The 66,209-nt window shown below is 36.9% G+C and overlaps 2 protein-coding genes across 2 annotated transcripts; one reads left to right on the forward strand and one right to left on the reverse strand.

The window, feature by feature from the left end:
• Positions 20,887 to 50,298, reverse strand: LOC109831096. Its single transcript, XM_020398437.1, has 6 exons — positions 49,377 to 50,298; positions 28,909 to 29,058; positions 23,272 to 23,474; positions 22,883 to 23,111; positions 22,170 to 22,283; positions 20,887 to 21,002 (listed from the first exon to the last, which is right to left on the reverse strand). Exons 1-6 carry the CDS (start codon positions 50,296 to 50,298, stop codon positions 20,887 to 20,889), a joined length of 1,734 nt encoding a protein of 577 aa, XP_020254026.1.
• LOC109831097 (G-type lectin S-receptor-like serine/threonine-protein kinase At2g19130) lies at positions 64,614 to 65,232 on the forward strand. Its single transcript, XM_020398438.1, has one exon. It carries the CDS (start codon positions 64,627 to 64,629, stop codon positions 65,230 to 65,232), a length of 606 nt encoding a protein of 201 aa, XP_020254027.1. The 5' UTR covers positions 64,614 to 64,626.

Below are 66,209 nucleotides of genomic sequence, written 5' to 3' on the forward strand. Positions count from 1 at the left end.
AACGTACAATGTATAATATATCATGCATATAAACAAGAAAGAATATACTCACAATATTTCTCCCCCTTTGACAACATCAAAAAGGGGACAAAAGAATTAAGAGAGCGAAAGCTCCCCCTATCATAAAGCATAGGTGAGTATAACACATAGAAGGATATAGGGATTGCTCCCCCTATCAAAATACCATATGGAATATATGAAATGAATATCATGGCAAACATATGTGAGCAAGCATAAATGAAAAATATGTTAAACACCACTCACATACAAAAAGACAATATGAGAACATATATAAATATATCAAGGTGAAAAACAGTGTCTCATATCAAAGAACATAAAAACCATTTGTATAGGTAGATTTATGAAATCAAAAGAAGAGAAACATGAGAATCATGCAAAAAGTTTTCAAATAAAAACAAATCAACCAAAAGAAATCATAAATCAAATTTTAAATCCAAAAACAATGTTTGATCAATCAAGAAAACTCTCTTTGTGGGATTTGATCAAACCACATATGGAATATATTATAAGGCACGAATAGATGATCCATAAGCACAAACACATAAATATCATCATATAAGTGAAATATAATGAATTCAAAGCAATAATCCAAAACAAAATCTTTAATAAAAGAATTTCATGAGAGGCAACAATATATCAAGCTCTTAAGCTTGTTCCAACCCATATAATCATACAAACCTCTCATCAAAATCAAGACTAATAATTATGAAAACAAAAGATTTGATAAAAGAAAAAATTATTTTCATAACAAAAAGATTTTAAAACTTAATTTTCAAAACCAAGAAAAAGAAAAAGTAAAAGTACGAAAATTCTTGGTTTAACAATCATTTTGGCACCCAAGAATTTTTGATGTCGGATTGGTTAGGGACATGACCCCTATCAATAAAGCTCAAAGCCCGAAGGTTACGAACCCTCTTGGGCACATATGATGCACGAACACGGTCAAAACAAAAATTGTGTAAATGACCTTTCCGATTGCAATTAGTGCAATGAAAGAGGCCCATTTGATTTTGTTGAGCATAAACATGTGCACGAGAAACATTAGAAACATTTGCAAACATGGATGATCTTTTAAAATTATTTTGCAAATGTGAAACTCTCTTTAAATCAAAACAAAATTTGGCCAAATGACCAAATCTACCACAATGGTCACATCTATACACATGAGCATGCTTGTGATGAACTTTATGAGTGTGTGCATGTACATGTGTGTGTGATGAAGAAGCCTTAAGAGATGCACAAGAAGCATTGATATTACTATTTTTAGATTTTTGCGCATCATAGCAAAATTTAGATAAATGGCCTTTACGACCACAAATAGAGCACTTATAAATTTTGCTATACATGTGTGCATGATGTGTGATATGGATGATCTTGATTTAGCACACATATCCATAAGCTTCTTATGATTATTAATGCATGTTTTTAAAGTTGAATCTAAAGATGAAATACTATTTTTCATAAGATTCAAATCTTCATTTTTAGGCACATATGCATTTTTAGAAGTAGAACATAAATAGTTATTAATAAAAGAAGCTGTATCATTCTTTATGTTCTCTACTTCTAATATGGCATCAATCTTAGCATGAGATAGGCTAGCAATAGACGAGATTAAATTTCCATTTTCCAAATTTAATAAATCATTGCTTTCTTTAAGCATAGTATTTTTATTTTCAATGACATCAAATTTGGACACTAGCTTCTCATGATCGGATTTTAAAACATCATGCTTGCTTTTTAAATCATTAAAATCATTTTGTAATTTGTTAAAGGCATGCAATAATTTTTCACTAGCACAAGCAAGTTCATCACTAGACAAATCATTGTTGGGTTCGAACTCGCAAACCTCACTAGGGCTATCACCTAGTGCACGTGTGCATGATGCTCCATATGAACTTGAAGCGGGATCCTCCAAAGCTTGTTTGATCACCTCCAAGTCCCCTTGATGTGCTTCTATGAATTTCCATAAATTGTAAGCACTATCAAAATGAACAAACTTGTTAGAACGAGAAAAATCAAGTGCATTAAGCATATATTCTAACACAACCTTGTTCATGGTAAATAATCTTTTATCATTTTTATTCCACTTGGATTTCTCCAAGCACAATATAAGCATCATCTATAATTTCCCATAAATCAAAATGTTTAGATCTAACAAATAGTTTAAATCTAACACACCATTGGGCATAGGGGAAATTGTCTAATCTAGGAGCAACACTAGAATCATAGCCTAAACAAGATGCATCATTCATATTCATAATTTGTAAAAATATGCAAGCAAGATGCAAATGCAATCAAAACAAGATTAGCACAAAAAGATAACTTGGATCTTTAACTCAAGGCGATTAGACCTTAAATCAAAGAGCACCAAGCTCTGATACCAATTGTTAGACCCTAGAGGGGGGGTGATTAGGGTCTTATGCTAATCTAATCCGATTAAATGCCAATTAAAACTTATTAATAAGTTATCCTAGCAAATATGACATACCACAAGATATATAAGCTAGGATAAGCAATGCAAACAAAGAGATATATCCTATATGATGAAGATGTATATATGCAAGGATATATAAACAACACAAGGGTAAAATAAACAATCTACACAAGTGATAGGGTAATATGATGAGCAATACACAAAGGCGATATAAGATATGAAAACAAGAATAAGAACGCCAATGCAATCACAAACAAAACGATATGATCACGAGTTCGGACCTTCCGTCCTACGTCTCCGCTCCCCACTCCCGGGGAGAAATCCACTATCAACCGGGTTTTCTACGTTCACCCGAATAACGTTTACACCTCACACTCAGTTTTCTAGCTAACCGAAAACTTTACAATCAACACACTATTGTAATCCCACTCTACACCCACTAAGTGTTGGACCTAGCCGTGTCTCCCTCAAGTGCTCGGTTACAACCTCTCCCTAGGCACGTCAACCGACGCCACTCCTCTTGGATTCGACCCCGTCTCTCACCACACACTTCTCTCGGTGTACAAGTGTATTACAAGTGAATCCTCACAACTAAGCACAATATAAATCAATTGATTGTTCTCAAAACAAGGTGAGAACTCAATTAAGCACAACTCTAAGTCACTAATCTCACAACCCAAAATTATACTATGATTACCTGAAAAGAGATCAGCAATTGGGTATTTATACCCTCTAAAAAACTTAGCCAAAACCCCAAAACAAATGACAGAAAAGTCCCCAGAAGACAGCTCAGAAAAATAGCCGTTAGTGTCTAACGGATCTATTGTCGGTCGACCGGAAATTTCGTTGGTCGACCGATGAGAGCAAAAACACGAAGAAAACAAACTGGACCATCATCGGTCGACCGGTGCGGTCGACCGATGGAGCTTTCGGTCGACCGGACCGGTCGACCGACAGACTCTCTGTCGCCCAGTGAGCACGAGAACACAGATCCGGTCGACCGGTGCGGTCGACCGCATTCTGATACAAACAAAAAATGTTTTGCTGATTTTAAAACACTGTTTAAAAATATCAGATAAATTCCAAAAAATATAAAACTTTGGGGAATGATTGTAGACATGATAATAAACATGCTATAGTGACTGGTTATCAGAAAGGACCTCCCAAATGAAAAATATCATCATTTTACAAAATAGTCCAAAACATGAAAACCTGAAAATTGATATTTTGATATTTTGACTTAAACAACATTTTGAAACCTTATGAAATGATTGTATAGACTTGATAAAAGATATAACATGTTGTTATGAAGTCTATAACCTAGAAATACAATATTTTTATAAAATTACATATTCTATGCAATGTTTTCAAAAACACAATAGTAAATATGAAATATATGATTTCATATTATAAACATGAAAGCCCAAAACCATACATGTATATATATAACTATATGTATACATAGAAAACAAAACTTATGTATGTATATATATAAAACTATATATATATATATAGAAACCAAAACTTGTGTGTATATATATAACTATATGTATACAAAGAAACCAATAAATGTGTGTGTATAGATAATTGAGCTTAACGTACTTAACACACATAATATAAATCCTAAACTAAATTTACCCAAGCTTGATCTTGATCTCCATTGAGCTCAACTTGGTACACTTGCGGATGAAGCTTGAACTTGATCTTTAACTTGAATTGTATAGGCACATAATATAAATCCTAAACTAAATTTACCCAAGCTTGATCTTGATCTCCATTGAGCTCAACTTGGTACACTTGCGGATGAAGCTTGAACTTGATCTTTAACTTGAATTGTATAGGCTTCAACCCGACATTCCGCCAACCTTCTTTGGATATCATCGTTGAAGCGCAATCCATCCAACCTCCAACTATGTTGGTTATCTATAATAAATAAGAAAACACAAATACTAGACAAACAACATTAGTGGTAAATTGTTTGTTAAACATCATCAAAACAAGAAGGCCAACAATATTCTTCGTTCAATTCCCCTTTATAAACTCCATGTTTGTCAGATTAATTTAAATGACTGTACATAAAATATTATGCACTAGCCACAGAGTTACCGTGGAATAACTTCTATAAAACTATGAAAATAACCGTGACCCATAACACGTCCGATCAAAGTAATATAATGAAAATTTTTAAAATATCTATTATTATAATAACTCAAAATAATCCTTTTAATTATAAACTAATCTTTTAAAAATCATTAATTTATTATTTCAAAATAATCATTTACAAAAATATAATCCTTAAATTATTTCTCATAATAATTATTCAAAAAATAATCTTTTTCCAAATCAATTCTTTTTAAAATTGTTTCTCATTATATCAATAACTAATCTTTTAAAATCATAAACTTATTTATTTAAAATAAATCCTTTTTAAAAAATAATTCCTTTTAAGATATTTATTATCATAATACTTTAAAACCAACCCCTTTTATGAAATAATTTCTTTTCTCATCATAATAAATTTAAAATAATTATTTTTCTCAAAATAAATTATTTTAAAATTTTTTATAAATTCTCTAAAATGATTCTGTTATCAAAATAAATAAGTTCTATCAAGCCCGGTACCACACCTTATTCACTGGTATATGGTTGTGAAGCCGTACTACCGCTAGAGATTTAGATTCCATCCCTATATGTCGCACTCGCAACATGGATGATGACTGAAGAAAGTCATCGACGATGTCTCGCAGAATTGGAGGCGTTAGATGAGAAGTGGCTCGAAGCTCAACAACACATTGAGTTCTATCAAGCCCGAACATCTAAGGCTTTTGACAAGAAAATTAAGCATAGTTCTTTTAAGGAAGGAGAGTTGTTCCTTACTGTTCGATGACCTATGATACTCAACTCCAAAAGAAAGAAAAGTTCCAACCCAAATGGGAATGACCATTCGTGATAGAAACAGTCTATTCGAATGGAGCTTACCGTCTCGTCAAACCAAATAGCGATAAGATCTTGATGCCTATCAACGGCAAATTCCTGAAGAAGTACTACCTATAGTCTTCCTTTAATTCTTCATATACTCTGACAAGTATACGAGTATAAACTGCTCCTTCATATACTTTGACAAGTATACAAGTATAAAATGCTCCTTCACATACTCCGACAAGTATATGAGTATAAATTGCTTTTTCATTCCTCCCGACAAGTATACGAGTATAAACTGCTCTTTCATACCCTCCAATTGGCGCACGAGGCTAAACCGCTCCTTTCCTCCCACTAGTGCATGAGGCTAAACTATTTATTTCCTCCAACTGGTGCACGAGGCTAAACTGCTCCTTCCCTATGACTAATATACGAGGTTAAACTGCTCCCTACACTTCCACTTTGGTCAAACCTTTCTACAGTTAGGACCAAAGCCAAAATCCTCTCTCGATTTATTCCTCGAACGAGAGGTCAACCAAATTGAATGATCAAACATTTAAATAGTTAGGATCGTCTCAAACCCCCACATTCTCCAGATAATTAGGGCCAAAGCCAAAGTTCCTCACCAATCCTCTCTAATAGGACGGCAGGTGTCTAAAACTATCATGTTAATAATCACCTCTAATAGTCCCCTTCAAATTTTCCCTGTCGATCCTCTTTAACAGGACGACGAGCCTACTCCAATTATCACGTTAACAGTCATCTCTGATAAATCAACTTACCAATCCTCTTCAATGGGATGGTAAGTCCACAAAGTTGCTCAAAATCATAACAAACTCCTATTGTCACGTTAACAGTCACCTCTGACAATCAACTTACCAATCCTCTTTAATAGGATGGTAAGTCCCCAAAGTTACTCTAATCACAACAATCCAATCAACTTACTATAGACTGTCTAAAAATTACTACAGATAGTTGATCTCCATCAAACACCGATGATGGAAGTTACAATTTGACGGTTTCCAGGAGACTATAATTTGAAGATTTTCACGTAGATCGATGAAGGTTATAATCTGACAACCTTTATAATAACCGATGAAAGCTCTAATCAATAGTCTTCATAATCAATAGCGAGAGTTACAACCTGACGACTCTCACATATCAAACAGTTAAAGCAAAGATTATAAAATGACGATCTTTGCAACGCTCTGACAAAAAGAGACTACAAATTAACGATCTCCTCAAACCAAGATGTGGAAGTTCTCCCCACATTTCAGCATTAAGACACAGCGACAATTCAACCGCAGACGCAGCTCCTTATCAGCCATAGCTGACATAGTTCAAGCCCATGGACGCAGCTCATGTTCGGCCACAAACGCAGCCTCCGAAAGCTGCCAAACGCAGGTTCCAACAAGCTGCCAATGCAGCTTACAAATTGCTACAAACGCAGCTTCCAAATTGCTGCAAACGCAGCTTTCAAATGCTACAAACGCAGCTTTCAGACGCTACAAAGGAGCTTCTAGACGCTGCATTTGGACGCATAATTCATGCCAGAACGTGGATTTTGTGTTTGACTCGTTCAAACACGGCCTGAACGGTTTTAAAACCATTTCCCATGATCTGAGGGGATCACAACTCCACTCGGGAGTGATTTAGGGGGCGGTTACATCCCATTAGTCCCACAAAGGAGTGATTTTAGGGGCGATTACACCCCCTAATCGCCTATAAATAGCTGAAAGATCAGCTTAGTTCAAAAAGAGAGGGGGGTATCTTTGGATCTTGGAGAATTTTAAAGATCTAGAGATCGGCTTCTTCGGATCATCTTCTCGATAACAGATTCTTGGGGCTATCTTCGTGCTTGGCTTGTCTAACCAATTACGGTTAAGATCAATCAACTTTTTTACAAGAGTTTAAACTCACTCTGAGTTATCAATTCGTTCAGAGTTTCAAACTTGTCACACAAGTCCTCAACAGTATCAAATCGTGAGGAGAAGATACCGTTCTAGTGAAACAAGACGTTCGGATCGTCAACGAGAAGCAAACTCGACGTGAGCATTCGAGAGAGGCATCTCATTGCTACCGTGAAGAATCCAGTATTAAACAAAGAGGAGAATTTACATTAATTCTCCTCTCTTTTGTAATCAGAAATCCAAATTGTAATTGAGATTGAGAGAATACAAATCAAATTTCTTTCATTTTATTTACTACAAATTTTCCACCAAACAAAAGATAGCGACTCCGCTGGGGACAAGCTTCTCTGATAACGAAGTGGTGGCGTAATCCTATGCCAATCTCGCTGGAATAACCGTCGAAACTCTTATTGTTGAGTTTGATCAAGCCAAGTATGCGGAAGTTCTTTCCTTTAGATCCCTTAGCCCCAAGGCTATATGCAAGATCCACAAAGTCCTCAAAGAGACAAAAGCTCCAACTGCTCTAATTGCAGCCGAATCACCTAAGGAAGATCTCTCCTTTGGGTTAGATTGCTCGGGCAACCCCTCCTCCGATGGAGTGGGCTCAGCTTCAGCCAAACCCACACCAAGACGAAGGGTATCGGGTCACAAGAGGCCCATTAAGGCGATAAACTTGATCAACACAGATGGTGACATTGCTACAAAGGTCTTGAAGCAGGCTAAGAAGAACGTCGCTTGACGAAGGAGGAGATCCCTATGACGAGCACATCTCTATGAATGTCGATCTTCAAGTCAACACGAGCTTCATGTTTGTGAGCCTAAACGCGACGTTGTTCTCTACGTTTCTGCTTCAGAATGCAAGCCTCACGTCTATGAGTCCAAACATAGGCTATGTGTGAATAAGACTAAACACAGCCCTCAGTGGTGTATTGTACAGTCAAAACGCAGCCTTCAGGAGTGCGTTCCATTAACTAAACGTAACTCTCAGGGATGCATTTTAGAACCAAAAAGAATATTTCAAAACTGTATTCCACTAGCAAAATGCAGATCGCAGGACTATGTTTCACCAGTAAAACCTGAACCTCAGGCATGTATTCGGGTAATGAAATTCAATACAGAACCTGGTGTATATAGTGGAGCTTCGGGGTGCTACCCCGAACCTTACCAGGGGGTCGTCCACTTCCCCCGGACCTACCCGCCAGGTCCGCGGCGCCCCCTGGACCCTCGAATACTCTGCGCAGTGTGATTAGATCGAGGGGCGGATATAATAAGTCTATGGATTCAAGACATCTCAACCATATCCATACTCACCAGGAGCCAGTCCCGTCCAATCATAGACTGGGCATTCCAATTCAAACCTTACGGTCAGTGAGTAATTCTTTTGAGTCTTTGCAACAGATTTGAGAGGGTTCATATCAAGAGAAAGACTGATACGAGTTACTCGTTCATGCCAATGCGAACGACTAATTTTTGTGATTCTCTCGAGACGCCAGTGTTGCTCATGCGCAGTCAATTTATCGATGTTCAACCGACCAATGAACGTCACTTTGCTCAATAACCGACGATGTTCTCATAGGAAGAAGACTTTGGAGGATGAATACCTTGGAGTCACTTCTAACATGGTCAGCAGAGGGAGTTCATCACTCCCTAGCTCCGATGAGTCAGAGGAAGATCAGTCTCCTGACTTGAAAGACCTCTTGAATAGGTCCGATGGAATTTATCAACATACTCGGACTCGAACGGGAGCCATTAGTCCAGTTAACTATCAAAGATTAGCCAGAGGAACCAATTCTGAGGATGAACACTCAGCCATTGCAGAGTCTTAATCATCAAGATCTTTTGTTGAACATGAGAGCTCCGCTTATATGACGGAAAACCATGAAGATCTCTCAAAAAGGGTTGCTGAGCAGGAGGCCATGCTCCAAGCACAACAGGAAACCATCAATCAACTTCGGGATATGATGGCTCAAATCATTGCTAATATAGCCCATTTCCAGAAAGCTGAGTCACAACCTCAGTAGGATTCCTCCCGGAAAGGAGGATCGTCTACATCGAAGGTGAAACAAAAAGTGAACGAGACCTCTAATCAAGAAGCTCATCACATAGTCTCTTCATCTGAAGAAGAGAAAGATGCCGAGAATGAGCAGAATCCTCAATCGGCCAAAATGGAAGAATTAAAAGCCCACCTCAATGTCATTGCTAATAGAAGTGAGCTCCAAGATGAAGGAGTTGTCAGGCCCTATCTTGCCAAATGGGATGCAGCCCCTTATCCTCCAAAGTTTGAGGTCCCGACGCTACAAACTTTCAACGGTACAGAATTACCGAACCAACATATCTATCATTTCAAGACACGGACTGGGAATGTGATATCAAATGATGCTATACTGGCCCGATTATTCATTAGCACCCTCAAGGGAGTTGCCTTTGAATGGTTCAGGAAACTACCTACGGGATGTATCCAAAAGTGGGTGGATCTACAGAGACTCTTCCTGTCAAGATTCTTTGACGAGGATACAGAAGTCTTCATCCATACCCTTTTCACCACTAAGCAGAAAAAGAGGGAGTCCGTCAAAGCCTTCGTCAAAAGGTTTCGAAACATCGCTCTGCGATGTCCGACAAATATGACACAGTCTACCTTAGTGGAGACCTATCAACACAACTTACAGACCGACCTTCTAGCACAAATGAGGGTTGCAAAATGTCGTTCCTGGAGACAACTAATCTCTCAAGGTGAACATGCTCAAAAGATTATTGTCAGGATCAAAGCTGAAGAACAAAGTAGACAGGATCAACCTGAGCATTCGGACCAAACCCAATCTTATCAGTCAGAAGAGGAAGATACTATGACCACTGAAGCCAATCCTCTTTAGTAGGATGCCAGGTCCCACAACTATCACGTTAATAGTTACCTCTGATTGTCAAACTCGTTAGATAATGGCTTACTAAGCGATGTGCCATGTCTACCCTTTTTCCCCCTGCACTTGTTCAAGACTGGGGGTTGGTTTATTTGTAGTTCATTCGATTATGAGTAATAATTTTCTGAGTTGTCATGTTTAATAGAATACCTCTATCAACCACAAAATCCGCCAAAACTATTAAGTTAACAGTTAGCTCTGATAGTCTATCAATCTGTCAATCCTCTTTAATAGGATGGCGGGTCCACAAAACTATCACGGTAATAATTACCTCTGATAGTCTATCAATCTGCTAATCCTTTTTAATAGGATAGTAGGTTCATAAAACTATCAGGTTGACAATTACATCTGATAGTCCATTCCCCCACCAATCCTCTTCAGTAGGACGGAGGGTCCATCAAAACTATCATGTTAAAATTTACCTCTGATGGTCCATTTTCTCCAAATTCCCCCACCAATCCTCTTCAGTAGGATGGAGGGTCTATCAAAACTATCACGTTAACAGTTACCTCTGATAGTCAAACTCGTCAGATAATGGCCTACTAGGTGATGGGCCTCTATTCCGACTTGATGGATAGTGGTCCACAAGACAATATGTCATGTCTACCCCTTTTTGTCTTCCCCTGATAAGTCTTAATCAAGACTGGGGGTTGGTTACTTAGAATCCACTGGATTAAAGGTAACGAATCTTTCATATCGTCGAGTTAATATTATACTTCTGACGATCATCACCTCCATGGAGTATGAATTTAGTTTGCATCACTCCTAATTTGTTACGTTAACAATACACCTCTGACAATCAACTTATCAATCCTTATCAATAGGATGATAAGTCCTCAAAACTGCTTAAATCGCAATCTTCTCCAGCAAGACACTAAGTCTTCAAAATTTTATTCAAATCACAAGTACAAAACTCTTGTCATGTTAATATCACACCTCTGACAACCCACTTATTAATCCTCTTCAATAGGATGATAAGCCCACAAAGTTTCTCCGATCACAACAAATTTCTGTCTTGTTAATATCAAACCTCTGACAAATTCACTTATCAATCCTCTTCAATAGGATGATAAGTCTACAAAGTTGCTCTGATCGTAACAAATTTTTGTCATGTTAATATCAAACCTCTGACAAATTCACTTATCAATCATCTTCAATAGGATGATAAGTCCACAAAGTTGCTCTGATCGTAACAAATTTTCGTCATGTTAACACCAAACCTCTGACAATTAACTTATCGACTCTCGGCAATAGAGCGATAGGTCCTCAAGGTTGCTCCGATCGCAACAAATTCTTATCACGTTAATCCCACACCTCTGATAAAATCCACTTATCGACTCTCCCCAATAGAGCGATAGGTCCTCAAAATTGTCCCGATCGCAATATTCTTCTTGTCTTGTTAATATCACACCTCTGACAAAATTAACTTATCGACTCTCTTCAATAGAACGATAGGTCTACAGACCCGTCAAGTTAATATCACACCTCTGACGACACAATCCACTTATCGACTCTTTTCAATAGAGTGATAGGTCTACAAACCCGTCAAGTTAATATCACACCTCTGACGACACAATCCACTTATCGACTCTCCTCAATAGAGCGATAGGTCCACAAACCAGTCAAGTTAACATCATACCTTTGACGACCAAACCAACTTATCAACTCTCTTCGATAGAATGATAGGTCCATAAAATACTGTTAGGTTAACATCACACCTCTAACAGTCAACCCCCCAATAAACTTGTTAATCCTTTTTTCGAAAAGAATAGCAAGTTTTTATTATAAAATCCCTAGCGGATTAAAGATTTTCTGGAATTATCCTAGTGATAACCAAGAAAATTTCTGAATTTCACTCTAAGTGAAAATTCATACCAAGTTAATACTACACCTCTGGCACTTCCAACTTCTTTCAGTGTTTCAAGTGAAAATATAACATAGGAAGAAAAAGTGACAAAATCTACGTATTTAATATCGTAGACAGTGATTATCATTAAATTAATAATCTCTGAATCCATACCTTGCATGTATGGGGAATTTTATCCTGAATTCTAAGTAGGGATAAGTCAACGCCTAATACACGTTGCCGGTTAGTCTTTGACCGTAAAAAGGACAAAAGCCCACGTATTCAACATCGTGGTATGTCATTATTAATAACGCTAAAATCCATGCCTTACATGCATGGGGAACTTTATCTCAATCCCTAAATAGAGATAAGTCTACATCTCACATGTTGTCGGGTGATCCGTTCCCACGAAAATGACCAAGTCTACGTATTCAATATCATAGCACCAAAAATCTATGTTTTTCATGCATGTGAGATGTTATCTCGATCTCTAAATAGAGATAAGTCTGCATCTAACACGTGCTACCGGGTAGCTTATTCCCGTAATAATAGCAAAGCCTACGTATTCAATATCGTAGCAGGTTGTTATTAATAACACCAGAATCCATGCCTTACACGTATGAGGGACTCTATCTCGATCCCTAATTAGAGATAAGTCTACGCCTAACACACGTTGCCATTTAGTCTTTTTTCATAAAAATGATAAAGTCTATGTATTCAAAATCATAGCATTAAGTCTAAGAGGGTTCATTCTCTTAACACAACGTTACATGCGGAACGGACTTAGACAATCCACATGCTAGCCCGACTCAAATGGTAATAAAAAAAGGCTTATCAAATCTGTTAAGGGCTGAGGGTTTGCCAAAAATCCTATGCATGTTTGTAGGCTCATCAGCTTAATGGATGTGAGCCGAGACTTGAAACAAATGAGCTAAAGACAAGTCTCATAGACTTAGTCAAAAATGTATGAAAGCCACCTTCGCGTCTCAAGTCAAAATGCCAAGGTCAGACCCGTGTTGCAAAAACCACAACGTCGAGGTCACACCCGGGATACAAATTTAAAACACAAGGGTAAGACCCGCATCTCAAGTTCAAAATGCAGGGGTCCACTCCCACATTCCAGAAGCAGGATTATAACGCATACCTTCATACGGGTCCTACGTGACAAATCCCTTCAACCAAGATGCCATCGAAACGAGTGCAAAGAATAACTCCTTTATGACATGGAATTAACATCTCCAAGATCAGAGTTGAGATCCAAAGTATTTTGAAAATTCGTCCCAGTCAACCGCAAACTTTTGAAAACTTTGGAGGGAGTTCTATAGTCTGTCTAAAAATTACTACAGATAGTTAATACCCATCAAATACCGATGATGAAAGTTCTAATTTGACGGCTTCCAGAAGACTATAATTTAAAGACTTTTATGTAGATCGATAAAGGTTACAATCTGATAACCTTTATAATAACCGATGAAAGCTCTGATCAATACTCTTTATAATCAACAGCGAGAGTTACAACCTGACGACTCTCACATATCAAAGAGCTGAAGCAAAGATTATAAAACGACGATCTTTGCAACGTTCTGACAAAAAGAGACTACAAATTAACGGTCTCCTCAAACCAAGACGCAGAAATCCTCCCAACGTTTCAGCATTAAGACGCGGCGCCAATTCAACCGCGGATGCAGCTCATTATCAGCCATAGCTGACGTAGTTCAAGCCCACGGGCGCAGCTCATGTTCGGCCACAAATGCAGCCTTCGAAAGCTACCAAACACAGCTTCTAAGCTGCTAATGTAGCTTCCAACAAGCTGCAAATGCAGCTTCCAAATTGTTACAAACGCAGCTTCCAAATGCTACAAACACAGCTTCTAAACGCTGCAAACGCGCTTCCAGACGCTGCGTTTGGACGCAGAATTCATGCCAGAATATGGATTTTACATTTGACTCGTTCAAACACGAGCTGAACGGTTTCAAAACCATTTCTCACGATTTGAGGGGATCACAACTCCACTCAAGAGTGATTTAAGGGGCGGTTACATCTCATTAGCCCCACAAAGGAGTGATTTTAGGAGCGGTTACACCCCCTAATCGCCTATAAATAGCTGAAAGATCAGCTTAGTTCAAAAAGAGATGGGGGTATCTTTGGATCTTGGAGAATTTTGAAGATCTAGAGATCGGCTTCTTCGGATCATCTTCTCGATAACAAATTCTTGGGGCTATCTTCGTGCTTGGCTTGTCTAACCAATTACGGTTAAGATTAATCAACTTTTTACAAGAGTTTAAACTCGCTCTGAGTTATCAATTCGTTCAGAGTTTCAAACTTGTCACACAAGTCCTCCATAGTATCAAATCGTGAGGAGAAGATACCGTTCTAGTGAAACAAGACATTCGGATCGTCAACGAGAAGTAAACTCGACGCGAGCGTTCGAGGGAGGCATCTCATCGCTACCGTGAAGAACCCAATATTAAACAAAAGGGAGAATTTACATCAATTCTCCTCTCTTTTGTAATCAGAAATCCAAATTATAATTGAGATTGAGAGAATACAAATCAAATTTTTTTCATTTTATTTACTACAAATTTTCCACCAAACACTTACCAATCCTCTTCAATAGGATAATAAGTCCTCAAAGTCACTCTAATCATGACAATCTAATCAACTTACTAATCCTCTTTAATAGGATGGTAGGTCCTCAAAGTCGCTCCGATCGTGACAATCTTATCATATTAACATTACACCTCTGACAATTCACTTATCAATCCTCTTCAACAGGATGATAAGTCCACAAAGTCGCTCCGATCGTGACAATCCTATCATGTTAACACTACACCTCTGACAATCCAGTTATCAATCCACTTCAATAGGATAATAAGTCCTCAAAGTCGCTCCGATCGCGACAATTCTATAATGTTAACACTACATCTCTGACAATCAACTTATCAATCTTACTCAATAGGATGATAAATCCTCAAAGTCGCTCCGATCACGATGATCTTGTCACGTTAACACCACACCTCTAACAATCAACTTATCAATCCTCCTCAGTAGGATGATAAGTCCTCAAAGTCGCTCAGATCGTGATAATCCTGTCATGTTAACACTACACCTCTAACAATCTACTTATCCATCCTCTCTAATAGGATGATAAGTCCTCAAAGTCGCTCCGATCGCGATAACCCTATCATGTTAACATTACACCTCTGACAAATCAACTTACCAATCCTCTTCAATAGGATGGTAAGTCATCAAAGTCGCTCCGATCACGACAATCCCGTCACGTTACCACTTAACCTCTGACAAAATTCCTCGTCAATCCTCTCCAATAGGATGGTGGGCCTCTAAAACTATCACGTTAACGATTACCTCTGATATTTAACTTCGTCATTCTCGCAAATGATGTTATCCGATCAGTCATCACACTCCTATGTTCCTGAATAATTTGATCCATGCCAAGCGTTCTAAATATCCATAGAACAATCAATGATAGAGTCTATCATGCGATGTGCTACTATTCTAATCAGTCGTAACACTCATACATCCCTAAATGATCTGATTATCCTAACACCGTCATTCCTACAAATGACGTTGTTCGTCGATAATGGTCTACCAAGCAATGTGCCCTATCGACTGCACATTTCTGAGTAACGACCTACCAAGTGATGAGTCGTTATTCGGGCCCTTGAGCGATCACTTATATAAGCGGTCACTTATTTTTAGGCCAAGTTGTTATATTTAATGATATCGCCTAACCTAATTACAACTTAATAGTTGTAATTAACTTAACCCAACGCCTCAAATGGCTAAGGGTAGAGAAGAAATTTTAGCGTTAAGTCTAAAAGAAACTTCTCGACAACTCATCATACTGAGGGGAATAGTATGGCTAGCTCGATTCAAACGATAGTCAGTAAAGGCTCATCAAATCTGTTGATAGCTGAGGGTTTGCTAAAAATCTTAGTTGGCAATCATTAGCTGCGACTGAAGAGTTTAAATTTGCCAAGCTCGTTGGAAAGCTCCTCACTCTGTCCGAACGGAGATCATTCTACAGGTATTAAGATCCAAAGTATTCCAGACCCAATGCAACCCAATTTGGATCTGAAAACTTTAGAGGGGGTTTTGTAGGCAATAAAATTACCTCTATCCCTGCACAGCAACTTAGAACAAGTGAAAGAGCTCAACGGTCCATTTGAACGAAGTCAGGCCCATCTGAATGAAGTCAAACCCACCGATGAGGGAGACAAACATCTTATATAGGAGAAATCTCAATGGTCGAGATTCGCCAGCTCAGTCAAAACGAGCAGTTCAGATCGCTTGCAACGGTTTGATTCGGCACTTTGAATCGAACGGCCACAAGCACGGTGGGACGTTCAGAATTCCAAAACGAATGGCTAAGATGAAACAGTTCGACCGAACTGTTAGGATCTCTCATCGAATCGACGGCTGAGATCAAATGCATCACTAATTCCATGGATCAGATCGAGCGCGTGAAGATGAGGCCGCCTCGTCAGATCACATTTAATGTGATCTGACATGCCCATGTCGCCTTAGATGGCAAGTGCTAGAAACCGCTCACAGACACGTGACTCACCTACCACCGACCTGGGCCTTACCTGCAATGATCCAACTAGCCTGTAAGAAAAATATCACCTGGCGACGTTTAAATCTCACCCGCGCACCCGCGCATTTAGGAGCTCGCCTGCCAATGGCTTAAGCTCGCCTGAAGATTCGAGCTCACCTACACTTTATCAAGCTCGCCTGAAGAGCTCAACTCAACCAAGGGGCTCAAATTCACCCAAACCAATGACAGTGATCCTCTTCATTCAAAGTGTTCTAAACCACATGCAACCATATTTAGGTCTAAAAACTTTGAAGGGGGTTTTGTAAACAATAAAAATTTCCTTTACACAAGAGGACTCAAACCTCGCCTATTTGAGTTCGCCTGCGTGTTCAAAGCAAGCAAAGCTCGCCTGCATTTAAGAGGCCAAGCAAAAGCTCGCCTGTTTGCTTGACTTGCCAGCACAAGTCAAGCTCGCATGCATTCAAGAGGCCAAGTAAAAGCTCACATGTTTGCTTGACTTGCCAGCACAAGTCAAGCTCGCCTGCATTCAAGAGGCCAAGCAAAAGCTCGCATGTTTGTTTGACTTGCTAGCACAAGTCAATCTCACCTACATTCAAGAGGCCAAGCAAAAGCTCGCCTGTTTGTTTGGCTCTCCTGCATGAGCCAAACCTCACCTATTTGTTTGGCTCGCCTGCATGTGCCAAACCTCGCCAACCTCACATATTTGCTTGACTCACAAGCACGAGTCAAGCTCGCCTAATTATCGAGCTCGCCAGCACGAGCTCAACCTCGCATGAACACCTTGCTCGCCCGCACGAGTCAAGCCCGCCTGTGGTGAGTTCGCCCACACGAACTCAACTTGTCAACGAACACCAGCTCACACACTCGAGGGTCCTGCTAGCTAACCCCACCTGTTCGCCAAGCTTGCCTGCAAGCTCGTTTGAACGTTCAATCAGCTCTCAAGCTTGCCTACAAGCCTGTTAGCCCCGCCTGAATAGTGAAAGCGGTTTCTTGCTTGTGGGAGTGGGCCCACCCACTTTCCACGTCATGGGTGATGGGGCATGGCTCCCATCACCCCTAAAGTGGTATCATCCCATAGCTATAGGGGGTCACGTCTTATAGCTATAGAGAAAGTATGCTACTCCTTACTCCTATTAGTGATCACATCCCACAAATCAAGGGATGGCCCATGTCATTCTTTGCCTATTTATAGGACCCTTTTTCCAACGTGAAAGGGGTTCAGCTTACAATTTAGTGAAGAAGTTGGGCATTTTCAAGACTCTTCAACCAGAGGCTGGATCATTTGGGAATTCTCCCTTAAGACTCTTGGCTTCTTCTTGGCTCCCTCAAGGCTCCTCAAACAGAGATCTTCATTAGCTTGCTTGGTAGAACTTTCCTAACTTTTTGCTTGGATTGTTGAAGTAGACTCAATCTGAACTCTCAGATTTGAGACTCTTGGCTTTTTGCAAACTTTTTGCTTGGATTGTTGAAGTAGACTCAATCTGAACTCTCAGATTTGAGACTCTTGGCTTTTTGCAAACTCTTGCACATTAGCACTCAATCTGAACTCTCAGATTTGAGACTCTTGGCTTTTTGCAAACTCTTGCACATTAGCCTTCTCTAAGCATTCGGCATTGATACTCATCAAGCTCAAGTATTATCAAACTCAATCACACAAGAACTTCTACTGTGTACTGAAGCTTAATCGCAATTTCGATCGGATCATCCAAGGGAAGCAAACTCGACGCAAGCATTCGAGTAAGGCATCCTATCGCTACCGAAGAACCCACATTAAACAAGAAGAGAATTCTCTTTTTTTCTGTTGTAATTGTTGATCTTTAGTTTGTAATAATAGATTCTTATTAATACAAACAATCCCTCTTCAGAGAAATTAATTTTTACCAACCTACATCCCTTCACCAACCTGGTCACTCAACTCCCTTTTAACTTCAGCCACTATTTCAGGTTCTTTGGTGTAGGTAAGTCTTTCATCAAGCATGGTAGCATAAGTAGCTATCTCATTGTCACCATCATCAGATGCTCCATTCTTTACTAAGCATTTCTCAAGTGGATCACTTGAGATATATCTAGTAAAGTCTTCTCTAACCACCATGTCAATTGTATCAATCCTGCAACAAATATCATCAATTAGTGAAAATTTTATAGCAAAAGACAAGTTAAAATTCACCTTCTCATCCCCTATATTAAGAGAGAGCTTCCCATTCTTCACATTAATTACCGCACCAGTGGTAGCAAGGAAATGTCTTCCTAATATAATGGGGATTTAAGAGTCCTCAATTTCAAGAATAACAAAATCAACAGGAATATAGAATTTACTAAGCTCGATAGGGACATCTTCTAATATACCTACCAGATATTTAACTGATCGATCTGCTAATTGGAGGGAAATGGTAGTAGGCTTCAAATCTCCCATGTGCAAGTTGTTGCATATAGACAATGGTATAAGACTGACACTAGCACCAAGATCATATAGAGCATGACTAATTGACATATCACTAATTGTGCAAGGAATAGAAAAAGAACCAAGATCTTTAAGCTTAGGTGGTAACTTATTTTGAATGATGTCACTACACTCCTGGGTCAAGGCTACAGTCTCTTATTCCTCTAATTGTCTATTATTTAATGGAATCTCCTTTAAGGATTTAGCATAGGAGGGCAATTGAGAGATGGCTTCAACGAATGGGATGTTAATGTGCAATTTTTTTTTTTAAGATTTCTACAAATTTCCCAAATTGCTTTTCCAACCTAGCCTTAGCTTGGCTTTGAGGAAAAGGTAGTGGAAGCTTGTAAGGTGCATAAGCTACATATCTCTCAACCTTCTCCCCTTTCTCACCAATATGCTCTTTCTCACTTGTCACCAACTTCTCACTCTCATCAACCACATCCCCATGATCATTCCTCATCACTAGTCCCTCTTAACTCTTTTCCACTCCTAAGTGTAATGGCATTGATAGTTCCCTTGGGGTTAGTTTCAGGTTGTCCAGGAAACATCCCTAAAGACCTAGAAGAAGAGGTAGATTGTTAGGCCACTTGTGTGATTTGATTCTCTAGCATTTTGTTTTGGGTGGCTAAAGAATCAACCTTAGAGGTTAGGTTCTTAATGGCATCACTTATGATCCTATTTTGATTTCTAAATTCTTTATTCTGCTTATTCTGGGATGTCGCAAAATTCTCCATCAAGGTCTCCAAGTTGGACTTTTGGGGACTGGGGTAAGGGAGTCTAGGGGCCTGAAAACCTAGAAAATTAGAGTGAGGAATTAGATTCTAGGGTGGATTTTTATAGGATAATTTAGGATAATTTGTCAACCCCGGGTTGTATGTATTGGAAAATAGATCCCCTTTCTGATTAAAATTATTCACATAGTTAACATGCTCAGATAATGGTGCATCAGGGGAAGGAGGGTTTCCATCCTGACATTCCACAGCAAAATGTCCAATAATACCACATATTTCACAATTAGTAGACCTAGATGCTACTGAATTCATGCTCATCTTATCAAAATTTTGAAATAAAGCATCTACCTTAGAAGCAATGTGGTCTAATGCATCTACATCGTACCTCCCGCTCTTTTTGGGTAAAGAGTGCTCTCCCGACCACTGGAAATGGTTCTGTGTCATATCCTCTATGAGTTGTCTTGCATTTTACACACTTTTATTCATTAATGCACCACCAGCTACAACATCCATGGTCATCCTAGTGTTGTAGAGAAAACCGTTATAGAAAGTGTGAATTATGAGCCAATCCTCTAACCCGTGATGTGGACACACCCTTAGAAGGTCTTTGTACCTTTCCGAAGCATCATACAATGACTCTCGTTCTTTCTGAGTGAAGGTCGTTATCTGATTCCTTAACTGGGCTGTTTTGTTTGGAGAGAAATATTTAGCAAGGAACGCCGCTGAGAGTTGGTCGCATGTAGTGATGGAGCCCAGTGGAAGTGATTGCAGCAAAGCCTTTGCCTTGCCCCTTAGTGAGAAGGGAAACAACCTTAGCTTGATTGCGTCATCTGACACTCCATTCATCTTCAAGGTGTCATAATACTCCATAAAGATTGAGATATGGAGGTTTGGATCTTCAGTTGGAGTACCCCAAACTGGTTTTGCTTAACCATGGAGAGAAGTGAAGGTTTGAGTTTGAAGTTGTTGGCAGTAACATTAAGCTTTATACTGCTAGACTGGGAGCCATGGTTGGTCAGTGATGCAAACTCATTCAAGGATCGGTCTTGATTGCCTTGGTCTTCTTGGTCTGCCATGGTGTTTTTTTTTCAAACTGCCCTCTGTTTCTCGTACCCACTTCCTAATACCATGGAAGGTCCTTTCAATCTCGGGATCAGACTCGATTGGTTCTCCAAGTCGTAGGGATCGGGGCATACAAGGGTGCCTGCACAAGAAAGCAAAGAAACAAGTCAAACGTAAAAATAAAAAAATAAAAAAATAAAAATGAAAGAAAGGGTCTAGTCTAGTCAAACAATAAAGTAAGTCAATATTAACAATGCCGAAGTCCTTAGGAACGACGCTAAAAACTTGATCGCCCAAATCCGCAAGTGCACAGATATCGTTGGAGCGATACAATATCGTATCCTCAGGGACTTCGTTGTTAATTACTGATTTTCATTGTTTATGACTATCTAAACCAACCATATTAGGAGGTTTGGTTTTAACAATAGAAAAATAATGAACTAACTAGTTGGTATCAATAACAGATTCAATCAATTAAAAGAACCTAGGATCAAACTTTGGTTTCAACTCTGGTTTGAATCAACAAATTAATCAATCATTATCAAACCGTTCAATTCATTAGGAATGACTAACCTATGATAACTTTTAGCCTATTTTGACGACTAGAAGGCGTGCTTAATTCAGTCTAACAACCTATACATTAAGTTCATGTTAGTCCTTTACATTCCCGAGAATTATTAACATACTTTCGTGATCAATCAATTCCCGTTTAATTACTATTTTCCAGCATCAATTCAATCTTTCAGTACAAATTAACATCCTAAAAGAGTCAATGGCCAAATGAATTAACCCTAGGTAATCAGATACTAGTAATTGAATAATGCAAATCAAATGATTATCAGTAACACAGAATCAATTCATCGATTTACAACCATAATCGAATCTAATTCGATCCTAGAAAAAATGATTACTCACACATAATTGAAATAGAAAACATGTAATAATGTATGAGATCATAATCAAAATCAAGAAAACAATATAGATAATAAAAATAAACTATAGCATCGAAATCGAGATGTTGACAACTCTCCACAACCAATAGATTGCAAATCAAAAGAAATCCTACACAAAGTTGTAGAAAGATTTGGAAAACAAGAAGAAAGAAAAAGAGAAAAATCTCCAGCCAGCCGCCCCCCTCTCAAATACCTCTAGATGTTCTTTTTAAAGTATGGAAAAGATATCTTAACTGATAATAACCGTCAAATCTTTTAAGATCGTGTGAGAAACTAAATGCTGACATCCAACACAGTCGTGTAGATCAACATGGCTAGGAAGTGTTCATCTTTGTTGCTCTGTTCCTTCTAGTTACTCTTCTGCACTTCAACACTCAGGTGTTGTTGGACCCTGGGGGACCGTGTAGCCTCTTTCCATGCATTCCTTGACTCCTTTTTGGCTCTGAATCCGTGCTTAGCTCCAATGTTTCCTACACAATACACAAAGAGAGCAGTAAACAAGAACAATGAAGCTAAACAGGGCCAAAACATAAGGAAATCACATAAAATAACAAGAAATCAAAGGTGAAACATAGTCAAAAGATAGAAAATAATCATGTTTATCAGTTTTACAACTAATAGCAGTAGATGGCGACCAATTCACTAAGTAACAAGCCATATTCACTACTTCCGCCCAGTATTCCTTACCTAAACTTGCATTGAACATCATACAATGAGCTTCCTCTAATAAGTCTGTTCATACATTATGCCACTCCATTCTATTGCGGCGTGTGAGAGACTGTACGATGTCTAACAATTCCCTCCTTCTTACAGAACTTATTAAATTCTCATCCACAAAACCCAATGTCATTATCAGTTCTAAGCTTCTTAATCAGCCTCTCAATCTGCTTCTCAATCAAAGACTTCCACTACTTGAAAGTCACAAGCACCTCATATTTATGTCTCAAAAAGTAGACCCAAACCTTCCTGGAGTAGTCATCAATGAAGGTCAACAAATATCTAGAATTACCACCCTTCGAGGCAACTTGAAAAGGTCCCTAAAGATCTGAATGGATATAATCCAAAGTACCTGTAGTCTGATGTACTGCCGTACTGAAGCTAACTCTTTTCTGCTTCCCAAAGATGCAATACTTGCAAAATCCTAATTTTTCTGTACTCTGTCCACATAAAAGACCCTTCTTACCCAACTCGGTCAATCCGCACTCACTCATATGACCAAGTATCATATGCCATAATATGGTAGTATCAACTCCTAACATCGACGATGCAACTACAGTCGAGCCGTTAACAGTAGAACCCTGCAAAACATACAAACTGTTAATCTTCTTTCATTTCATAACCACAATAAAGCCTTTTGTAACCCTTAGAACTCCACCTTCACCTAAAAAATTGCACCCAGTGCTATCAAGAGTGCCCAAAGAGATGAGATTTTTTCCTTAAACCTGGAACATGCCTAACATCTGTCAAAGTCCTGATGACTCCATCATCCATCTTAATCTGTATTGTGCCTTTCCCAACAATCTTGCATGAGGCGTTGTTCCCCATAAGAGCAACTCCACCATCAATAGCTTCATAAGTGGTGAACCAGTTCCGATTAGAACACATATGATAGGAACAACCCGGATCCAAAATCGAATCATTCATGCTCCTGTTTATATCATCTGCAACCAACAAAATTACATCTTCAGCAATATCAACTTCAGCGGAGTCCTCTTTGATTTTTTTCATACCCTTCTTTTTTATTTTTGTTTTTTAATCTATAACAAACGGTCTTAATGTGCCCTTTCTTCTTGCAATATCTACAAGTCAGATTCCTGTGCTTCAACTTATACCTGTTACCTCCAAAGCCCTTTTCTTGCGATCTTCCTCAAACAAACAAGCCATCAGGTTTATCACCACTTTCACTTATGGTTAGCTCTTTGTCGATCTTCTCCTTATTCAATAACTTCTCTTTGACGTCCTTGATACTAATATGTTGGACCCTAAGGGGGTGATTAGGGTCTTGAGGCAATAATAGTGCAATAAAAATATGACAAGTAATACACCACAAAATGAAAAGCCAAAGTATAAGAGATAAGGTAAGAAATCGTTATCCAAGTGACGTACAATGTGTTCACGAGGTTCGGTCCGCTGACCTACGTCCCCACTCCCCACTCTCGAGGAGAATCCACTACACAACCCGGTTTGGAAGCCGGAACTTCTTCTACACAACGATCTTCATGAGATCTTACAACCACACAATTGATCTCCACGAGATCACACTCACAACAGTAACAATCACAGGAAAGACTCTCTCTTTACAGTAGCCCTATGGCAAGAAGAGAGATTGCACTTGAAGCTTGGGATGTGAAAACGAAACAGTGAATAATAGGATGAAAGTTGAAGCTCTTTGAAAACAATAAACTTGAAAACAAGAGTTTTGCAATTAAAGATTAGTTCTGAAGTAGTTGGGGTGTTCGGTATTTATGAGGAAAGAAAATAGCAGCAAAAGCCTTAAAGAATCAGACAAAATCCCCCAAAAACGGGATTTCTAAAACTATACAAAAATAGTCGTTACAGTGTTATGAGTGGACTCAGTATTGTTCATGAGTCGACTCATAAGTAACCGTTACAGGCTAAAAGTCGACTCATAAAATTCATGAGTTGACTCATCATGCATGGGTTGACTCATGAAGTCATGGGTCGACTCAGCAGAAACAAAACATATTTTCCAGCACAGTTTATGAGTTGACTTATGACAGGCATGAGTCGACTTAACCTGATGGGTCGACTCATGATGTTGTGAGTCGACTCATCAAAAATAATTAAAAACTACGCAGCAGTTTGTGAGTTGACTTAATACTGTTTATGAGTTGACTCATAAACTTGTACACAGAAAATATCAACTTTGAACCTTGTTAAAATTATCAAATAATTCAAAAAAATGTAAAACTTTGGGAATAGTTTATAAATATTTTGACAAACTTGTTTGAAAAGGAATTTTGCAAAAAGGTCCTCGTATTTGTTAAAATCATCATTTTGACAAAAGTACCAAAATACGAGTTTTGAAATAGTGCAAGTGTGTGTGATATCCCAAATAGCTTCAAATAAAATCTACAGCTACTTGCCTACATTTAAGTACTAGAGAGAAAATAAAATAGCAAATATCTCTCACATAGAAATATATTTCTTGAGTCTTGATATTGTTTTAGAGTTGATGAAGCTTTTTAAAGCATATAGTGTTCTTGATAAACATTGCTTCATCATTATGCCTCCACCTCCTTTAGATATTGACGTTGTAGCTCATATTCCATCCAATCCTCCATAAATGGTACTAACGAGCTTGATATTCATATTAACTACAATATCACTCAATAAGCAATTAGTACCAATAATGGTGGTTGTAAATCATCACCAAAACATAAGGGCTAACAATCTCCCTCTTTTTGATGGTGACAACCAACCATTATATTAGAGTGAATAAATATAGCTTATAGATAGTAGATCCCCCTATCTATAAGCTCCCCCTAACTATGTGCACAAATGAGGAGATTTTTCTCCCTCTTTGTCACCATCAAAATGAGGTATATGAAATACTAAACATGCAAAAAGACATATGAAGTTCAACTAACCAAGCAAACAAGCAAAACTTTTTACATAATACATAAACCCAAACCATTTCTTATGTGACAAAAATCTTCTTCACTAAGAGGCTTGGTAAAGATTTCCGATAATTGAGATTTAGTATCAATTTAAACAAGGGATACATCTTGCCTCTCGACATGATCATGTAAGAAATGATGGCACACATCAATATGCTTGGTTCTAGAGTGCAAAATAGAATTTTTTTAAAATGTTTATAGCACTAGTGTTATCACAAAAAAAAATTGTATTTTGAAAATACAAATCATATTCAACTAAACTTTGTTTCATCCATAAAAGTTGGGCACAACATAAGCCGGCGGCAACGTTTTCCGCTTCCGTAGTGAACAAGGCAACACAATTTTGTTTCTTGGAGGCACAAGAGACAAGAGAGTTACCCAAAAATTAACATGTACCACTCGTACTCTTGTGATCTACCTTACATCTGGCAAAGTCGGCATCACAAAAACCATAAAGATCAAAAAAGGTGCTTTTTGGATAAAATAAACTAAGATCAATTGTACCTTAACATATTTAATAATTTTTTTAACCGAAATCAAATGGGATGTTTTAGGAGAGGCTTGAAAACGTGCACATGCACACACACTAAACATGATATCGGGTCTACTAGCGGTAAGGTAAAGAAGACTACCTATCATACCTCGGTAAAGTTTTTGGTCTACATCCTCACCACTATGGTAAGGTAAAGAAGACTACCTATCATACCTCGGTAAAGTTTTTGGTCTACATCCTCACCACTATCATCCACATCAAGTTTGATACTTATACTCATGGGAGTTGGTGCATGCTTAGAGTTCTCTAATCCGAATTTCTTTACCAATTCTTTAGCATACTTGCTTTGAGAAACGAATATATCATCTTTAGCTTGCTTGACTTGGAGCCCGAGAAAGAAAGTGAGTTCTCTCATCATGTTCATCTCAAAATGATCTTACATAACTTTAGAAAATTCCTTCTATAAAGTTTTATTAGTGGCACCAAAAATGATATCATCAACATATATTTGAACTAAAATAAAATTATTTTTCTTTTTTCTCACAAAAAGTGTATTATCAATTTTCCCTTTAGAAAATCCATTTTTAAGAAGAAAACTAGAGAGGCGAGCATACCAAGCTCTAGGAGTTTATTTTAACCCATATAAATCTTTTTGAACCCGGTAAAACACGATTAGGAAATGAATGATCTATAAAATCGGGGGGTTGCTCAACATATATTTTTTCTTCTATAGAACCATTTAAAAAGGCACTTTTCACATCCATTTGAAATAATTTAAAATTTTTAAAACTTGCAAAGGCTAAGAACATTCTAATGGATTCTAACCTTGCAACCGATGCAAAGGTTTCATCATAGTCTATGTCATCCTCTTGATTGTATCCTTGGGCAACTAAACAAGCTTTGTTTCTCGTGACTATGCCATGTTCATCAAGTTTGTTTCGAAAAACCCATTTAGTTCCAATAACATGAACATTATTAGGTCTAGGAACTAATTTCCAAACATTATTTCTTTAAAAATTTGTTTAGTTCATCATGCATTGCTAGAACCCAAAACTCATCTTTTAAAGTATCATTTGTCTTTTTAGGTTCTATTTGAGATAGGAATGCAACATTACCACACTCACTCAAAGCTTTTGAGCAAGTTAGAACCCCTTGTGAAGGATTCCCTATTACTTGCTCCTTTTGATGATTTGGTGAAAATTTTCATGCTTTGGAGAGTTCTTCTTGCTCTTAACTGTTGTTACTTTCTCCATCCTTTTGTGCGTCTATTGAGTGTGTTTCATTTAGTTACAAAAGTTACAATCCTCCCTCAATATTATCATCATCTTTTCAAGGAAAACCAACTTGTAAACCAATATTATTTCATCAAAAGTAACATTTATAGATTCTTCAACAACAAGAGTTCATTTGTTGAAGACCCTATAAGCCTTACTTCTAGGTGCATATCCTAAGAAAATGTCAATATCAATTTTTGAATCAAATTTATCATGGTGATCTTTGGTGTTCAAGATAAAACATTTGCAACCAAAAATACAAAAGTATCCAATAAAGGGGGTTTTGCCATAAAATAGTTTATAATGAGTTTTCTTAAGCTTTGGTCTAATCAAAACACGATTCAAAACGTGGCAAGCCGTATTGACGGATTCCGCCCGAAAATATTTTGGTAAATCAAAAGCATTAATCATTGTTCGTGTCATCTCTTGTATGGTATGATTTTTCCGTTCAACAACACCATTTTGTTGTGGTGTTCTTGGAGCGAAAAATACACGAGTTATGCCACGATGTGCATAAAAATCATTAAAAATTTTATTCTGAAATTCACCACCATGATCACTTCTAATTATAATAACTTTCAATTCTTTTTTATTTTCAATTCTTTTGACAGAATATGAAAAATCTTTAAAACATGCATATTTACTACCAAGAAAGATTATCCATGTAAAACGGGAGAAATCATCAATGATAACAAAAATATAGTGTTTGCCTCCTAGTGAGGTAACACGCATAGGACCAAAGAGATCAAGATGTAATAATTGTAAGGGTTTAGAAGTTGATTCCTAGTGAGGTAACACGCATAGGACCAAAGAGATCAAGATGTAATAATTGTAAGGGTTTAGAAGTTGATACCTCATTAATAGAGATCAAGATGTAATAATTGTAAGGGTTTAGAAGTTGATACCTCATTAATGGATTTGAAGGTAGACTTACTTTGTTTATCTTTAGCACAATCTTCACAAATGGTATCTTTGATGAAATATAAGGTTGGTAACCCTTTTACAAGATTCTTTTTGGATAACTTGGATATCAACTCCATGTTGGCGTGACCAAGTCTCTTATGCCAAATCCAGGGATTCTCATCGACTACCGCAAGGCATTTAACATCTTGATCTACTAGCTTATTCATCTCAAAAATGTACACATTAGATTTTCTATTAGCAACAAAGATAACTTTTTCATTTAAGCTAACAATGCACTTATCTGGTTTGAAAGAAATATCAAAATATTTATCACTTAATTGGCTAATACTAAGAAGGTTATGATTTAAGCCTCTAACCAAATAAAAATCCTCTATTACGGGAGAAGGTATCTTACTAATGCATCCAATACCTATAATTTTACCTTTCTCACCACCACCGAAGGAGATATTACCTCCTTCAATCCATTTTGACATGTATTCAACGGCTACTAGAATGTACACATTTCCAAAGGAATTTGGAAATGGTCCCATGAAATCGATACCCCATAGATCAAAAAGTTTAACGGATAAGATGGGTTGTAGGGGCATCATATTTCTTCTAGTGACCTTCCCTAAAAGCTAACAGCGGTTACAGGTTTTGCAAAACTCGAATGAATCCTTGAAGAGAGTGGGCCAATACAGCCCAGATTGGAGAACTTTTTTAGCTGTTTTTCTTGGACCAAAGTGGCCCCCACATGCTTGCTCATGACAAAAGGATAGAACACTCCTAGTTTCTTCCGTAGGAACATACCTCCTAAAGATCTGATCAGGATAGTATTTGAACAGATATGGATCATCCCAGTAAAAGTATTTTACTTGGAAGAGAAAACGGGATCTATCCTGTTTGGACCAATGAGAAGGGATCTGGTTCATGACTATGTAATTTACAATGTCAGCGAACCATGGGACAGATTGGATTTGTAGGAGTTGTTCATCAGGGAAATGCTCATTGATCGGAACGGTTGATGTTGGTGTGTTCGGTAGTCGAGAAAGGTGATCTGCTACGGGGTTCTCTATTCCCCTTCTGTCAAGAATTTGAATGTCAAACTCTTGAAGAAGGAGAATCCATCTAATGAACCGTGCTTTAGCATCCTTTTGGTCAAAAGATACTTTAGTGCGGCATGATCTGTAAAAACTTTGGTTAAGGAACCGATGAGGTAGGACCTGAATTTTTCTAAGGCAAAGACTACAGCTAAAAACTCTTTCTCTATGATAGAATAATTTTGCTGGGCATCATTCAGAGTCCTACTGGGGTAGTAGATCACATGCGGTTTTCCATCAAACCGTTGTCCTAAAATAGCTCCAATCGCAGAATCAGATGCATCACACATCAGTTCGAAGGGTAAGGTCCAGTCTGGTGCATGATGTTGACCCTATAGTTTTGATGATGATTTGTCAAATAATTTATCGCTAATATATTCTCTAGTTTTGTGTTTATGTTTCTCTTTACAGGTATTTCAACACACAACAATCAAGCGTTAAAGATTCAAGTTTATATGTCTGGAATTACCTAGGTATAAGTTTAGCTTACTTACATATATTGTATGTTTATATTTAAGCTCAATATATGTACACTTAACACGATTTTTGACGTTTTCTACCAAATAAATGATTTTTTATCAAACGTCGTTACAATATCTTTTATCTCATGTTTACAACTCTTTCATACTCTATTATATATACATAATACATGCATGAGATATATTTACGTATTTATGAGTCATATCAAATTTTTCATATTCGTAAAATACAGGTTTTACGAACACTTTTCAAAAACAGTGTGTTTTTTGCAAACAAAAATTATTTTTCCAAAAATTCGTTTTCTAACATGTTCATTTTATCATTTGCGTTCTCATTTGTTATTGAGAACAAATCATTGTATTTATCTTTTATTGTGAGTATCACTTGTAATACACTTGTACACCAAGAGAAGTGTGAGGCAAGAGACGGGGTTGAATCCAATAGGAGTGGCATCGGTTGACGAACCTAGGGAGAGGTTGCATCCGAGTACTTGAGGAGGAGGACACGGGCTAGGTTCCTACACTTAGTGTGTAAAGTGTGATTGCATAGTGTTTGTGTAGTGTGAGTGTGACGCCCCTGGGTTCACACAAGGCTGCAGTCCAAGGTGAAACCAAGAATGTCAAACCTGCCATGCACCACACGGTGCAATAACATATTTTACCATCACAATTAACATCTATCTAGTAGAGTCAACAACTGGTGTAGGTACAAAACAGGTAAAAGATAATACAAGATATACTAATGGAATGATAACAGTCACATAAATATCTCATCATCCCACATACAGAAATACATAGCCAAGATCTGAGTAGATAAACTGGAATACTCAACAAGTCTCAAATACAAATATCTGACGAAAAGGAAATAAGGCACACAGCCTTTACAACTTCTAGAACAAGACTCTCAAATGTCTAAATAAAAATCTACTGTGGAACTCCAAAAGAAAATATAACTAAAGAGACGGCTGAAGCTAAAATGCATCGCCATCAGTCTACGACTCTCCGGGCTCCTGGCTCGTTACCTGAAAGGGGGAGGGACAACGAGCGTCAAAGCGCTAGCGAGTAACATCACAACCAACCCCAAGGGAACAGGGCTCGTTGTATAAGAAAAATACAGTTAATATATAAGAGATCAAAAATCATTGATCTTACTAAAGAGGGTTTTAGTATTTAGAAATTTACAACACGAGCATAGGTACGTCGAGCGAAATAATCCAAACAAGGAAACCCTCATGTATATACCTTGTATCTCAAATTGTAAATCTCTAAACACCAAACCCGAGGTTCTAGTACAAGAAACAATAATAAAAGGAATATAACTAATCTCAGAGCATAAATACGGTGCCATAACATAACTAACGTGAGTAGCATGTCATAACTTACATGAATATCATGTCGTAATCTACATAAGTGTCATGTCAAACTCACATGAGTGACATGTCAGAAAACGATTAAGTGTCCAAAACATAGACTATATAAATTAAACGTCCAACCCATAGACTGCATGAAGTAAACATCCAACTCATGAACTGAAAATAACCGTTGTCCAACGCATGGACCGGATGTGACCGTTGTCCAACGCATGGACCGGATGGTAATGTATATCCAACACGAGGATTAAATAGCAATGCATGTCCAACACGAGGACTAAGTGGGAAGGGTGTCCAACACGAGGACTAAAAGGTAATGCTTGTCCAACACGAGGACTGAGATATACAGAAAAACCTACTTATATCAATCCACACTCAAATCAGTGTGTAAGTCCCCAATTTATACCCTCAGGTCATCTATCATGCATGGATACATAATAAGACTAAAACCAATGTCAGATAATCCAGACGAACTCTCGCACATGAGTAAAATACCCCAGAATACACAAAACAGGGGTTATACAACAGACAGAGCGGCGGTCGACCGCACCGGTCGACCGCTCTCTGATACGCGGCTGGCGGTCGACCGCTGCGGCTTCGCGGTCGACCGACAGAGCGTCGCGGTCGACCGACAGAGCGTCGCGGTCGACCGACAGAGCGTCGCGGTCGACCGACAGAGCGTCGCGGTCGACCGACAGAGCGTCGCGGTCGACCGACAGAGCGTCGCGGTCGACCGACAGAGCGTCGCGGTCGACCGACAGAGCGTCGCGGTCGACCGACAGAGCGTCGCGGTCGACCGACAGAGCGTCGCGGTCGACCGACAGAGCGTCGCGGTCGACCGACAGAGCGTCGCGGTCGACCGACAGAGCGTCGCGGTCGACCGACAGAGCGTCGCGGTCAACCGCAGCCCTAAAACGAGCCCAGCGGTCGACCACTCTGGTCGACCGCCAAGCGGACAGAAACCCAATTCTAGGTTTCTGTCAGCTCGAAACCTGAAACAAGATTTGATATTCTATGATAACAAGAGTTTTAACGATTCAAAAATCATACTAAAGATAAACAACTAACCCCAAGCTTGAAATCTACATTTTTAATATTCTAAATCCATGAGAAACAAACCAAAAACGTTTTAATAACTGTAAAAAAAAGATCTAAGATTCATTAGAAAGCTATTGAAGAGACCTACAACTTTGTTCTTATACACTTTTCCAAATACTAACTGAATCAGTGTGTAAAACATAGAAACTCTCAACTGGTCAAAATTCCCAGATTCTCACTCTTGGCCTTTGTGCATGATTTGTGTATTTGTACTCACATATATACATATATACATTGAATTGATCTCAAATCAGTTCCTAGCATACTCAAACATCATAATATATTATTTATAAATGTATAACATATTTATTATTATTTATCATAAAGTATTCAAATTTTCGGGGTTTTACATTCTTCCCCCCTTAAAAGAATTTCGTCCTCGAAATTCAGAAATCATACTTAAGCAAATAATAATACTAGAAAAACACATAGTGGGTCTAATTCAACCCTCAACCAGAAACATTTAGAATTTTACTCTTGATAAGCATATATGGATATTTATATTTAACAGTCCAGGATGAATATATTACCACTCAACCCTTAATCGAATGGAACTAGTACGTCGGGCGAAAAATCCAAACAAGGAACCCCCCATATATATACCATGTGTTCCGAAAGATTAAGAATTAAGTAAAAATATCCTCATTCTAGCGTTAAATCAAAATATAACCACACAAATAATCGTACACATAAATCAATGCACTTCCTCAATAGGTTCAAGAAGTCGCGGCATAACATCTTCGCGACCCTGAAGATCATCTCAACTCCTTTCTGGTTCCACTGAGTTTTCTCCAAGGGAAAAAAAATATCTTGTTTCTAAATTTCTCGTCTTCTCTAGCAAGTATACAAACTGGGATTTCGATCGTAGTCAAACCATCCAGAAGCTAAATTTCTAATGCGTTCAACACTCACTACTGTTCTTCATCACGTAATTGTTTCTTAAGCATAGAAACATGAAATACATTGTGTATACTAGACATCGATTCTAGAAGATCTAGTCTGTATGACACAGTTCCAATGCTCTCCAAAATCTGATACGGTCCAATGTATCTCGTCGTAACTTTTTTCCGTCTTCCGAATTGCTACCTTGAAAGTCAATGACACAAGCCCGGCATCTGTTTTCCAACATCTAATTTACTCTCTCCGTCTGACCATCCATCTATGGATGAAATGCACTACAGTACGATAAATCTGTTGCCCAAAAGGATCCTGGAAACCCTTCCAAAAATGTAGAATGAACACTAAAATCTCAATCTGATGTTATCGCATCTGGAATTCCATGAAGTCGAATAGTCTCTTGCATAGGTATCCTCGCATACATCTCAGCTGTATAGTTAGTCCTTGCTGGAATAAAAATGTATTGACTTCATCAGTCCATCCATTACCACCCAAATCGAATCATTCTCTTTCTTCAATTTTGACAACTCTACAATAAGGTCCATAGAAATGTCCGCCCACTTCTACTCCGGAATGGTTAAAAGCTGACGTGATCCTACTGGTCTCTGGTGTTCCGCCTTTACTCATTGACAGGTAAGATACTTAGCTACATACTTTGAAATCTTCCTACGCATAACACTCCATCCAAAGGTGTCTCTTTAGGTCCTTGTACATCTTAGGGGTCACTGGATGTACTATGAACTGAGTACGATGTGCTTCATTTAGCAACTCCCTCTTAAGCTCTGCACTGGTTGGCATAACTAGTCTATCCTTCATTCGTAGACTTTCATCTGCTCTAACGGCCCAATCAGTCTTAGGCGCTTTGGAAATTTCCTCCTTCTGGATTTGAATTCAATAGTTTTCTAACTGAGTTCTGACAACTCTGTCACTCCAAGATGGCTGCACTGTCACAGCTCCCAAAAATGCACTGGTTCCTCCAATCTCGGGTCTAAAATCAAACTGGCTAAGAGTGATAAGATCCCGATGCAATGAACATCTCAAAGCTGAAATCTGATGTCTACGCTTCCTGCTTAATGCATCTGCTACGACGTTCGCCTTCCCCGGATGATACTGGATCACGAACTCGTAGTCCTTAATAAACTCAATCCATCTCCTCTGTCTCTGGTTGAGTTCCTTCTGGGAAAAGAGATACTTCAGACTCTGGTGGTCTGTGAATAACTCAAACTGCACTCCATATAGGTAGTGCCTCCAAGACTTCAGTGCAAATACCACTGCTGCCAACTCAAAATCATGAGTGGGATAGTTCTGCTCATGCACCCTCAACTGCCGTGAGATATAAGCTACTATCCTCTGATAGTTCTGCTCATGCACCCTCAACTGCCGTGAGATATAAGCTACTATCCTCTGAGTCTGCATCAATACGTCTCCCAAGCCTGCCAACGATGCATCTGTATATACGACGAATGTCCTGTCACTGCTCGGAATAGTCAAAACCGGCGCTGTAGTCAACTTAGTCTTCAAAATATCAAAGGCCTTCTGGCACTCCATGCTCCATATGAACTGTACACCCTTCTTCGTAAGGTGCGTAATAGGCATCGCAATCTTCGAGAAGTCCTGAATGAACTTCCTATAATATCCAGCAAATCCCAAAAAGCTGTGAATCTCTGTCACCGTCTTCGGTGGCTCCCAATCAAGAACTGCCGTAACCTTAGCCGGATCCACCGCTATACCCTCTCGACTGATAACATGGCTAAGAAATCTGACTTCTGAAAGCCAAAACTCACACTTGCTGAACTTAGAATACAGCTGATGCTCCTGAAGAGTCTTCAATGCTATTCGTAGATGCTCCTCATGATCCGCCTCCGATCTCAAGTAAATGAGAATATCATCGATGAAAACGATCACAAACTGATCTAAGAAGGGATGGAACACCCGGTTCATCAAGTCCATTAATACCACGGGTGCATTGGTTAACCCAAATGGCATGACCAAGAACTCGAAAGAACCATATCGAGTAAGAAAAGCGGTCTTGGGAATATCAATCTCCCTAACCCACAACTGATGATAGCCAGAACGAAGATCAATCTTCGAAAAGTACTGCGCTCCCTGCAACTGGTCAAACAAGTCATCAATCCTAGGTAGTGGGTACCTATTCCGGATAGTGACCTTGTTCAACTCTCTATAATCTATGCATAATCTCATACTACCGTCCTTCTTCTTCACGAAGAGGACCGGCGCGCCCCACGGAATGACTCCGACGAATAAAACCCTGAGCTAATAACTCGTCCAACTGGGTCTGAAGCTCCCTCATCTCAGCTGGCGCCATGCGAGGTGGCTACAATCATCTCGGACCCGTCGGACGCTCGCAACTTGACTATCTTCGCGAATCAGTCAATACTAACATGGTAGGAAGATAACCAATCCATACCAAGGATGACATCGAACTCGGACATATGAAACACTATCAAATCGACTATGAACTCCGACTCGTCTAAACTGACGGTACACCTCCTACAAACGCTCTCCAGAAGCGATACCTCTCCTAAAGGGGTGAAACAGATAAAAGGGGTGTCTAGAGGCTGAGCTACAAGCTGGAGTCTAGCCATAAATGCATGCGATATGAAGGAATGCGACGATTCCGAATCGAAAAGAATACGGGTGGAAAAAGGGATTCACAAAGAACGTACCCTCCAAAACTGCTCCATTAGCTCCATGATCATGCGGGACTACTGCATATACTCTGCCGGTGGCTAAAGACTGCTCTGTCACTGGTGCTGGAGAATATGGGACAATCTGCCTCTGGGAAACCTCCTGAACTGCTAGAACCTGCCCTTCAGTCTTCCGTTGCTGCTGAGTTGGACCATTTCCCTTCTGAGCTCTTGTTGGTGCACTGCGGCACTCTAATGCCTTGTGTCTGACCTTACGACAGTTAAAACAAGATCCCCAGAACTTGTGCTGCTGACTTGCTCTCTGATTCTGTTGAGATCCCTTCTTATGAGGGCTCTGCTGATGCTGTTGGGATCCAATCAAGGGTCTCTTGTTCTTGCCCTTGTCTCCGGCGTGCCCTCTCTTAGCACTCCCTTCCTCGTCCTTCTGGAACTTAGCTGTCCCATTTTCTTGAGAAATGGCGGTTTGAGCTACTGGTGGTGGTGGTGTAATGTGATTCGCCACAAGCTCCTCGATTGCTGCTATCCTAGCGACTAGGGGAGCCATAAGATCTACCAGGTACTGGGGAGCCTGCTGCGGCTCAGGTGGATTTTGTTGTGGTTCAGCCTGTCCAGATCTCTGAGTACGTGACATATCATATTCTGACATCTCTGCTCAAAAGAAAATAATGGTTTATGAGTCAAAATAGACCTCTATAAATAGCGTATCACAATACAATTTTCACAACACATAGTATTTGCACAAATACTTTAAACTTATACAAAAATAGTTGTCATAAAAAAAAATTCTCAAATTTTGAGATATACGCATATATCGCCCTCACTCATACTAGGAAATCCTTACGGACTCTATACATGAATCCTAGGAAACTCTATCCTAGCTCCACGACTCGACACAGGATGATCCTAATGATACTGGAACTAGAGCTCTGATACAAACTGTGACGCCCCTGGGTTCACACAAGGCTGCAGTCTAAGATGAAACCAAGAATGTTAAACCTGCCATGCACCACACCGTGCAATAACATGTTTCACCATCACAATTAACATCTATCTAGTAGAGTCAACAACTGGTGTAGGTACAAAATAGGTAAAAGATAATACAAGATATACTAATGGAATGATAACAGTCACATAAATATCTCATCATCCCACATACAGAAATACATAGCCAAGATCTGAGTAGATAAACTGGAATACTCAACAAGTCTCAAATACAAATATCTGACGAAAAGGAAATAAGGCACACAGCCTTTACAACTTCTAGAACAAGACTCTCAAATGTCTAAATAAAAATCTACTGTGGAACTCCAAAAGAAAATATAACTAAAGAGACGGCTGAAGCTAAAATGCATCGCCATCAGTCTACGACTCTCCGGGCTCCTGGCTCGTTACCTGAAAGGGGGAGGGACAACGAGCGTCAAAGCGCTAGCGAGTAACATCACAACCAACCCCAAGGGAACAGGGCTTGTTGTATAAGAAAAATACAGTTAATATATAAGAGATCAAAAATCATTGATCTTACTAAAGAGGGTTTTAGTATTTAGAAATTTACAACACGAGCATAGGTACGTCGAGCGAAATAATCCAAACAAGGAAACCCTCATGTATATACCTTACATCTCAAATTGTAAACTCCTAAATACCAAACCCAAGGTTCTAGTGCAGTAATAATAATAAAAGAAATACGACGAACACCAGAGCATGAAAACAGTGTTGTGACATAGCCCACATGAGTATCATGTTATTACTTACATGAATATCATATCGAGATTTACATAAGTGTTATGACATAAACTCACATGAGTGACATGTCAGAAAACGATTAAGTGTCCAAAACATAGACTATATAAATTAAACGTCCAACTCATGGACTGAATATAACCGTTGTCCAACGCATGGACCGGATGTGACCGTTGTCCAACGCATGGACCGGATGGTAATGTATATCCAACACGAGGATTAAATAGCAATGCATGTCCAACACGAGGACTAAGTGGGAAGGGTGTCCAACACGAGGACTAAAAGGTAATGCTTGTCCAACACGAGGACTGTGGATTTTAGTCCAACGCGAGGACTGTGAAATGGTGAACATATCACTGGGATACATAGTGAAATCTACCTATATCAATTCACAGTCAAAACAGTGTATATATCCATAATTGGTACCCTCAGGTCTTCTATCATGCCTGGGTACATAGTAAGACCAAATACCAATGTCAGATAGTCCAGGAAATCACTCTAACCTGAACAAATATTCAAAAATGTACAAAATAAGGAAAATACAACAGAGAGTACTGCGGTCGACCGATCCGGTCGACCGAACTCTGGCACGAGCCTGGCGGTCGACCGCTAGGCATCTCGGTCGACCGAGTCGACCGGATAAATATCGTGGTCGACCGAACAAATGTCGCGGTCGACCGAACAAACTTGGCGGTCGACCGAAGCCCTAAAACGAGCTCAGCGGTCGACCGCTCCGGTCGACCGCCAAGCGGACAGAAACCCATATCTGAGTTTCTGTCAGCTTGAAACCTGAAATAAAATTTTTGTTAAACAAAATCTAACTTGTAGAGGTGTCATGAATAAGTAAAATCGCGAAAATAAATCTTAAAACTTTGCCACCAAGATTCCATAAATGTATAAACATGATTTACTCATTGTTAATAATAAAAACAGGGTTTTTACTCCTTTCCTAGGTATTTTCAGATCTAGATCTGTTAACAGAAAACGTTAGTGAGTTTTTAAAACAGATAAAATCCCAAATCCATATTCTATGCCACAATACTCTATTAGCTATTTTAAAATACGAATTTGGCTCCATAAAAACCAATAAAAACTCAGTTCTTGGCATGAAAACGAAAGGGGTGGGGGTTGAGCGAGAAATTACTCGCCTTGGGTGTGGATGAACTCCCAAAAACAAGTGAGAATGATCCTCCTTCGCTGAACACCGATGGATCTCGCGTCGACTCCTCCAAAATCCTCCAAGAACGGATCTAGGGTTTGGGAGAGAAGAGGGGGGGCTGCTAGGGTTTGTAAAACAGAAGAAAAGAGGTGATTTTCGTGATATAACATGTATATATATAGCAGCAAACCCGAAACCCGAAACCCGAACCCGAAACTGGAAATTCAGTAGGAACATTCTCTTCAGTATTTTGGCTATAACTTTCTCATACGACCTAGGAATAAGGTGATCTAAGATTTGTTGGAAAGATCTTGAAGAGAGTGTGTTTGTGTTTTGCTTAGCGTATTCTTATTCATCTTTATTGTTCATATTCATATCTTGCAAGATCAAATTAATCAATATAATTTTAATTGGCTTTTAATTGGGATTAGATTAGCATAAGACCCTAATCACCCCCCCCCCTCTAGGGTCTAACAATTGGTATCAGAGCTTGGTGCTCTTTGATTTAAGGACTAACCGCCTTGAGTTAAAGATCCAAGTTATCTTACTAGTGCTAATCTAATTTTGATTATTGTGCCTCTTGCATTTCATCTCTATGGATATGAATGATTCATCTTGCTTAGGATATGCTATTAATATTGCTCCTCGTTTGGATATTTTTCCCTATGCTCAATGGCGTATTAGATTTAAACTTTTCGTTCAATCTAATCAATTTGATCTATGGAAAATTATTGAGGATGCTTATGTTGTTCCTATTTTGGAAAAATCAAAATGGTGTGACAATGACAAAAGATTGTTTAACATGAATAAGCTTTTGTTAGAATATTTGATTAACGCTTTTCACTCATTGTTTTCTAACAAATTTGCTAATTTTGATAGTGCTCACGCTTTATGGAAATTTATTGAAGCACATGAAGGGAAATTGGAGGCTATTCAACAAGCGTTGGAAAATCACGCTTTGAGTTCTAAAGAAGTCTCATCTCTATGTACAATACCATTAGGTGATAACCCTAGTGAGGTATGCGATAACGATGATATTATTACTTTTGATGAACTTGCTCTTGAGTTTGAAAAGTTACACAATTGCTATATTGATGTAAAGAGTAAGTATGTTAATATGAAATCCACTCATGAAACACTAGCTACTAAGTTTAATTTTATTGCAAATGAAAATATAATTCTTAAAGAATGCAATGAAAATTTGAAAATTGAAAATGCTAGTTTGCTTCATGAAAAACGTGATGCTATGTTAGAAGTAGATAAGTTAAAATCTATGATGAGTAATCTTGTTTATCCTACTTCTAGTAGCAATGCTTGTATGCACAATGATGAGTTGAATCAAATGAGAAAACGAATATCTACCTTAGATTCAACACTAAACACTTGTATTGCTAATAATAAAAAGCTTATGGACTTATGTGCAAAGTTCAATATTAATTCTTCTAAGAAACCTATTCACTATGCACATGTCTATGACAAAATTCACAAATGTTCTATTTGCGGTCTTAAAGGCCATTTAGCTTAATTTTGTCATAATGCACCAAAAATTAACAAGCCTATTAATGATTGTGCATCCCATCAAGCTTCTTCATCTCATACACATGTACACACACATAGTGTAAATCATAAACATGCTTATGTGTACAAATGTGATTATTGTGGTCGAAATTCTCGGTTGCAAAATAATTACAAAGAAAAATCTATTTTTGCAAATAAACCACGTGCATTCCATTTCGGTCAACGTAAACCATTCAAACCTCTACATTGCACAAATTACAATCGTATGGGTCATGTTTATAATTTTTGCTTTGATTATATCGGTGCACAAAATACGCCCAAGCGGGTTCATAACCCTGGGGCCTCGGATTTAAATGATAGGGGTCATGTCCCAAATTTTAGTGGTACCAAAATGATTTGGGTGCCAACGACCGCAAAAGAATTTTTCAGATTCAATTTTATTTCTTATCGGGTTTCGGTTTCAATTGTCAAATTTTTTCTACACCCGATTTCATCACCACCGTTGATTTCATTTCACATCAGATCCAGGCCGTCGATTTCCTCTCTTCTCTTGATCCGACCCTTCTTCTTCCCCATTCGATATTTTTTCCCAAAAAATTCAGTTTTCTCCTCGTGGTCGCCCGTAACTGCCTTCGTTCGACCGTGAATCATCTCTTCTTCGATCTCCTTTGGAATTTGCTGGGTAATCTCTCTCTCATCTGTCAATTTTGTTTCCATTCTCTTTTAGGGCTTTGCTATCTATTCGAGGGTTTTAAATTTCTGTCAAATTCCATTCAAACCCTAGTTGATCACTCTGTCACCATGCCCCCTAAGAAGAGATCTAGACCCGACATTGGCCACTCATCATCTTCTGCTGCCTCTCATTATGAGGATTTTTTACTTTCCAAACCCCTAGTTAAGAAATATAGGGAGCTTTGTAAGTTAAAAATCCTACCTACTAGATATATCAAATTTGATCAATTAGCCTTGTATGAAACTCATACGATTCTTCATAATGTTGGGTTGGCTAGACTGTTAAATGTGAAACGTAAAGTTCCTTATTATCCTTTTCTGGTTTATCTGTTTTATACCAACTTATCTGTGTCATTCTCTGCTGATGGTCTTCAGACCATTAGTACATCTGTTAAAAATGTTGCTATTTCTTTTTCTGCCAACGAACTTGCGGGGATTCTTAAAATCCCGACAGGTGATGTTGAGCTTATGTCTATTAAGCATTATGATCCAGCTGTGAACAACCTCTTGTTTAAACCCGGTTGCACTTATCCGATGAATAATAATTCTCTTAATCCTAATGCCAAACTTATTGCTAGAATTATTGCTCAAAATCTTATTCCTAAAACTAGTAGTTTTGATCATTTTGCTCCTGACAAGATCAATGCTGTATATGCCATTTTTGCCAAAATAAAAGTAGATTGGGCAAATATTTTTCTCAAAAACATGGCATCTAAGCATTTCAAATTTCTACCCTTTGGCTCTTTCATCACCCTTATCCTTCAACATTTCGGTGTTGATCTCACACATGAACCCAAAGTTGAACCAAAGAAGGACTTTTTTGATAGAGTCTCTCTCTTCTCTCTCTCTCTCTCTCTCTCTCTCTCTCTCTCTCTCTCTCTCTCTCTCTCTCTCTCTCTCTCTCGTATGCAGCTGTCAGACTCTTTATTTGATCCTACTGTTCCATCATCTTCCCGTTCTCAATCTAGAGCTTCCTCTTCCACTTCTGATATCTGTGCCCGTTTGGATCGCCTTGAGACTCAGGTCTTAACTATCCAGAGGGATGTCAGGACTATTCTATCCTACCAGCGTCAGTCTCTCGGGATTCTGGATCCCTCTTCCAGTTCTGAGTCTGGTTCTGAGGAGGGCTCTGCTGATGGCTCTGATGGTGGATCTGCATCTAGCTCTGGCCATGCTTCTGATGGTGACGGTGATGGTGATGATAGATTATGCTGTGTAGGATCAGAAATAGATACAATTGAACCCCCTCTAGTGTTCAAGTGTATCTATTTCAGATCCTACATTTGGTATCAGAGCAAGGTGAAAGATGGCATCATCAAATACATCATAATTCAAGGAAGGTCACTCTACAAATCGTCCTCCAATGTTCGATGGTTTGAACTATAACTATTGGAAGTGCCGAATGAAGATTTACCTTCAATCAATTGGCTACGAACTTTGGAATGTCGTGGAAACGAAATATGAAAAGCCAACCACTCCTTTCACGGAATGGACTACATCTCAAAGGAACAATGCAAACTTGGATACTAAAGCAATGAATGCCTTATTTTGTGCACTTGACAAGAATGAGTTCAATAGGGTGTCAACGGCCACATCTGCATACGATATTTGGCATACACTTGAGGTAACTCATGAAGGTACAAATAAAGTTAAAGAATCTAAAATTTCTGTTCTTGTGCACAGATTTGAATTATTCAAGATGAAGGAAAATGAGACTATAGGAGAAATGTTCACAAGATTCACCGACATCACAAATTCTCTCATTGGTCTTGGAAAAACATATACACAAGTGGAGATGGTAAGAAAGATACTTCGATCACTTACTCCATAATGGAAAAAGAAAGTTACCACTATTGAAGAAGCCAATGATTTATCAACTCTTACGGTTGAAAATCTTATTGGTAATCTTATGGCATATGAAGTTCAAATTGAAGATAGAAAGAATGATGAAGAATCAAAGAACAAGAAAGTTCTTGCATTCAATACTACTTCCGATAAAGAAGATTCAGATGATGATGATGAAGAAATGGGCATGTTTGCACGAAAATTTCGGAAATTTATAAAACGAGGTAATTTTAAATCTAAGAGTTCAATTTCAAATAACCCTCTTTGTTTTAAGTGTAATAAACCAGGGCATATGAAGAAAGATTGTCCAATGTTGAAGAATAAGCAAAAATCAAGTTATTTCAACAACTTCAACAACATTCAAAATAACAAGAAAAGTAAAGCAATAGCAGTCACTTGGGATGATAGTGATGAGTCATCTTCAGATGAAGAAATTGAAGAAAAAAAAGTGCTCACATGTGTTTTATGGCACAAGATGAAGTAAGTGACAATAAAGATGTTTAAATGTAAGCAAATTTAATAAAGGAAAAGAAAATCTTAATAATATTCTTTCTTTTCAAAGAGAATCACAAAAGACAAAAGGATTAGGTTTTCAAATTAATAAAAACAAATCAAAGAATACAATTTTTGTAAAACCTTCTTGTGATTTGCATGATTATAAATATGAAAATTTGTATAAAAAGAAATCAAAATTCTTTTCTATTTGGGTTCCAAAAGAATTATCTTCTTTTAATAAGAATTTTTATATTTCTGATTTTATTAAAAATATTTGTTTATCATCTAATTATTTAAGTAAATCAAACTCTTCATGGGTTTGGTTTCCTAAAGGCTAATTTAAAGGACCCAACATAGTATGGGTACCAAAATGTAAATGTTTATTTTTTCAGGTACCCAAGAAAGATAGGTGGATTTTAGATAGTGGTTGCTCTAAACATATGACTGGAAATATTCAATTGTTGTCATCTTTTCAAAACAAGGATGGAGGTACCGTTACTTTTGGAGATAACAACAAAGGAAAAGTCATCGGTATTGGTTCCGTAGGTAATCCAAACAAACCTATCATTGATAATGTTTTATTAGTTAATGGTCTTAAACATAATTTACTAAGTATTAGTCAACTTTGTGATAAAGGTTATAAAATTGTTTTTGAAAAAGAATCATGCTTAATTTATGATATTGATTTAATAACTATTATTTTTAAAGGCCATAGAAAGAATAACATATATGTTTTATCTATGAAAAATATTTCAAATGAACATTGTCTTATTGCATCATCTAATGATTCTATTTTATGGCATAAACGTTTTGGACATGTTAACTTTAAACATATGTCTAAGATTTCTAAAAATGATTCAGTAAATGGTTTACCTAAGATGTCTTTTAAAAATAATTTTTGTGATGCATGTCAACAAGGAAAAATGCACAAATCTTCTTTCAAATCTAAAAATGTAATATCTACAAATAGACCATTAGAATTAATTCATATAGATCTTTTTGGTCCATCTAGAGTAGCATCTTTAAATGGAAGTAGATATGCATTTGTTCTTGTTGATGATTATTCTAGATTCACATGGGTAATTTTTCTTAAACATAAAAATGATGCTTTTAATGAGTTTTCTATATTTTGCAAAAGAATTCAAAATCAAAAATCTACTTCTATTATCTCTATACGTAGTGATCATAGAGGTAAATTTGAAAATGAATTATTTACAAATTTTTGTGATAAACATGGTATATCACATACTTTTTCTTTTCCTCGTGCTGCTCCACAAAATGGAGTTGTAGAAAGAAAAAATAGAACTTTACAAGAATGTGCTAGAACCATGTTGTGTGATAGTAATTTACCTAAATATTTTTGGGCAGAAGCTATATCAACAGCTTGTTATGTATTACATAGAGTTTTATTAAGACCTATTTTAAAGAAAACTTCTTATGAATTATTTTATAACAAAATTCCTAAAGTATCTTACTTTAAAGTTTTTGGTTGTAAATGTTTTATCTTAAACACAAAGGATAACTTAGATAAATTTGATTCTAAATCCGATGAAGGAATTTTTGTTGGATATTCTAATCATAGTAAAGCATATAGAATATATAACAAAAGAACATTAGTTATTGAAGAATCTTTACATGTTTCTTTTGATGAAAATTTTTCAAAAACACCTATTATATTAAATAATGATGATGATGTAATTGATACTATACATGATACTCCTATGATAGATATTACAAAAGATGATAATCTACAAAATGACTTACCTAAAGATTTTGTAGATGTTAAAAATCATCCACATGATTTAATTATTAGAAATATTTCTGATAAAGTAACTACTAGATCTCATTTTAATTTGATTGCTCATAATGCTTTTATTTCAACTATTGAACCTAAAAATATAAAAGAAGCACTTCTTGATGATTCATGGATAATTGCTATGCAAGATGAACTTAATCAATTTACTAGAAATAATGTTTGGGATCTTATATCTAGACCTCAAAATAAATCCATTATTGGAACAAAATGGATTTTTAGAAACAAATTAGATGAATTTGGTCAAGTTGTTAGAATCAAAGCTTATGGGTATGTAAGTCTCTGTAATTTTTCTGAACAAATAACCTATTTATAGCCCTTGAAAAGAAAATTTTTTTGAACTTTAAAAACGTTTAAAAACGGCTATAAACTGTCAGATATTCAAACTTTGAAAACTGGAAAAACTGTATCTGTAGTCTACTACTGTTGACATTAGTCGACTACACTGAGTTCAAACAGACTCTGTGTTTTCGAAAAATTTTCTCAGTAGTCGACTACATAGCCCATTAGTCGACTACACTGTATTTTGACAGAAACTGATAAAATGAAATTTGAGTTCAGTAGTCGACTACTGTTGACATTAGTCGACTACACTGTAAAATAATAGAAACTTATGTTTCTGTCAAACACCTGAGTAGTCGACTATAATCTATTGTAGTCGACTATACTGTAAATTGACAAAAACATGTATTTGAGTTTTATACATGAGTAGTCGACTACTATTCTAATTAGTCGACTACTAAGAGTAAAAATTCTGCTATAAAGAGTTTTTATAATCAAGTTTTAACTATAATTCTAATGGTTAACATAGGGGATTTCTATAGTTAACCAACACACTAAGCCTGTGTTAGTGTGTTCTAAAATTGTGTGTGTGCGTGTGTGTGATCAAGGCTTGTACAATTATTCTAAGTAAAGAAAATATAAACTATATTATCTCTTTTGTTCTTCATTTTCTTTACTTCAAAATGCCTTGAAATCAACTTGCACTTGTACATATTCTGATATTGAAATCTGCATATAAAAGTTAGTGCACACACTGTATAAATTGTTATCATCAAAACACTATCATGGAGATATGATATTCAACATGCTGCTTATTGGAGTTTATTGGTTTTTGTGCTTATGATGATGTTTATGTCTTTGTGAAACAATATTAGACACTTACGCTTTTATTCTATGTTTTATTTTGAGTTGTAATAACTCTATGTTTGTGTGGAAAACAATGTGTTTTTGTGAAACAATTTGTGTATGGTTTGTAGTTTTGTGGAACAAATTATGTTTGTGGAAACTATGTAGTAATTGGTGTTTAAGTGATGTTTTGTGATTCATTTGGTCCATATATTGTTTATGGTTGTATTTAGATGGATATGGTTGCTTAGCTCCTATGTATGAATATGATCTTCATATATCATCTATGCAAATTGACAGGGGGAGCTTTAGCTAAAATTTGTTTATTATCTGTGCTTATATACAGGGGGAGCATTGCTCCTATTTTTATTTTTTCCCTTTTTGATGTTGTCAAAGGGGGAGAAAATCTAGTATGTGGTTTTGGTTTATTCATGTATGGTTTATTCATGTTGTATACATGATTGGTTTATAAGTTGTTTATCAGTATATATTTCATATTCATGTATAAATTGTTTGCCATCATCAAAAAGGGAGAGATTGTTGACCCTATAGTTTTGATGATGATTTGTCAAACAATTTATCGCTAATATATTCTCTAGTTTTGTGTTTATGTTTCTCTTTACAGGTATTTCAACACACAACAATCAAGCGTTAAAGATTCAAGTTCATATGCGTGGAATTACCTAGGTATAAGTTTAGCTTACTTACATATATTGTATATTTAAATTTAAGCTCAATATATGTACACTTAACACGATTTTTGACGTTTTCTACCAAATAAATGATTTTTCATCAAACATCGTTATAATATCTTTTATCTCATGTTTACAACTCTTTCATACTCTATTATATATATACATAATACATGCATGAGATATATTTACGTATTTATGAGTCATATCAAATTTTTTATATTCGTAAAATATAGGTTTTACGAACACTTTTTAAAAACAGTGTGTTTTTTGCAAACAAAAATTATTTTTCCAAAAATTCCTTTTCTAACATGTTTATTTTATCATTTAGAAACTTTTCTCAAAGTTTAATTATTTTTGAAATTGATATGCTATTTTTAAAGATTTTTCAAAATTAGCCAAAAACAGGTTTCTCGGTCTGTATCAGATTGCGGTCGACCGCCACGGTCGACCGCCATGAACTTCTTTTTAAGTCTGGTCTTTTTATGCCCGCGGTCGACCGTGATCCTTCCAGAGAGTTTCGCGGTCGACCGCCGCGGTCGACCGCCAGCCTTAAAACCCTATTCTCAGGATTTTTATGCTTCGCAGTCGACCGCGCGAATTCCACGGTCGACCGCCGATTTAATCATTGGTTTTTAACGGTTATTTTCACAACGGCTCTCTGGGGGCTTTTTAGTCTTTTCAAGTTGGTTTTTGGCTGATATTTGAGAGGGTATAAATACCCCATTGCTGCTCTCTTTTATGAATCCAAGTTTTGTGTTTAACAATATATTAAGATTGTTTAAAAGAGCTGTTTAAGCTGATTTCATCAGTCTGTTTCAAAAAAAGTTTTTCTACAACAAGAAGTGGCTTTCAAATCCTATTGGGATCATCATCTACTGTTCTTCTTGTTTGAGAAGTTTTCTAAACTCTTATATAGCTTACTATTCCATTTTCATTTCATTAGCTATATTTATTAAGTTGTATTATTTTTCATTCACTGTTATCACACACACATATTGAGCTTAATATCTTCATATCATAAAGTGTGGGTTGTGAGGTGTGATTTAGTGAGTGTGAGCTTCATTTGCGTTCTTATTTGTTATTGAGAACAAATCATTGTATTTATCTTTTATTATGAGTATCACTTGTAATACACTTGTACACCGAGAGAAGTATGAGGCGAGAGACGGGGTTGAATCCAATAGGAGTGGCATCGGTTGACGAACCTAGGGAGAGGTTGCATCCGAGCACTTGAGGAGGAGGACACGGGCTATGTTCCTACACTTAGTGTGTAAAGTGTGATTGCATAGTGTTTGGTGTGTGAGAGTTTTCGGTGAACTTGTAAATGCTGGGCATCATTCAGAGTCCTACTGGCGTAGTAGATCATATGCGGTTTTTCATCAAACTGTTGTCCTAAAACAATACTAATCGCAGAATCGGATGCATCACACATCAGTTCGAATGGTAAGGTCCAGTCCGGTGCATGAATGATAGGAGCTGTGGTTAGCTCCTTTTTCAGATATTCAAAATCTTTGAGGCAGTCGGGAGAGAAGACAAATGATGTATCCTTAGCTACGAGATTGGTCAAGGGTCTAGCAATTTTACTGAAATCCTTAATGAAACGTCGGTAAAAACCATCATGACCAAGAAATGATCTGACATCTTTGGCTGTTTTGGGAGGAGTGAGATTGGAAATGAGATATACCTTAGCTTTGTCCACTTTAATTCCCCTATTAGAAACTATATGTCCTAAGACAATGCCTTGTTTGACCATGAAATGACATTTCTCCCAATTGAGAGTCAGATTTTTCTCCCTACACCATTCTAGGACCAGTTTAAGATGATGCAAACATTAGGAAAATGTGTCACCAAAGATGGAAAAGTCGTCCATAAAAATTTCGAGAAATCGCTCTACCATGTCGGAAAAAATACTGATCATGCAACGTTGGAATGTGGCCGGTGCGTTACACAGGCCAAAAGGCATGCGTCGGAATGCTAATGTTCCATACGGGCAAGTGAAGGTGGTTTTCTCCTGATCTTCTAGAGCGATAGGGATTTGATTGTAACCTGAATATCCATCCAGGAAACAATAGAACTCGTGTCCTGCTAAACGCTCTAACATTTGGTCAATGAAAGGAAGAGGGAAGTGATCTTTCCGAGTGGCTAAGTTAAGTTTTCTGTAGTCAATACAGACTCGCCATCCGGTTTGGATTCGAGTGGGAATCAGCTCATTAGCCTCATTTTGGATCACGGTGATCCCAGATTTCTTTGGAACAACTTGGACCAGACTCACCCATGAACTATCAGAAATGGGATAAATGATCTCATGATCGAGACATTTCAGAATGTCTTTCCTAACGGCTTCTTTCATCACTAGGTTTAACCTACGTCGAGGATCTCTAGTAGGTTTGGCGTCATCTATCAAATGGATTCGGTGTTGAACAATGGTTGGACTAATCCCTTTGATATCAGCCATGGTCCATCCAATGGCTTTCCTATTCTCTCTTAAAACATCTAAGAGAGCTTCCTTTTGACCGGTAGTCAAATCAGAAGAAATGATAACTGGTAAAGACTCGTTCTCCCCTAAGTAGGCATACTCTAGATTTTCGGGTAGAGGTTTGAGCTCTAACTTAGGGGGTTCCTCCACAGATGGGCGAAGCTGGACTCGGGGTTCTATCTCTAAAGGTTCTCGTTGCCAGCCAACAGCAAAAACATGATTGACCAGCGGTTCTATCTCTAGTTCGTCATCAGAAAGCTCCTCAATCATTAAATCAGATGCATTTGAATCAGACTCACACTCTCCCTCTTGTTGTTCACTGGATATTCCTTGAATAAAATTCACTTCCATGGGTTTATCAAATGGATCACTAGGCTGCCTTCCTAGGTTGAAGATATTGAGGTCAATAGTCATATTCCCAAAAGATAGTTTCATCTGACCGGTTCTACAATCTATCAAAGCATTTGATGTTGCTAAGAACGGTCTTCCTAGAATGACGGGGATTTGACTTTTGAGATTGGAAATGGGCTGCGTTTCCAAGACAATAAAATCAACAGGGAAAATGAACTCTCCAACTTTGATCAGAACATCCTCTACCTCTCCTTTGGGAATTTTTACAGATCTATCAGCTAACTGTAGAGTGCATCTTGTCGGTTTAAGTTCTCCTACACCTAGCTGTTGATAGACTGAATAAGGAAGGAGGTTGACGCTGGCTCCCAAGTCTAGAAGTGCTTTATCAATGTGAGTGTTACCTATGATGCATGGAATTGTGAGACAACCAGGGTCCTTATATTTTAACGGCATTGGTTTCGAAAAAATTTCACTGAGGTTGGCAGCTAAGAAGACTTTCTTGGGGACATTGGTGGTTCTTTTCTTAGTGCATAAGTCCTTCAAGAACTTTGCATAAGAGAGAATTTGTTCGATTGCATCTAGGAGCTGGATGGGATGAACTGGATCCATTGTCTTTAGGGTTTGCAACAGGTTGACTTAGGAATTTTCCTTTTTTTCTCTCACTCGCGGTAGTGGCTAGTTACCCAAGTTGGGTTTCTAACCGGACTATGGCTTGAGTGTTCGAGTTGAGCACTTGGCCGGTTGTTTGCATAAAGGAATTTAGAGTGGTGGATGACTAGGTCAACATGTTGGTAGTTTGTGTAGAAGCTTTGATCATAGCTTCTAAACCCTTTTCTAAGACACTTAAACGTTTGTCATGATCAGAATTTGAAGGATTTGTAGGCTGGTGAGGATGAGGATGTTGGGTTGGAAAAACTGGGTTAGCTTGTTAAAAATTATTTGGTGCGTTGAATGGGACAATGTTTCCTCTAGGGAATTGTTGGTTCGACGCGGGAATGAAGTTTTGGTTTCCATGAGAATTTTCGTGGTTTCAAGCAAAGTTGGGATGATTTCTCCAACCTGGATTGTAGGTTGGAGAAAATGGATCATTTCTAGGGCGCTGGAATGCAGCGTTCATTTGTTCTAAAGCATGGTTGTTTCCTAGGAGAGGGTATTCCTCTGAAATATTGGTAGAAGACTGACAGTTATGACATCCCGAGGCAGAAACATGATTAATTTGAGCTGGAGCTCGTTCCTTAACTTCTAAGGCTTCTAACCTCCGCAGAATCGTCGCCATCTTCACTTCAGACGCAATGTTTGACTCCAGAGAAAGACCACTAGACTTAGATTGGGAAACAGATAAAACCCTGTCATCACAGTTTTCCCACTACATTATTTTCTCGGATAGACTCTCTAGGAATTCCCAAGCTTCATCGGCATTTTTCCTCATAAAATCTCCCTGACACATAGATTCTAAAGATGTTTTTGAAGAATAGTCCAATCCTTCATATATGACTTGGCACAATCGTCATTTTTCTAGACCGTGATGAGGACATTGGATTAAAAGATCTTTAAATTGGTCATAATATTTCCAGAATGGCGCTCCTGAAACAATTTTAAAATTTTGAATGTTGTTCCTAAGCTTTACCGTTTTGTGAATAGGGAAAATTTTCTTAAGAAAAACGGTGACAAATTCCTCCCAAGTTGAGATAAAATTTATCGGTAAGCTGTACAGCCATTTTTTAGCTTTGTCCTTAAGGGCAAATAGAATAAATCTGAGCTTAATTGCATCTTCGGTTAATTCTCTCATTTTAATTATAATACACAGTTCCTTAAATTCCGAGATAAAAATATATGCATCTTCTGTTTCATTACCTAGGAATTTGGGAAGCATGTTTATATAATGCAGTCTAAGCTCGAAATTTGCTCCATTTACTTCGGGGAGTCTTATGCAAGATGGAATTGCATTTCTGGTGGGGTAACACATATCCTGAAGGACGGGTTGATTTGTCATTTCTTGAATTGGTTCAACACGGATTAAACGATGAGAATTATGCCGAACCCAAGTTTGCATACACCAAAACAATTTTTTTTAAGGAAAGAAAGAAAATTAGTTTTTTTTATATGAAAAGATAAAGAAAAAGAAAAATCCTAACTAAAACAAATCAAAGCAATCACTTTTTAATCAACTCTAATTCTAGGGTTTAGCCTAACTCAACTAGACCAGCTCCTAACCAAAAACTCCTACAGTGAAAAGATTAAAGTTTTACCCAGGTAGTTAGCTAGGTAAGGATAGTACTAGAGGATGATCAGAAATCAATTAAGTACATCGTTCCTTACGGAGCGCTTTACGCAACCCCTAAACCTTACCTTAGACACCAACTAATCTGAGAAAACTTAAACCGGTTCACTTAAGGATTTCTTGTTTCTTATTGAGTTCGAATCCTTAGGGGCCAACGTCTAATGAGTTTTAGAAGGCTTGGGTTTGTGAAGTGAGGAATTAGTGATTTGTGGGCTAAGGAAAGGGTGATGAAATCCCTCACCTTATCTTGATTATGGGGTTTTGCCCTTAAAAATATTTTTAAGTGTGCCAAATCAAGATGCTGAAATCACTTGGTGAATTCCTACACTATATGAAATGCAACCCTAGAAATTAAAAGCGACTAAAAAGGATGATAAAAAGAAAATCTTTACATTTTCAATAACAATCAAATGTGAGAAGAGAGCTCTTGTTTGAATTTATTATCTTGTTAGTTAATGTCCAAGTGAAAGGTAGATTTTATTATGGTCAACAAAAATAAAATCTTTTTGTTTTTTTTTAAATCCTAATTGTCTCTAATTGTGAAGCTAACTAAAAAGGTGGAATTGAAAACTAGAAAGAGGACTTACCCGAAGCAATTCTCTAAGTTCTTGATCTTCAATCCAAAACTTTCAAGCTCCAAGCGGTTCCTTCACAAGAAAACACATAAGTTAAAGAACCAAAATAATAAAATCTTATTTTAGCACCTTCCCCGGCAACTGCACCAAAAACTTAATGCGGCATAATTATGTACCAAAATTGCAAGTGCACAATTGATCAAGTTATAGTATAAAAAGTTATCGATCCCACGAGGAAGGTGATTTTAAGAGATTATTAGAATTGGTTCTTATATTTTGTTCGTGACAAAATAGGATTAAAGAATAAGTGTAATTGTGGAGAGAGATGTGATGAGTGGTTGTTTTGATTTATGTGCAAGTAACAAAAATCTGAATTTTAGAGAAAAGAAATAAGAATCAAAGAGTAAATGAAATCACAAGGCAAGAAAGAAGAATGGATAAAATCAAGAAATAAAATCAAGAATAAAAAGAAAATTCAAGAAAGTCAAGATGGAGGATTCAATTAAGATATGATAAATCTATGAATTAATCCACTAACTAATCTCAAATATAAAATACAAACTATTCTTTTTTTATCATATTTCAACTTAGATTTATTAAGAATAGACTATCAAACCATTTAAGGAAAGTATAACATATGAAATTATCATCTAAGTTAAAATTACTATTTATGATAAAAATAACAACAAGATAGTAATCCTAGAATTCATAAGCATAACCTATCAAACTATTTAAGATAAGCATAGATTATCAAATTCTTCTTCTACCGATTAGTTTTCTAGTTGAATATCCTAAACATGAATATTTTAAGTGCAAGAGAATAATTTGCATAATATAAAGGAAATTAGACTAGCATCATACAATTCTAAGATTCCTACAAGAATTAATTTCACATCTTAAGAAATAAAAACAAGAAGAAAAAGAACTAATTACAAAATTAAAAAGAAAAATAAAAATCTAAACTATGAACAAGAAATAAATCTAACTACAAAGAATTAAAATATAAACTAAAGAATATATTACAAAAATTAAATGCAAGAAAATAAATCTACTCTACAAATTAAAGTACAAAAAGAAATAAAAAGACAAGAAAATAAATCTACACTACAAGCATGAATGCAAATCTAACTAATAAGCAATAATAAAGAAATTACTAAAAAGAAATAAAAGAGAAAAATAAAAAAAATGCAAACCTTCAAATTGTTCTTCATCTCCATCTTCATCATTCAACAAAGAGGAGAAAAACAAATTTAAAGTGGAGAAAAATTATTATTATTAATTATAACAAAAGTTACAATTTTTGGAAGGCCTTCTCAATTAAGAGTAGCCCTCCTCTCCAAATAGAGTTATAAAATTTTTCACACCTCTAACCCCTCACTCTCTACCCCTATTTATAGTAAACATCAGTGAATGAGAGCCGTTGGATCGAAATCTTATCCAAAAACATCAAAAATCAGCCATAGATTCGTAACTAACTGTACGTCGTATCGATGCCAGCATCGATACGGGTATCGATGCTGGCATCGATACCCAAGGGTTTTGAGATTTATTCTTCATTAACCTGCAATTAAAGATAAAAATAATTATTAGTGGTATATTTATTCATATAAAATAGATAATGAGGGTATAAAACTGTAATAAAATGTGATTATCAGAGACCCTATTGTACTCATTTGGGGAAAGACCACAAATTAAGGCATTCATGGTCTTCGCATTGAGATTAGCTTGGAGTCTTTCTCCATCGGTCATGGTACTAATCTTGGACTTTTCTACATATTTCTTTTCTATGATATCCAAGATGTCAAGATCAATGCAACGAAGGTAAATCCTCATTCTAGCTTTCCAATAGGTTTTCTATGATATCCAAGATGTCAAGATCAATGCAACGAAGGTAAATCCTCATTCTAGCTTTCCAATAGGCAAAATTTCTACCGATGAAAAGTGGGGGTCTAGTGGTGGATTGTCCCTCAAGCATATGCATATTTAATGAAGCCTCCATTAGATCTTTCCTCTAAGGTGGTTAGACCAAAAATAACTATAGAGACCAAGCTCTGATACCAATTGTTGGACCATAGAGGAAGGGGGGTGATTAGGATCTTGAGGCAATAATAGTGCAATAAAAAATATGACAAGCAATACACTACAAAATGAAAAGCCAAAGTAAAAGAGATAAGGTAAGAAATCGTTATCTAAGTGATGCGCGATGTGTTCACGAGGTTCGGTCCACTGACCTACGTCCCCACTCCCCACTCTCGAGGAGAATCCACTACACAACCTGGTTTGGAAGCCGAAACTTCTTCTACACAACGATCTCCACGAGATCTCACAACCACACAATTGATATCCATAAGATTACACTCACAACAGTAGTAATCGTAAGAAAGATTTTCTCTTTACAGTAGCCCTATGGCAAGAAGAGAGATTGCACTTTAAGCTTGGGATGTGAAAATGAAACAGTGAATAATGGGATGAAAGTTAAAGCTCTTTGAAAACAATAAACTTGAAAACAAGAGTTTTACAATTAAAGCTTAGTTCTAAAGTAGTTGGGGTGTTAGGTATTTATGAGGAAAGAAAACTGCAGCCAAAGCCCCAAAGAATCAGACAAAATCCCCTAAAAATAGGATTTCTGAAACTGTACAAAAATAGTCGTTATAGTGTTATGAGTCGATTCAGTATTGTTCATGAGTCGACTCATAAGTAGCCGTTACAGGCTAAAAACCAACTTATGGGTCGACTCATAAAATTCATGAGTCGACTCATCATGCATGAGTCGACTCATGAAGTCATAGGTCGACTCAGCAGAAATAAAATATATTTTCTAGCACAGTTTATGAGTCGACTTATGACAGGCATGAGTCGACTCAACCTGATGGGTCGACTCATGATGTTGTAAGTCGACTCATCAAAAACAATTGAAAACTATGCAGCAGTTTGTGAGTCGACTCAATACTGTTCATGAGTTAACTCATAAACGTGTACACAGAAAATATCAACTTTGAACCTTGTTAAAATTATCAAATAAATTCAGAAAAATGTAAAACTTTGGGAATAGTTTATAAATATTTTGACAAACTTATTTGAAAAGGAATTTTGTAAAAAGGTCCTCGTATTTGTTAAAATCATCATTTTGACAAAAGTACTAAAATACGAGTTTGAAATAGTGCAAGTGTGTGTGATATCCCAAATAGCTTCAAATGATATCTACAGCTACTTGCCTACATTTAAGTACTAGAGAGAAAATAAAATAGCAAATATCTCTCATATAGAAATACATTTCTTGAGTCTTGATATTGTTTTAGAGTTGATGAAGCTTTTTAAAGCATATAGTGTTCTTGATAAACATTGCTTCATCACTATTCCTCCACCTCCTTTAGATATTGATGTTGTAGCTCATATTCTATCCAATCCTCCATAAATGGTACTAACGAGCTTGATATTCATATTAACTATAATATCACTCAACAAGCAATTAGTACCGATAATGATGGTTGTAAATCATCATCAAAACATAAGGGCTAACACAATAGAATATCGATCGTAAATCATAGTATCCCTAAAGTGCTTGTAGGAAGGCGGCAAAGAATACAATAATAATAGGGTATGATCTTCATATCGATCTTAACATCAATCTTACTCAAATCTGTAATCACAAAATTAAATTCACCAATATAAGATTTAATGGGTATTCCTTCCGACATACCACTTAACATTAACATTTATGACCCTCACTTAACAAATCCAAACCCATTAATAACTCCCCCAAAACTCATAACCATTTAGAACAACATTAACCCGGTGCTTGTTTCTTCTTCTCCCTCAATTTGTTAATGTGTCAAAGATATTGATGCCTGTTAAGATTAATCCTTTAGTTGTATAGATTAGAGAAGAGAATAAGAATATATAAGGGGTTGATGATGGTAGCTTTTGACGGGTTTGGGTTGAATTATGATTTCGAGGAGAATGTAAAGTATTTAGAGAATAATGAGAATAATTGGAGGAAGAGGGGAAGAGAGAGATGGCAAATGAAAGTGGGAGGACCTGGGGTATTCTCGTAACTAGCCAGTCATGATTAGGGCTAATCCAATCATGGTTCGTTGTTTTTTACCCCAACTCTAATAGAAGGGCTTATCAAGATTTGAGGTATTAATATCAAAACATAGAGATTTGAGGGACAAATATCAAATTACTAAAGATTTAAGGGCCTAATATTTAAAAAAAACCTAAAAATAGTAGTAGTAATTATAATTGCGGCCAAGGCTGGTCCTTCTTGTTTGAAACGGTCCTATTCGTGTTTGAACTTGAGGTAGCTGTTCATATTCAAAATTCCCATTGGTCAACTTCAATCAGATCTTTCTCTTCTATTTTCTTACAGAATTACAATGAGTTTTGTGAGCCATTGCTTTAGAACAATTGGGCAATAACAATGGTTATGAAGAAGAAGAAAATTGGAGAGATATAAGGGTGAGTGGGACCCCATGTTTTTCAATTTCAGTTCTACTAAATGACCTTGTTCTTATCCAACTTAATGTAATCATAGTTTTCTCAAAATAAAAAAAAACTAGCTTAATGGAATCACAGTTTTACCCAATTTGTATTGATCTCTAAGGTGCCGTTTATCATGGAGTTAAAAAAAATTAAAGGGGTTACTCCTTAACCCTCTAAACAGGTAATTTGGTCAAGATCTAACAAACACTTTAGAAGGATTAAATTTAGTTAACCCCTCTTTTAGAGGGGTTAACAAATCGCCTGATAAGGCCGGTTAAGAGCTATTACCTCTTGAAGCAAGGAAGAACTTTGAAAAAGAATGTTATATTTAAAATATTTATGACAATTAGCTTCCTTAGCTCTTCTTTATTTTCCAAATATAAAAAAGTTAACCATTCATATTTACTATCCAATCCAAATGGAATTAAATTATTTTTAATATATAAAGAAGAAGTAATTAAGTTAGTCCTTCTTGTTAACCCTTCTTGCTTAGCCTCTTATCAAAACAACCCCTATTAAATAAGGATTGAATGAGCAAAATTAACCCACGCGTTGCTATGGTATTTGCGTATAAACAATCAAAAATATAGTTTAAGTATTTGACATAAAAATACATTGTACACCTAATACTTTGAATAAAATAGCAAGTCAAAGCAAAAAATATCATCTTATGATTATACAAAATTACTAATACAATAGTTTAAAATTAATTCTTTCAAATACATTAGAACTAAGGTGATCTAGAAAGTGTGCAGGTCTAAAAGTAAATGAAGGTAAAACTTCCGTTTTAGAGCTAAAATTTCATTTAAAAAATTAAGTGAGTTTAAAAATAAATGAAGCAAACAAAAAAACACATCTATAGTTCAATATGATGTGACATTAACATGAAAAAGCTAAAATATAATTGTTAAGACATCTGCTTACATAGTACACCTAACCATTTAGGAAAGATTACTGTGAATATTAGTGGGCTCAATTATAGAGGGGAACTTTTGACTGAGAGCCAAAAAACCAAAAAAAAAACTTTATGGATTAAATATTTAGTTAAGAAATACATTGTAGCTGACCACTTAAAATTAAAATATAATGACTCACAATGTATACCAAATCATTAAAATATGAAATAGATTTAAAAATAATGTTGAGTATTTTATGTTTAAGAGTAGCTTTGGAAATGAGTGAGTTTAAAAATAAATAGTATGACTTTTGATTTAGAACGAAAATATACAAGATTATAACAAAATATATCACATATGATGAGCGGTGAAAATGTAATACAGGTTTAAGATTTGTTCAAATGAGTATTTTGAATCTTAAGAGTAATATTGGAGGTGAGTGACTTTAATAATAAATAAAGGCAAGATTTTGGGCGTATACACAAGAACTCCTTGTAGGAAAGGAGTAAGTTTAAGAGGCAATAAACTAAAATTTTGAGTGTATTCTTAAAAAATATTTTTGATGCCACCTCATTGGCATGGAAAAAAATAGAAATACAACACTATTAAGTATTTTATTTATAAAATACATGGTGTACCAAAACAGTAGGATTTCTATGAAAACCACCCCTATAAAAGTGAGGTGGTTTACACCATTAATAAAATAACCATAATTTACTATGCATTGGGTCTAAAATAGTGTACACCTAGAATCTTGGAAAGAAAAATAGCAAGTCAAAGTGGAATTTAAAAAACTTAAACCATATGGACAAACCGTCACAAGTTAAGCTTAAAAATAGGTTGGTGTAGTTTTTTTTTTTTTGACTCTAAGAGTGATTTTCGAGATGTATAGTTTAAAAATAAATTTATATAATGCTTTAGATTTATAATATAATGGGTAGGTTTGAAATAAATAAGGATAATATTTATAGCTAATTAGTCAATCTATAGTTGTAACTTATGATATTACAAATTTATGAAATATAAATTATGTTTAAAAGTAATTCATTAGAAATTTTTAGGTCAAGACGAGTGAATTTAAAAATAAATTAAGAATTTTGGGTTTATAACAAAAAAATAAAACTCTTTAGATGGTTCTTCATTATATTATTGGAGTTGATGGAGTATTTAAAAGTAAATTGGATAATTCATTGGGTTTATAGATAAAAATTTTATTTATTTATTATTACTTTTAACTACATTGAACTGATCTTGCGGGGCTTGAGAAAAGTTTCAAACCCACGGAGCATTATGTACTTAAGATGGATTTTTGAAGTGGTGGACTTATAAGCAAATTGGGTTGTACATTGAGTTTGTAGATAAAAATTACCTATTGTCTCTTTTCACAATAAGCTATTGGAGGTGTACCGTAGAATAAATCGTGTCAAGCAAATAATTGTAACTAAAGAGTGGATTTGGTTGGATCAGAGTTGGACTTTTAAGAGTTTGGATAGGATTGAGTTAGGAGCGGCCTTCAACTCCAACTTTTAATCTATTTATATGCCATTATTTTCATGTGTAATAATTAGGAAATAATGGGTTTGGGTAGTGACTTATTTTGCAAACAAGTAGTTATGTGAAAAGCCTATTTTGGTAGTCACATTAAGGGGTATTACATGTCTTGATAGTTCATTTTGCTAAATGAACCATTATTCCCCAATAATTATTATCTATACCCATTAAATTAAAAGATAAAAGACCTTAATATCAAAAGGAAATCAAATTTATTACATGTCAAGCTTCATAGTTTTATGTAGGCACTACCAGAATATAAAACAGTCGAATACTAATAATAATGACCTCGGAGTATGAGACTCACTTGAAACAAAGGCCATTCTTCCGGTGGTTGGTTATTTACACTTTTATAGTTTTATGTATGCTCTTACGATAATGCATGCATCCAAAATGAATATCATTTTATTTTGGTTATATATGCAAATTGATCGTATCTTTTTTTTTAAATCAGACATATTGCTCGTATCTATTTGAATCTGTTTTATAAAAATAATTATATAACATCATGTACTATATTTGCATTGAAATAAGAACAAATAATCAAGGGAAAATTGCTTCAAGGCCCCAAAAATGAAAATACAATGTGATCCAGCCCCCTGTATTATTTTTCATGTGTATTAGCCCCAAAAATGAGAACTCTGTGTGATTCAGCCCCAATTACAATTTCCAAGGGAATATATCCCCAAATTACCCCTCTCCTTCCCCAGATCTCTTCTTCTCTTCCAACAAACCCATCTCCTCTTCCACCCTCTCTCTCCAACCTCGCTGGGAACCTCCAACACCGCCATCACCTCCTCCACCTCCGCCTCCCCTCGACCTCTATGACTTCATTCTCAGTCGTAGACCCCGCCGCCACCATCGTGCCGCCTCTTCTTCTTCCGCTGGAATCGCTAGATCTGGAGGAATCTAGGGATAGGGTGGGGTCGCTGGAATCGCTGGGATTGGCCTAGTTTGGTGGTGGTAGGATCGGTGGTGGGTGGTCGGAGGTGGTGGAGGGGGGGATAAGGCCCCTTGTTGTTTTTTGAAAGCTGAAGTCTTTTGGGTTCAAATTTATCCTATCTGCATGTGTGCATCCTTTTGAGTTGCTTTCTATCCTTTTTTTCTCTCATTTTGTGTTGATTTTTGATGGATGTTTTTAGCAAGTTGTGAGCTATAAGTGAAAAAAAACATGTAGAAAAAAGAGATTAGAGCTGGTTTGCTCTCTTTGGTGATGTTTTTTTCGGTGGGTTATAACAATTTGTGAGCTTATAGTGTACAAATAAAAGAAGAGCAGAGATTAGGTCTGATCCCCCCCCCTTTGGTGATTTATTTTTGGTGGGGTTTAGCAATTTATGAGCTTTAGTGGGTAAACAAAGAAAATAGAGATTTTGGTTTCTTTCTTTGAGAGTTATGAGGAGATTGTATTTTGGTTTCTTTCTTTGAGAGTTATGAGGAGATTGTACGTGATACTGGGTTTAGCTATTTCATGGATCTGATGGTGAGCTCAGTTATGAGGAGTTATGAGGAGTTTGTGTTGCTTGCAAGATGACGAGGTCTCAGAAGGTGGAGGAGAAGAAGGCTAGGGTGGAGGAGAGCTTGATTGTGGAGAATGTAGGTTTGGTTTTATGTCATTGCTTTATGATTTGAACGGAAGTATTTAAGAATAAAGTGAATTTATGTTAGTTCAATTTTTATAGTGGTGTATCATGTTGATTGTTTCACCTAATATATGTAAACTATAGTCAACTATAGTTGACTGACTGTTAAGATTTACCTAATCCCTAAATATAATTGAGAATCATAGTGTACCAAAAGATGAGATTGGGATATTACCATCAAATCTGTTGATTGTTTCACAAACGATTTTGTTGCTTCTTTACAGTAAAATGGCCAACTACATCATGGCGAACAATTGGGAATAGAGTGAATGCTGTTATACAAAATTAAGACATTAAGAAAGAGCGGTCTTTAACATGTGAACATGGTTCAAATTCATATAGTTAATATTTTAACCATAATATTTATTATGTTAACTGTTGTAGTTAGCATGTTAACTCTTGTGTTTAACATGTTAACTGTTATGGCTAACATGTTAACTCTTGTGGATAACATGTTAACTCTTGTGGCTATATGTTAACTCTTGTGGATAACATGTTGACTCTTATAGATAATATATCAACTCTTGTGGATAACATGTTAACTCTTGTGGCTATATGTTAATTCTTGTGGATAACATGTTAATTCTTGTGGATAACATGTTAACTTTTGTGGCTAACATGTTCATTGTTGTGACTAACGGTTATTTTAACATGTTAACTATTGTGGTTAACATGTTAACTATAAGAGCTTAGATGATGTTAACTAATTATATGAGGATTGATCTTACGCAGAAATATATAGATACAATCCCATACTGCTTGTTTAAGCCAACGTTCTTCTGCAACTGCAACCATTGCCGTAATCTATTTAAGATGACATCTATTACTTTGTCATCGAGTCTTCCCCCGCGGAGCAAATACAGTAGTTTCGGGTATGTAATTGTGCTGTTATCACTAACGATGACATAGCAAGCAATAAGTTACGGAGGGTTAAAATCTAAAACATGAAAGCTAACATCTAAACACGCAAACATAATAAGCAACTAACAGAGGTTCACAGTTAACATTAAAAAGAGTTAACATTAAATTACTAAACATGTTAACTCTTGTAGATAATATGTTAAAATCATCGAGCTCAATCCATGACTAACATGTTAACTCTTGTAGATAACATGTTAACTCTTGTTGCTAACATGTTAATTCTTGTGGATAATATGTTAACTCTTGTGGCTAATTTGTTAACTCTTATCGCTAACATGTTAACTATTGTGGATAACATGTTAACTATTGTGGATAACATGTTAACTCTTGTATTTAACATGTTAACTGTTATGGCTAACATGTTAACTCTTGTGGATAACATGTTAACTCTTGTGGATAACATGTTGACTTTTGTGGATAACATGTCAACTCTTGTGGATAACATGTTAACTCTTGTGGCTATATGTTAACTCTTGTGGATAACATGTTGACTCTTGTAGATAATATATCAACTCTTGTGGATAACATGTTAACTATTGTGGCTATATGTTAATTCTTGTGGATAACATGTTAATTCTTGTGGATAACATGTTAACTTTTGTGACTAACATGTTCATTGTTGTGACTAACGGTTATTTTAACATGTTAACTATTGTGGTTAACATGTTAACTATAAGAGCTTAGATGTTAACTAATTATATGAGGATTGATCTTACGCAGAAATATATAGATACAATCCCATACTGCTTGTTTAAGCCAACGTTCTTCTGCAACTGCAACCATTGCCGTAATCTATTTAAGATGACCTCTATTACTTTGTCATCGAGTCTTCCCCCGCGGAGCAAATATAGTAGTTTCGGGTATGTAATGTGCTGTTATCACTAACGATGACATAGCAAGCAATAAGTTACGGAGGGTTAAAATCTAAAACATGAAAGCTAACATCTAAACACGCAAACATAATAAGCAACTAACAGAGGTTCACAGTTAACATTAAAAAGAGTTAACATTAAAATACTAAACATGTTAACTCTTGTAGATAATATGTTAAAATCATCGAGCTCAATCCATGACTAACATGTTAACTCTTGTAGATAACATGTTAACTCTTGTTGCTAACATGTTAATTCTTGTGGATAATATGTTAACTCTTGTGGCTAATTTGTTAACTCTTATCGCTAACATGTTAACTATTGTGGATAACATGTTAACTCTTGTAGATAACATGTTAACTCTTGTTGCTAACATGTTAACTCTTATGGCAAACATGTTAACTCTTGTGGATAACATGTTAACTCTTGTGGCTATATGTTAACTCTTGTGGATAACATGTTAACTTTTATGGATAATATATCAACTCTTGTGGATAACATGTTAACTCTTGTGGCTATATGTTAATTCTTGTGGATAACATGTTAATTCTTGTGGATAACATGTTAACTTTTGTGGCTAACATGTTCATTGTTGTGACTAACGGCTATTTTAACATGTTAACTATTGTGGTTAACATGTTAACTATAAGAGCTTGGATGTTAACTAATTATATGAGGATTGATCTTACGCAGAAATATATAGATACAATCCCATACTGCTTGTTTAAGCCAACGTTCTTCTGCAACTGCAACCATTGCCGTAATCTATCTAAGATGACCTCTATTACTTTGTCATCGAGTCTCCCCCCGCGGAGCAAATACAGTAGTTTCGGGTATGTAATTGTGTTGTTATCACTAACGATGACATAGCAAGCAATAAGTTACGGAGGGTTAAAATCTAAAACATGAAAGCTAACATCTAAACACGCAAACATAATAAGCAACTAACAGAGGTTCACAGTTAACATTAAAGAGAGTTAATATTAAATTACTAAATATGTTAACTCTTGTAGATAATATGTTAAAATCATCGAGCTCAATCCATGACTAACATGTTAACTCTTGTAATGTTAACTCTTGTAGATAATATGTTAAAATCATCGAGCTCAATCCATGACTAACATGTTAACTCTTGTAGATAACATGTTAACTCTTGTTGCTAACATGTTAATTCTTGTGGATAATATGTTAACTCTTGTGGTTAATTTGTTAACTCTTATCGCTAACATGTTAACTCTTGTAGATAACATGTTAACTCTTGTTGTTAACATGTTAACTCTTGTGGCAAACATGTTAACTCTTGTGGATAACATGTTAACTCTTGTGGATAACATGTTAACTCTTGTGAAGAAGAAGAATTAGCACATATTCACACTTATGTTAAGTGGTCCAGGTGGTTTTAACAACAATCACACCTATGTTAAGTGATCCAAGTGGTTTTAACAACAGCTGAACTGTGTTTTGCGCTGTTACTTGGTTTTTCTCGTTTAGAAAAACTTTCGTTTTGGGTCATTGGTGTTTTCCGCCCCTATTTCCAGTTGACTTCTGACTATTCAAACTTCCCCCAGTTCTCGGGATATCCTAAAAATTACAGTCATGTCATCGCCAGCCAACGAGAGAGATCATCCGCCATCAAAAACTTAGATTTTGAAAGCTCTTTTAGCCTCCTCTTCTCCCATTCTCTCTACTCAACCTCACGTTCTTCTCAATTCTCTGATGTCTCCTCATCTCTACATCTCTCTTGTTCTCTTCAGCTTTTTCTTCTTTAATCATATTTCCTCTGCTTCAGACTCCATCACCGTCAAAGACTCTCTCTCTGGAGATACCAAGCTGATCTCTAATGGAGGAAAATTTGAGCTGGGTTTCTTCAGACCAGGTAAATCCCCTTACTACTACATAGGGATCTGGTACAGCCTCGACAGGGTCTCTCAGCTCACCCCAGTTTGGGTTGCGAACAGAGCAACCCCAATCTCTGATCACACCCAAATAGAGCTCAAAATCTCCACCAATGGCAATCTAGTCCTCTCAAACCATTCAAACCCCTTGATTTGGTCCACAAACATCACCACGACCTCTAAATCCACCATTGCTGTGCTTCTTGATAGTGGAAATCTTGTTTTGAGGGATGGGTCAAATCCCAATTTAACTTTGTGGCAGAGTATTGATCACCCAACTCACACGTGGCTCCCTGGAGGCAAACTGGGGCTAAATAAAGTCACTGGGGAGCTTCAGCGTTTGATTTCTTGGAAAACCCAAGATGATCCTTCTCCTGGGATCTTCTCTCTTGAGATTGACCCAAAGGGGTCCAGCCCAAGGATTTGACAACGGGGAGAGAGTGGAGGGGAGGGGCTGACGTGGCGATGGAGGCGACGGAGATCTGCTCTATCTCGGGGGGGATGGGACGACGGGGGAGAGAACAGAGCCCTCAAAACTCAATAGGGGGTAGACAGAGGAGGAGAAGAAGAAGAGGAAGAAGGGTAGCGATGGTGACGGCGGGGGCTACGACTGAGGATGGAGTCGACGAGGTCGAGGGGAGGCGGAGGTGGCGGCGGTGTTGGAGGTATCCAGCGAGGTTGGAGAGAGGGTGGAAGAGGAGATGAGAGGAGAAGGAGAAGATCTGAAGAAGAAGAAGAAGAGGGTAGTTTGGGTTTTTTTGGGAATTAATTCTCTTGGAAATTGTAAAAAGGGCAGAATCACATTAACTTTTTCTTTTTGGGGCTAATACACATGAAAAATAATACAGGGGGCTGGGCCACATTGTATTTTCATTTTTGGGGCCTTGAAGCAATTTTTCCAATAATCAAACCTCCTCTTAAAGTATTGCTGAACTTTCGGCTTCCATGTAGCCTTTTTTTTTTTTTGTATTTTTTCTATCTTCAATAATTCAAAAAAATAATCTTTCAATTCCCAAAAAAGGGGAAAATGGTAAAAAGCTTTGGGGAAAGTAGATAGGAAGTTTTTCGGTTTGGAAAAAAAAATAAAAAAGACTAAAAAAACCCATGAGAATGGACAAAAAGCATGGTCAATTCATTAATCTATTAAATAATGCACCGCAAAATCACTAAATAATCATTAGAAACATAAACATAGTTTTAGAGGGAAAATAGGAAAAGTTATATTTTAATGACGACGGTTGGGAGTTCACTAATACTTTAAAGAAGAGTTAGTCATTCTGCCATTGTAATAATGGTCATATCCAATATACTATATTTTAAAAATACTATTAAATACTGATTTTGCATTTACAAACATAAATAGGTATGTCAAGAAATTAAAGAATCTAGTATAAAACTACATTT

Source organism: Asparagus officinalis, chromosome 2 (assembly GCF_001876935.1).
Source record: "Asparagus officinalis chromosome 2, Aspof.V1, whole genome shotgun sequence".
In the NCBI taxonomy this organism is placed as follows: Eukaryota; Viridiplantae; Streptophyta; class Magnoliopsida; order Asparagales; family Asparagaceae; genus Asparagus; species Asparagus officinalis.

Coding starts and splice junctions, on each gene's coding strand:
- LOC109831096 (XM_020398437.1), bottom strand. CDS start 50,298: ATGGATCCAGTTCATCCCATCCAGCTCCTAGATGCAATCGAACAAATT. Junction 29,059..49,376: donor TTCTTCTGATTTGACTACCG/GTCAAAAGGAAG, acceptor TAAATTACATAG/TCATGAACCAGATCCCTTCT. Junction 23,475..28,908: donor TCCTACGGAAGAAACTAGGA/GTGTTCTATCCT, acceptor TGTTGGTTGCAG/ATGATATAAACAGGAGCATG.
- LOC109831097 (XM_020398438.1), top strand. CDS start 64,627: ATGTCTCCTCATCTCTACATCTCTCTTGTTCTCTTCAGCTTTTTCTTC.